The 53089-nt window shown below is 38.6% G+C and overlaps 2 protein-coding genes across 4 annotated transcripts; both read right to left on the reverse strand.

Moving 5' to 3' along the window:
- Positions 1-7116: 7116 nt before the first annotated feature.
- On the reverse strand, positions 7117-7818 carry LOC127801748 (uncharacterized). The gene has a single exon (XM_052337125.1). The coding sequence runs from the start codon at positions 7724-7726 to the stop codon at positions 7337-7339; it is 390 nt and encodes a 129-aa protein (XP_052193085.1). The 5' UTR covers positions 7727-7818; the 3' UTR covers positions 7117-7336.
- A 1078-nt stretch (positions 7819-8896) lies between these two features.
- LOC127801749 (uncharacterized) lies at positions 8897-42872 on the reverse strand. 3 transcript variants are annotated; one of them, XM_052337127.1, is made up of 11 exons: positions 42541-42872; positions 42095-42447; positions 40821-41980; positions 39158-40618; positions 38509-38888; positions 34638-36292; positions 32402-32843; positions 32090-32252; positions 9866-9969; positions 9627-9718; positions 8897-9537 (listed from the first exon to the last, which is right to left on the reverse strand). In XM_052337127.1, exons 1-11 carry the CDS (start codon positions 42810-42812, stop codon positions 9461-9463), a joined length of 6159 nt encoding a protein of 2052 aa, XP_052193087.1. In that variant the 5' UTR covers positions 42813-42872; the 3' UTR covers positions 8897-9460. The 3 variants fall into 3 exon arrangements, with proteins under 3 accessions (XP_052193087.1, XP_052193089.1, XP_052193086.1); XM_052337129.1 differs by having other exon boundaries at positions 40821-42237; positions 42354-42447; positions 42541-42689; XM_052337126.1 differs by having other exon boundaries at positions 40821-42447.
- Between the last annotated feature and the right edge of the window lie 10217 nt (positions 42873-53089).

Here is a 53089-nt window from a genome sequence, read left to right on the forward strand (position 1 = left end):
GCACTTAATGTCTTGAACACTTTCTACTTTAAGGATTTGCGACGATAGAACTTCACACTTAATGTTTTAAAATGATTGGAAACAATTTTAGAGGATTATGTTCTACTAAAGTACATTCTTTAGTCGGGTAGACTGGTTTTGATAGTGTTCAAAGTTATATTAGAGATTTTTGATCAATCTGAACTTTCATCTTGACGACTAAAATAAGTGTTAATCGAGTTGTTAAGAACAAACTTACATCCATTTACTTGACTAGACATACAAAAGAAATAATTGTTTCATTTTTGGAAATTTTTAGTGTGACCATACCCCTACTATGCAGAAGAGAAACAAGACTTAATGCTCACCCTTTGATCAACCATTCAACAACCTTCAGTCAACTAAACAAAAATTCTTTTGAACAAACTTTAAAATATGCTTTTACTGATTAGGTTTGGTCATTCATTTAATAATCTTTGGTCAACCAAACAAAAATTCTTTGATAAATATCAAAATATTAAGGAATTTCTATATGGAGGGAATAATATTCTATCTTATCATGTGAATTTTATAGATCAAACAAAATAATTTATTTTTCGAAAAGGATAATTCAAAAGAAAAAGAATGGTGAATTTTATTATCATCAAAAACTCATGTGATTGTACCCTTGAGGTTAATGGTTACTTTTTTGATTGTGTATTCTATAATAAATTAATCATTATATCTTAATGTTTAATCATTAGAAATCGTTACATTTTGATTTGTTGGAAATATAGATATGAAAGGAATGTATGTTGATTCATACAACAAGAGAAAACCAATACAACAGAAAATACAATATAACAAAAATAATCTAATACAATAGAAATAACTAATACTGCAAGAATTAATTATGCAATGCGATAAGCAACAGTAAACCAAGCTTTTGGCAGTAAACTACGAACTAGAAGCAGTCGAGAATGTGGAACTAGAAAAACTGCAATAAGTTGGAACTGCACGAATTGGAAATGTAAGAACTGCAATAGATAAGAAGCAACAATAGAGGCATGCTAGAGCGTGCTATTTTGAAGACAAATTTTGCCCTGCACCGGTTATGAACAGACTGAGGCAACCATCTCAACAGGATACAGCGATCACTCCAGCTAAACTGCAACCATGAATGGTCAGATCTGTCATAACTCAAATGTGAAAATATGATTTTTGCTCTCTGGGTGTTTGGACGGGGATGGAAGAACTTGCTCTACTTAAACGTACTCGGGGTTGGCTATAAATATAGTCGAAACCCAACACCAAACCGAAAAATCAAGCTTCAAGAATCTCGCAAAATCCAGAGTCGCCGTAAAAAAATCAGCAAATCTGTTGAGCAAAATCCGGAAAGATGTTTGGATTAAAAAAATAAAAATAAAAAAATTATTAAATAAATTTGTAGTAAAAATATATATTATTTTTACCAAACCGACCGACCAGACAGATGGCTGAGGGGGCGCACGCATGTGGGTAAGGGCTCGCCTGCTAACAAAATTTGGGTGTCCCTTGGGACCCAACCCCAAGTGCCAGGGAAGGAATTTTATTCCCTTGAAAATCTCCCTACATAAGCAATGTGGGATTTCCATATGCACACACACACACACTCATACACATTGAAACACAACAATCCCCCACATGAATGTAAATGTGCTTAAAGCAAATAAAAGAACAAAACACCACGACGTCATGAAGAGCAAACGAATAGATTATGCATTAGATAAAGTGTCTTTTGAACTTGAATCTTCCTTAATAAGTCTCTATCAAACTTACCAAAAAAATAGTAAAGCCAGCTCTTGAATTATCCTCATTAGGAAGTTGAGACAACGGATATCAGATATAACCCGTCTCATATCTTCGAGTTCTATTCAATTGTGTCCATTTTGATCCTAGACATCATCCTGAATTCATAAAAGCTTTAGAGAACCCAAGCCATTTAAACAGTTCTTATAGAAGCGACTCATTTAAACAGTTCTTAGATCATGTTACACATTTATTTTGAAGACTTCCATAACATAGCAATACCACCTAAGGTAAATACATACCCACTGGTGGATTTAGTCTCTAAGTTATCAGGAATCCAATTAGCATCACTAAATCTTTCCAGTACAGGTGGATACATTGTATAATGTAATCCATAGTCAGGCATGTACTTTAAATATCTAAGTACCATGACAAGTGCATCCCAGTGATTATGCCCGGGATTGCTAGTGTATCTTGCTAACCTACCTACTGAGTAGGCAATATCAAGTCTTATACAGTTCATTATGTATATCAAACTCCCAACCACTCTAGAGCATTCTAGAGGTGATACACTTTCGCATCATTCTTTTTCAGTTTAGAATTTGGATCAAATTGAGTAATTGTTGGCTTACTCTCATAATGACTAATTTTTTCAATACTTTCTATATATAATGTGACTAAGATAGTATATATCCTTCTATATTTCTTGTTATCTGAATTTCAAGAATAACATCAGCAAGACCAAAGTCTTTCATATTGAAATTAGTATTCAACATCTTCTTTGTGGATTCTACGACATTTCGTGATTTATGGTTTTAACATAAACACATTTATTACTCATTTATTTTAAAATCATTCGATAACATAGTGTGATCAAATTTCTCATAACATTGCTTGGGTGTTTGTTTTAACTCATAAAGAGACTTTATAAGTTTACAAACTTTCTTTTCATGTCCCTTTACAACAAACCCTTCATGTTGTTTCATATAGACTTCTTCTTTTAACTTTCCATTTAAGAATGCAGTCTTTACATCAATTTGGTGAATTTCCAAATTATTTAAAAGTGTGATTGCAATCAATATCCTTATAGATGCGATCCTAGTTACCGAAGAATAGGTATCAAAGAAATCTTGTCTTTCTTTCTGATGATGGCCTTTAGCTACTAAATGGGCATTATATTTATCAATAATGCCATCAGTCTTCAATTTCCTTTTGAAGATCTATTTGCATCTGATTGGCTTACTTCCAAGGGGTAAGTCAACCAATACCCAAGTATTATTTTGCATAATGGAATCTATCTCACTATTATAACTTCTTTCCAAAATGGAGCATCAGAAGATGACATAGCCTTTTTAAAGGTTTGTAGCTCACCTTCTAACATATAAGTTATAAAATCTGATCCAAATGACGTAGCTTTCTTAACTCTTTTACTTCTTTTAGGTTCAATCTCAATTTCCTAATCATCTTGACCTTTCAAAGAACTCACTTCATAATTTCTTTTGGAACCACCATCATTGTCACTTTCTTAAAAGGAAATATATTCTCAAGGAATTTAGCTTCAATAATTCTATAATGGTATTGTTATTAATATCAGGAATTTCTAATTTTACCATAAGGAACCTATAGGCGACACTATGCAAGGCATAACCAATAAAGACACAATCAATAGTCTTAGGTCCAAGTTTAGTCCTTTTTGATAAAAGAACTTGCACCTTCGCTAGACACCTCCACTGTAATACCCCAAGAGCCCAGAGAATGGTAGTATATATCGAGGATAAGTAAGGAAGGAAACAACACCAGTTGGATACCTTTTGAACTGAATGTAGGCAAAAAACTCCCGAGTTAAGCGTGCTTGAACTGGGGAAGCTCAAGGATGGGTGACCCCCTGGGAAGTTCATGTAGGCCCATTAAGGTAAGTTGTTTCGGTCCTTCCTATCGCTTGATGCGGGATTTTACAGGTGGTATCAAAGCCGACCCTTGGTGAAGGCGGTCTGATGAGGGCGAGGAGTGATGTCGGGGCTTGAGGACCTATACAAGGAACGATTTCTGGCAGGCTTCTAGGATGGTAACCCCCAAATGAGAGATGATCTGAGACCAATTGTAAGGTCACATGACGAGAACGTCATGTGCTCAAGGGGGGGAGAATATAATACCCCAAGAGTCTAGAAAAGGGTAGTATATATCAAAGATAAGTAAAGAATGAAATAACACCAACTGGATACTTTTTGGATTGAATGTAGGCAAAGAACTCCCTAGTTAAGCATGGTTGAACTAGGGAAGCTCAAGGATAGGTGACCCTCTGGGAAGTTTCTGTAGGTCCATCAGGGTAAGTTGTTCCAGTCCTTCCTCTCGCTCGATGCAGGATGTTACATCCACACTTTTAGATTTTGTAGGAGGGTTACTTCTAATTCCACACTTCATAAGGAGACTTGTCAGTCTTTTTATGTGGAATTCTATTCAATATTAAATTTGTAGTAAGCAAAGATTTCCCCCACAAGTTATAGGGTAACCCTAAACCATTTAGTATGCAATTAACCATATCCTTTAACGTTCGATTTTTCCTTTCAACTACACCTTTTTGTTATGGTGTATAAGGTGTTGTGGTTTCATGGATTATACCATGAACTTCACAAAACTTTGAAAGAGACAATGATTCATATTCATCACCTCTATTTGATCTTAACATATTCATTTTCTTTTCAAGTTGATTTTCAACTTTTGCCATATATATTTTAAATACATCTAAGGTATCATCTTTACTATGTAGTAGATATACATAGTAATATTTACCACAACTATCAATAAATGTGACGAATTATCTTTTCCCACCTCTTGTAGGAGTACTCTTCATGTCACAAATATCACTATGAATTAAATTAAATAATTCACAATTTCTTTTCACAAATGAAAATGGTTTTCTAGTAAATTTTGATTCAACACAAACTTCGTATTTATATCTATTATCAATGCTAAAGTTAGGCAATAGTCCTAAATTTACCATTCTTTGTAATGAATGATAATTAACATGTCTTAATCTAGAATGTCAAACATCACACAAATCAACAATATAAGTAGAAGAGTTGTTCTTGTTATTATTTTTGGGAACTTGGGCTAAAACATTAAGTTTGAACAATCCATCAAGAAGATAGCCTTTTCCCACATGCATACCCCCGTTAGTCAAAATAAACTTATCCAATTCAAAAACTAGCTTGAACCCATTTTTGTTCAGTAAGGTTCCAAAAACTACATTCCTTTGAATCTTAGGGATATGCCATACATCATCGAGGGTCAGTATTTTCTCAAATGTCCATTTTAGTAGAATATTTCCTTTCCCTTCCACAGTAGAAGCTGAAGTATTTCCCATATATAGCTTTTCATTGCTGTCTAGCTTCTCATATGTGACAAACAAAAACTTGTCCCCACAAATGTGTCTAGTAGCACCAGTATCGACTCACCAGCCTTTGTTGTCTAAAACCATGCAGACTTCAGAGACTACAACAAGATTGTCATCTTCCACCATATTAGCTTGATTGGGCCTGTTGTTGCGCTGGTTGTTGTTGGAGCTTTGTCCCTTCTTGTGTCAGCAATTAACAACTCTATGGCCCGTCTTTCCATACACCCAGCAGCTGCCCTGGATGCGCTTATTGATAACATTCTTTCTCAGACCTAGATTTACATTCTTCTTCTTAGCCTATTGCTTCTGGTGTTGAGGCCTTAATGCTTCAACTATGTTAGCTCTGGCTTCAAACTTGGGAGGGACTTTATCAACCCTTTTGTTGTCCTCTTCTATGTGGAGTCTAACAGCTAGATCTGCTCATTTCGTTTGTGATTGAGATAATTCTTGAAGTCCTTTCACGAAAGTGGCAATTTCTCAATCACAACAGTGACTTGGAATGGTTCATTAATGATCATTCCCTCATTGTATAAATCACTAATGATAATTTGCAATTCCTCCATCTGATTGACTACCAATTTGGTATTAACCATCTTGAAGTCTAAGAACTTCCCCTTTACGAATTTCTTAGTGTCAGCATCCTTCTCCAACTTGTACTTCTTATCCAAAGCTTCTCATAGTTGCTTGGCTGTTTTGTAGGCATTACAATACACGTTATACAGTGAATCCACCAAAGGAAATCAAAATGCAACCAAGCCTCATTGGTAGCTTAGTCTCTACAATGATGTTCTCTTGTGGGGTGACTGGACACTCCTCTTTTAGTATGTGTGCCAGGTTAAAAGTGGTGAGATAGAACACCATTTTCTGTTTCCATCTTTTGAAGTCTTCCCCATTAAACTGCTATGGTTTTTCGACATGAGGGGTCGCCTTGGCAACATTCAGTTGGATGACAGCAATAGTGGTGGCAATAGCAGTAGGAACAATGGCAGTTTCAGCAGTGTTGGCGTTGACGTAGGCCATATGAAATCTGTCTTCAGATTATTGGAAATATAGATACAGCATGAATGTATGTTGATTCGTACAAGAAAAAACCAATACAACATAAAATATAATACAACAGAAATAATCTAATACAATAGAAATAACTAATACTACATAAATTAATTATGTAATGCGATTAAGCAACAGCAAACCAAAATCTTGGTAGTAAGCTACGAACTAAAAGTTGTTTGGAATGTCAAACCGAAAAAACTACGACAAGCTAGAACTACACGAAGTGGAAATGTAAGAACTGCAAGAGATAAGAAGGAGCAATTGATACACGCTGGAGTGTTGTCCTGAAGACAGATTTTGCCATGCACCAATTACGAGCAAATTGTGGCGACCGTCTCAGTAGGATATAATGATCACTCTGGTTGAACTATAACCATGAATAACTGAATCTCTCAGAACCCGAATGTAAATATATGACTTTCACTCTCTGGATGTTCGAACGGGGACATAAGAACTCGATCTACTCATATACACTCGGGGTTGGCTATAAATATAGTTGAAGCCCAACACCAAATCGAAAAATCGAGCGTCTAAGAATCTCACAGAATCGGTTGGAGCAAAATCCAGAGTCGCAGCAGAAAATCAGAAACTAGTTGAGCAAAATCTAGAAAACTGTTAGGATTAAAATAAAAATAAAATTATAACAAATATATATATATTATTTTCACCGGATCACACCGACCGACCGGGAACGTAGTGCGTGTGTGGATGAGGACTCACCCACTCACAAAATTTGAGTTATCCTTCCTGCCCAACCCCAATTGCAAGGGAGGGGGGGGAATTTTATTTTCTTGGAAATCCCGCCCTTAACACCAGCCGGATTTCCACATGCTGACACACAATTACACTCACACATTGCAACACAACATGATTTTTATCGAATTCTATTAACAATAACTAACATAATTTTAGAATTTATTATATATATTAATAAGCATCACGATAGTATATATAAGCATGCATATAAACATAGTTACAGACTTTGGACAACAATTTATATATCCCCACAAAGATTTATGCGCCTATTGACAAAATCCATGGCAATTGGGATCTCATACGAGTCATAAATGCATAACGACGTCTACAATAGGAAAACCACAACCCACATACGGTACGGTATGGTATGGTATGGTATGGAAAGGATTAAAAGAACCAACTGTCAAGGAAGGTGGACTGGAACTGGAGCAGCAAGAGAACCAGCAAGATCACGGCGGCCACCCCCCACGGCGAGCTCCCCTCGGAGGGCCCGCAGCACTGGGCTGTTCGGCGGCGGTCGTACGGCGACTTGCAGAACAGGCGCTCCGGGTTTTCCAGGGTCGACAGCCACTTGACGACAAGCAGGAGCAGCAGCGGAACGGCCAGAAGAGCCCATCCCATGCTCTCTTCGGTGGCCTCCACCACCGACTCGTAGGAAGCGTACCATTGGATGCTGAGCAGGAGGAGGATCACAGCCAAAACTACCAGAGCTGGGTATGGAAGAGGGCTGAGGAAGAATCCGTCGGAGATGGAGCTTCTTCTTCTGTAATAATGCATTTTCCTGTTTCTATTTCTTATTAGAAGCCTTTGATCATAAGAGGTTCCTTGGGGGAACTCAAAACCCCTAACCCAATTTATTGCTGACAGCAATACAATCCACTATTATGCATTTATAGTGACCTTTTTTACTTTTACCATTTACCAACCATCTTCTATTACTTTATATGTATAAATCTTTTGAGTTTTATCTTTTAATAAGTAGAGGAAGCGTGACTCGAATCTTCGTTTTAAGCCATAACTACAGTCCGAAAGGTAAATCTGCTGTGTTGTGTTGTGTTAGCCCCACTACAGTGTATAGAATTAACCTTATGTTCATAATGTTCTATCTATGGGTATGAGCTATATATCCTCTAACCAAGATTAGTTTAATATTCGAATTATAAATCCAAGAGATATAATATAAAAGAAGTCTCACGCTCACACTATTGGGCTACCACTATGATGGCAAATTTTTGACTTTTTACTTGATGCTCATAGCTTGTGGATCGTGAATTATTACATGTACACTCAAACAATATAATTAATACATTAATTTCATTTTAACCAAATTAAAATAAGTTCAACCCATTATAATTTTTGTCTTAGACCAGGTTTTCTTAAGTTTCATCCCATGTTGGTATAATTTTGATGATTATTGTTTATATCGTTAATGATAGATTCTCTCTTATCATATAGTATTACTAAACCTTTTTTAATTACAAAACTCAAAACAATTTTGGATGGTAAAGCAAGACATCTGCTAAACTAAATAATTTTATGTTTTTATAATGTTGTTTTATTAAAAAAATCATTATAAATAATGACATATCTAACACAATACTTAATATTTTCAGACACTAATATTATATCGTATTAATACCAACTTTAAAACTAAGAAAACCTTTAATTAAAGATAATAAAGTTGACCCACATTAAGCCGCATAATACTAAATTTGCAGTGATTGCAGCCACTTGAAAGGACACCACTAGGCATGCACTAGCTCACAAAAGCAAGAGGAAACTTTATATATTAAACGTCAACACCAAATATGATTATTGTTTGGTAGAATTTCACTAATGGGGGCCCTTGGAATAGGACCACCACAGCAGCAGCATTCCCTCGACAATAGATTTGAAAATTCAAAGAAAAGCCCAAACCACCCAAAAACTGATGAAAGCAGGATGGAATTAAAGATACAAAATCATTCCTTACTTAGCTTTCACTTCAGGAACAATCCGAGTACTATTGATGTCATCCACAAAAACAACTAACAGGGAAGGCATTAGGGCACTTAAAAGGAAAATTTCCCAAAAGCTAAGACAATCTTGTTGAATTGAACGCATAAACAACACTCTGTATATATACAGCTTACCCACCGCTAGTTAGGAGTTTAGTCTTCTAAATCAGCAAAAATCTGCAAATTCCTAGTAACCCGATATAAGAATGTCCTCATGCAACTCGTGTAGCTCCGGATGATGTCTAACATGACAGCTGGATGAGGATTTCTTATACCCGACTAAAGATGGAAGGCTCGGTTGCAGGCTCATCCATGGTGATGCATGGCCTTGCTCTACCCCTTAATGCTTAATGTCGGGCTGGCCTTAGCCGGTTCCAATAATTCTACATAACCATCCAGCTTGCCTTTCGAAGATTGGGTGATCAGAATACGGTGTACAACATGCGACTGTGTTGTTACCATCAGAAGTAAAATGGTTTCTGCCAAGAGCATCCACCTAAGGGAGGGACTTTGATCAGACTTTTCCTTCATATTGGAATTTCAGCTTATAGTCATGTTGCAAAGTTGCCAGAGTGCTTCTGCAAGGACCCTCTGCACAAGAGCAAGATAAATAAAATGAGACCAGAAACAAAATGCCCTCAAGAGTCCCCTGGACCCTGCACCAAGTAAAGATAGCTCACCCCCAAATACTGTATGAAGATGTTGAAGATCATCTGCTGAGCAAGCATCTATCAGAGCATAGATACCAGGTCTCAAAGCTTCATCAACTTCCCTGCAAGTTTATATGAACATGAAACATTGCTTGAGAATAGTGGCAAAGTTGGAGAGTAACAAATCCAAGCTTATACTATGCTTTTTAACAATGATAACCAAAGTTGAACCAAGAAACACGAAAGAAAGAAAGAAAGCCAGACAACACCTTCTGATGCCTGTTCTAAGGGGACCATAGCCTGAATAAGTCCATATGTAATTAGATAAAAATAAAGAACAATGCCGGGCAAATACATCCTTCTGCTGCCTCATCTGCAATGGTAACAAAAACCAGTAAGGAAGAAAAGTTTGGTTTTGAATAAGGTTTTATGATAAAGAAAGCATAGAAAGCCATCATCAACATGCAGACCAGACTTACACAAAAATACAACAATTAAGAATATGAGTTTGTAGCTGTTCAAGTATCTAGTACGAAACATCGTGTGGCAGTAAATGCAAGCAGAGGTAACCAATAAATGGCGGAAGACCAAGGGAACCTTCATCCCACTTTAAGCCCTAGTTAAGTGTATGCAGGATATATTATGGTCATATACTAACAAATGAGAAAGCTATTTTAGCAAAGCCCACCTTGTCCAATGAATATTTAAGGAACAACTTTCATAAATCTGCTGGATGTCCATCACAAGGAGCTGATTGGCAGACCAATGGCTCACACGATAACTACTCCACCCTCCATGAAAGCGTAAAATTTCTCCCAATACAGCTGGTGTATGGTCAAAATGATGTTCACTCTGTTCACTCCAACTAGAATGAAATTAATCAAGGTTCTGTAGGTATGTAGTTTAGTTATATTTGCCGTCACATTCAGAAAAAGCCCGAAGACAAATTAAAAATTTAGGAAAGGAAGCCTCAATATAGAGAGCATGCTTTTCTAAGATTATTTTAGATTTTCCTCTCTAACTATCTAGGCATTTATGTTTAGAAAAACGAATTTAAGACTGCAGGTTAATATGGGGCTTTAGTTGGACGTGCAGCCCCTTGCAGTACTATAACTGAAGCACCCTAGAGGATAACTGGACCCTTGTAATTGACCATAATAAGTATCAAAGGCCATTTGCTCAAATGCCAAAGGTTGGTTGTCAGTGTCGTTATATTTCCTTCTTTCCAAACGAATTGAATGAACTTAAAAACCCAAACTCATCATTCTTTGGATGGCAACTCCGAAAATTGTTACTTTGTCCAATTCATTTTCCATCCTCAACCTAAAGCTACAACAATATGTTAAACCTTAATCCCACTATGAGCAATCAGCTACATGAATTCTAGCTTGTCAATGATTTCTATCTATGGCCTTATCTTCTATAAGACCCTTTTCATATCATACCTAAGAGTCTCCCACCAAATTTTCCTTGGTCTTCCTCTACTTTTTGGCTAAAGACTTGTTCCATTCCGTCCACTCGCCTCGCAGGTGACTATTGGTTTTCTTCTCATATAATCAAACCATCTTAATTGTATTTCACACATTTTATCTTTAATAGAAACCGCTCCGATCTTATTCTAAATAACTTTATTTTTAAATGTATCTTTTCTTCTATAAGTCCCCATCCATCGTAACATTCTCATTTTTGTTATGCTAATATTTTTGCATATATTGGTGCTTTACAACCCAACATTCAGTGTTATGTAACAAAGCTGGTCTTATAGTTTATCTTATAAAATTTTTCTTTTAACTTTAATAAAATCTTACTATAACATAAAACATCTTGTGTATTTTTCTATTTTAACTATCTAGCCTTAACTCTATAGATGACAACCTCATTAACCTCCCTATCTTTTTGGATAATTGATTCTAGATATAAGAATTGATCTTTTCTTGGGATGCTCTAACCTTCAAGTTCTACAATAATATCATCTACACTAGTATATTTACTAAACTTACATTCTACATATTCAATTTTCAATCTTCTTAACTTAAAACTTTTAGATTCTAAAGTTTCTTCCATGTCTCAAGCTTAGCATTTATGTCTTCTTTTATTTCATCCACTAAATGTCATTTGTAAATAGCATACAGCAAGACACCTCTGTCTGGATATGTTCAGTGAGTTCATCCAATACTAGGGCAAAGAAATAAGGGCTTCACGTGGATCCTTGTAATGCAATTGTAATTGGAAAAGCCTCAATCTCTCCTTCACATACTCTTAACACGTGTCTTCAATAATAAGCATATCAGCAATTCAGATTCTTTTTTCATTAAGACCCTCCACAACTTTTCTAGAAACTTTGCAATAAGCTTTTTTTAAATGTGTATACACCTCATATAAATCCTTTTATCTATCAATGTATCACCTCCATATGGTCTTGACACGTGTTTTTGTTCCATGATACATGTCTCTAATAATTTATATATAAGTAATTCAGGCTCCTTTCTTCTCTAGGTCTTCCACAAGATGTCTCTTGAAACTTTGTCAAGTCTCTTTTAATATCTATAAACATCATATTTAAAATCATTTTGTTTCTCTCTATATCTTCCCACAAAGCACCTCAGCAAATATATAGTTGTCACAACCTAGGGTTGGGCTAGGGCTTAGAAAGGAAATTGAGAAGAATTCGGGAGAGAGAGAAAGAGAGCAAAATTGGAGGCAGAGACTAAGCAGAAACAAAGAGAATAGAGGGAAAACAGGGGAGATCGAGAGAGAGAAATGTAAGAAGAGAAGTCTAAATTCAATATGTCATTTTATCGTATCATTCTCTACATACTTATAGCCTATTTACAGGTTGTCTAACTGAAAGCAGATTCTAAAAACAACACTCGTGGGCTCTCAACAAAATTAAAAATATCTCCTAACAAACAATTGTAACTCAATTACATTATTGCCTCCTCTATTGCCTTTGGAAACATGACAATTTCCCCCTCCTTAAAAGGTTTCTTGTCTCCAAGAAACTTATTACCATTGACCCGTAGTTTCTCTATCCAATTTTGGCTGGCTCTCCTTCATTGTCTTCCTTTAAGCCTTCCATATTCAGCAATTGTCTTCTGCATTGGTGGCCCAGGCTGAATTTGTCCCTGTATTTAAAGCATAATCCAAGCCTTCTCCTTGGCTCCATAATAGGAGGTTTGGCTGCATTAGGGCTAGTGTAAACCCTTGGATGCTTTTTTCCCAGAGTTATACCCGAGGCTGCAGTCTAGGCATTTTCTCCCATCTCCTGACTGCTCAAAGGATAACTTTCTGTTAAGAGTTCTGTGCTTTTTGAAAATAGCTTCTAATGCAAGCTCTTGCATTCTTGCCTTCTCAGCTGCCTGCTACACAGTTACAGGCAACAGCATCTTAACAATTGGTCTTAATTCGTCATTCAATCCACTTATGAAACTAGACACAAAATATACTTCATTCAAGATCGGATAAGATATGATCAATAGCAATTTCAGCTCCTCAACCTGGTTTGAAACTCATCTACTGAACCTTCTTGCCTTAGCTTATTGAATTCTTTGATGACGTTTGTCTTGGTTCTTTCCTTGAATCACATACAAAATCTTCCACAAACTTCCATCCTCCACCCCTAGAACCATACATCCTTAATGTCATTGAGATAAGTGGGTGCCAAATTCACTGTTAGATCCCAAGGATCTGGCAAGGTATTGGAATGGTATTTGAGTGTTTGGGGGGAAAGATTTGAGTTAGGGAGGGAAAACAAGTGAGAATGAGAGAGAGAGAGAGAACAGAATTGAGAGGGAAAAGATTAAATCTCATTCATGATGATCCCCATCTTCCAATATGGCTTATTTATAGCCATCCATACACGGATATGGAGTGGTCCTCCAAACGACCTAATTGCCATAACGGCTAGGCCCCACATCAATATCAATCAAAAGAAACGATGGAAAAAAAGATTCAATTACAATAATGCCTGGAGGACTGGGACAATCCCCCCCCCCCCCCCCCAGCCCCGGGGAACCATTTCTTGTCCTCAAGTTATAAAAGTTAGGCTACCTGCAGGAACCGTTGTAGTAAGTCTGGTAGATACTCCCACAACGTGTGGTCAAGGTGTAAATGGGTCCATTGGACTAGGACTCGGACCAAGGATGCTAATTTCTGATAAACCACTCTTCTCTCTAGTATAGCTAGGGGCTCCTCTATGTCCGACTGATCTGTCGAAGTGGAGGGCAAGGCTAAGCTGATTGAATCCGTAGGACTAATGGCCTTCTTAAGTAGGGACACATGAATTACCGGATGTATCCCCACTCCCTCGGGTAACTGTAACTCATATGCTACTTCCCCCACTTTAGATGTTATTGGAAAAAGTCCATAGTACTTAGGGCTAACCTTGGTTGGGGGAACAGAGGTGAATAGTTGTTGTTGGAATCCCTTAACCTTTAGATAGACCTCATCCCCTACTTCAAATGTCCTCTCACTTCTTTTTCTGTCTGCTTGTTGTTTCATCCGTTGTTGAGCTAAGTTGAGTTCCCTCTTGATCACCCGATGGGTCTCATGCCTTTGCCTTAAGTACTAATCCACCGAAGTTTCTATCGAGGGGTAGTGCATAACAACAGGTAATATAGGGGCCTTATAGCCAAAGAGAGATTCAAAAGGAGATCTCTTAAGGGAGGAGTGAAAGTTAGTATTGTACCACCACTATGCTAAGCGTAACCATTTGTACCAGCTTTTCGATATAGAAAAATAGAGGCACCGAAGATAGGTTTCAAGGCATTAGTTCACCCTTTCTGTCAGCCCATCGATCTCAAGGTGATAGGCCGTTGACATGTGTAAACTAACACCCAAGTTTTTGAATAGTTTCCTCCAAAATTGGCTAGTGAAAATTTTATCCCGATCAAAGACTATTGATTGGGGCAACCCATGCACTTTAAACACCGAATCCATCAACTTCCTGGCCATCTCTATGGCTATAAACAGATGTGCCAAACCCAAGAAGTAGTTGAACTTGGTTAGCTTATCCACGACCACCAAAATAGTATTTAAGCCTTCTGACCTTGGCAGACCCTCCATGAAGTCCATCGTAACCTATTGCCATCCTTGATCAAGTACTGATAAGGGTTGTAGCAAACCCGAATATGGTACCTATTTGTGTTTGCACTTTTGGCATGTAGTACACTTTAGCATGTATTGAGTCACCTCTTTCTTAAGCCCTGGTCAATAGAAGAGCTATCTCACTTGGTGATAAGTCACATTCCAGCCCCAGTGTCCCCCTAGAGGGGAGTCAAGCATAGATTGCAAGATCCGTTCCTTGAGCCACACATCCTCACCTACCACCACCCTTCCCTTATACCTTAGGAGCCCTGCAGCCAAGGTGTAGTGTCCTTGGCATTGTGGTTGCATAGCTAGATGAGTCATTATATCCTTGATCCATGCCGAACATTCATAGCTGGTTATTAGGTCCTGTATCCAATCTGGTACCACAGCCGTAATAGCCTAGTAGGTTCCCCATTCCCCCTATCGGGATAGGGCATTTGCCATTGTGTTCTCTCTACTCTTCTTGTACTGTATGGAGTAGTCCAACCTGAGTAGTTTGGTGACTCCTTTTCGTTGCAATTGGGAGTGGATCCTCTATTGAGATAGGAACTTGAGGCTCTCATGATCAATCTTAATCACGAATGAGTTGCCCTCTAAGTAGTACTTCCATTTATCAACCGTCATTAGCACTACAATTAACTCTTTATCGTATATACTTAGGCCCAAGTCTTTCAGGGCCAAAGCTTAGTTGAGGAAAGTCACCGGTCTACCCCCTTGAGTCAACATTGCACCCACCCCTGTTTCAAAAGCATCCATTTCTAAGGTGAAGGATTTGGAGAAATCCAATAGGGCTAATATTGGTGCATAAGTCATGGTTGTCTTCAAAGTTTGGAATGTAGTTTATGCTTCCTCATTCCACCCAAAGTTGTTCTTCTTGAGCAAATCAGTCAATGATTTGATGATAATCCCATATCCCTTGATGAACATTCGATAGTATCCGGTTAGACCTATGAAGCCCCTTAGCTCCTTAATTGACTGAGGTCTTGGCCAATTAACCATGGCTACAATTTTTGTGGGTCTGTGCTTATCCCTTGCCTTGAGATAATGTGGCTTAAATACTCCACCCCAGTTTCAACAAAGGTACACTTGGATCTCTTCACACACAATTGATTTTGTTTGAGGATCTCAAAGGTTAGTCTCAGATGGGATAGGTGTTGTTCCAAATTTGGGTTGTATATAAGTGTATCGTCAAAGAACACAAGGATAAATTTTCTCGAGTAGTGTTCAATATGTGTTTCATGAGGGTTTGGAATGTGACTGGGGTAGTAATGAGGCCAAAATGCATGATTAAGAACTCATAATGGCCTTGATGAGTTCGAAAGACTGTCTGAGGGGTTCATGCAGATTTAGTGGCAGCCAAAGGTTAGGTCCAATTCAGAGAAGATGGTGGCTCCCGTCAATTCATCCAAGAGGTCCTCAATAATGGGAATGAGAAACTTGTTCTTGACGATGATAGAGTTTAGTTGACGATAACCTATGCAAAACCACCATGTACTATCTTTCTTTTTAACTAAAAGAACGGGGGAGGCAAATGGACTTTGGCTTGATTGTATGATTGCCTTAGATAGCATTTCCTTCACTAATTTTTCTATTTCAGCCTTTTGTAAGGGTGAATATCGATAGGCTTAGATGTTGACAGGTTTTGCATTTGGCTTCAAGTGTATAGAATGGTCTAGGAATCGAATCGATGTGGGGGCAGGGTAATGGGTTCAACAAAGAGTTCCTCAGACTCTATCAATAGTGAATGTAAGGGATCACAAGTGGTTACCTCAGTGAACATTTGTAAGATGGAAATAAGGCCAGGTTGATCACCTCTTGTAGTTGTTAGGACTGCTCGTTCCACTTCCTCCACCTTATCCCTTTCAATCTCCATGGCATATATAGAGTGGAGGTGCGCGATGGAAGGTCCCCCTTGATCCAACAGCCTCTGCATCCTCCTACCCGACATTGCCTTACACTCCCCCTTCTCCATCCACCCTGTTATCGTAACCTTTTTCCCTTCAATCTCAAAAGTGACCTCCAGATTGTTGAAATCAAACACTAAAAGACTAACTGTTTTCATCCAATCGACTCCCAAAAATATGGCAGCCTCCTAACTTGAGGATCCAGAGGTTTGCAATAAACTCCTGGCCATGCATCTTCCATTTGAATCCCTGGCACATATATCTATTAATCATCCTACTCCCATTCACTATTACCACCGACAAGGGAGGGGTTTCTTGGGTGTTGCACTGTAGGTCTAAGGCTGTCTCCTCATCAAGGAAGTTGTGAGTGCTTCCGATGTTAATTAAGATCATTATCTTCTTCTTGCCTGCCTATCCTTTCACCTTAATTATCCTCCCCGTAGGACATCCTTGCAAAGCGTGCATGGATATCTCCCCATCTTCCGCTATGCCTCCTCCTGCAGTCTCTTGTTCCACCACCTCTTCAGTATCTTCTTGTCATGACTGTAGGAGCAATAGAGGGGCAATATTGTAATAAGGTTACAATAGTTTGTTAGAAGATATTTAGTAATCTATTAGGAGCACGTGCATGTTGTTATGAATTCAGTTAATAGCCAGCTATACCTATAAAATGGCTACTTGTAAGAGGATGGGATATTAGGTGAAATGAGATTGAAATCCTTTCCTTCTAATTCTCTCTATCCCTCTCTCGGTTCTCTCTAATTTTTCCCTCCTTTTTTGCTAATTTCTCTCCCTCATTTCAATTCTCCCATTCCGATTTTCCCCCTAATTCCAGTCTCAACCCCAAGTAACCCTAGGAATGTGACAAATGGTATCAGAGCCAGTCGTTTCTCGGTTATGATTCCGATGAACTTGTAGCAATTTGTTTCAAATGTATGAATTCCGACGAGTGAATTTCAACAGGGGATCTAAACCGGCGATTCGCGGCTATTGATTGGTGACGAGCATCGTTTCTGATCCGATTCTGAGCAATCAAAGGACAAGTCATAATCGAGAGAGCAAAGTAACTCTTAGTTCAAAATTGAGAGGCAAAGCACAGTTAGGTGATCATTAGTCATAAGCCACAAAAGCTTATTACAGGTTGCCGACTTGGAGGCAATCAGTTATTGTGAGGTTGTTCCTCTGTTGTTGGTTGAAACAACGTTGGGCAATCTTTGGCGAGCTAGATTAGAGCCAAGATATCGTCGGAAATCGCCTTTGCAAGAAGGGGGATTAGAATCGACCTTCTTGATTCCTCAGAAGACTGCAACACAGCAATTCCTTAGCCGTCGACTCCTTCTGCTCCAATTAATCGAGGCCCAGAATTGAAGGCAAAGCAGGAGGAATTCTTGGCTATTTGACCTAGGCGACTGCTATGAGGCAATCGATTCTCCTAGGTCGTTGCATGTGGGGTGATTTCAGATGAAATTCCAATGACTTTGGAAGCTAAGAGTAGGCAACTTTCAAGAGGCCACAGCAAAGTTGATCGAGTATAGACACTTGATTTCTAATCGATTCCTGGCGGCAACAAAAACCGATTGTACTCTCAAAATGATTGCGGCAAAATAGGTTGATTTATAGAAGTGAATTTTCAATGTTTGATTCTGTCGAGATGGTTAAAGGACTTCTTGAAGGTGCATAGCCATTTGGGAAAACATTCAAGGAAGAATGTGATGCAACTAGGAAAGTAATCAAGGATGTCAATAAAAAGTGGGACGAGTTGATGATTCTATTCTCACAGAAATTTCAAGTTAGTGTTCCGGCTGAATGCTTTTCTAAGGAGTACTCTGCTTCCTTAAATCAACTTAAAGATGAATTCAATAACCTAACGCAAGAAGGGTCATAATGGATTATAAGGTCAAATTTGAGGAATTGAAAGTGTTAATGCTTAATTCTCAACCGACCTTGAAGGAATCTTACTTTGTGTTGAAATTCATTAATGGTCTTAAAGATGCATTGAGAGACCTATTGTGAAAATGAAGTGTCCTGCCATGGTAGAACAAGTGGTTGAGAGGGCAAGGCTATATGAAACAATGGAAGCCATTTCTAGAAAGCATAGGCAGCAGCCTAACAATTATACTAAGAGCAACCAGTAGATTGGGGTTATCCCTAAGACTGCTTAGGCCCTAATATTAGGACTAGTTGTTGCAAGAAGTGAGGAAAGAATTAAATGGAGCGGGCCATTCGGGATGACAAGGGAGGAAGGGTAACTGGAGGAATTATTGAGGCTCCACCGAAGGATAAATCCATTGAAATGAATCCTGTTACAATTGCCAAGAAATACGAAGGACAACCAATAAATCATGATGAAGTAGCATGGGAACAAAACATTGATTCATTGGAGATGTCGGATAATAGTTAGGCCGAGGATAAGGCAAACTAGGAATCAGATCCTGCAGAAATGGCTGAAGTTTCTTTAGATCATACTGGTCAGTTGGTACCTACTTTTTCTCTACACCGGAAATTATGAAGAGTGGCCAAAGATTGATGAAAAGGCTGACAAGCACAGCTTAAGGGTTGTCTTCTCTAAGCTATGGCACCCAATTGGATCAGTTACGAAGGGGCATATTGTTCTTTCTGATCTTAAATAGAAAGGGGAACATCTTCCAGCATGAGTTGCTGAAAAATCGAAGTCTATGTAGATGACATGGTGGCAAAAACCTCGAAAAAACAGAACTACTGCTCGGACTTAACCGAAAATTTCATGCAACTCCGACAACACAACATAAGGCTTAACCCCAACAAATGCGCCTTCGGGGTGCAAGCCGACAAGTTTCTGGGATTCATGTTAACCAATCGGGGAATTGAGGCCAACCCTGACAAATGCGAAACCATTCTCGCAATGAGTAGCCCCGCCAAAATAAAGGAGGTCCAACAACTAACAGGCCGGGTAACAGCTTTATCTGGCTTCCTCCCAAGATCGGCAGACCAAGAAAAGCTATTCTTCCAATGCTTAAAAAAGTCAGTCGAATTCCGGTGGACGTGAGTGCGAAACCGCCTTTCAAAAACTGAAGACCTTCTTAGCAGCACCCCCTATTCTTTCAAGGCCAGAGCCAAGGGAAGAACTTTTACTTTACCTCTCCGTCACCACTAATGCCCTCAGCATAGTATTGATCAGGGAGGAAGGCAAAACAACGCAGCGGCCGGTATACTTCATCAACAAAACCTTTCAGGGAGCCGAGTTGCGCTACCAGAAGATCGGGAAGCTAGCGCTAGCACTAGCACTGCTGACAATGGACCGAAAGCTCGGGCCATATTTCCAAAGCCATCAGATCACAGTCCAGACTGATCAACCGATCCGGCAAGTGCTTCAGAAGCCAGAGCTTCCAAGAAGAATGATTGCATGGTCAGTCAAGCTCTCTGAGCTCGGCATACAATACCAGCCCCGCAAACACATCAAGTCCCAGGTACTCTCCAATTTTTGTGCTGAACTTTCTCCCTCTGATCCAAACCCGGAACCCAACCCCTAGATATTGTTCGTCAATGGAGCCTCCAACATTAAAGGAAGCGAAGCCGGGATCATCCTGGAAGGACCCAGCGGGCTGACGCTCGAACAGTCATTTCGCTTCAACTTCAAGGCAACCAACAACCAAGCAGAATATGAGGCTCTTATAGCCCGATTAAATCTAGCAAAGGAAATCGAAGCATCCCGGTTAATCGCCAAGAGCGACTCCCAACTGGTAACCAACCAAGTCAAGGGCTAATTCCAGATGAAAGAACCACAGTTTGTCCGATACCTCCACAAGGTCAGAACCCTAGCCAGATCCTTTCACTATTTCCAAATTGAATATATCCCCAAAGAACAAAACGCGTAAATTGATTTGCTCTTAAAACTCGCTAGCACTAAGAAACCTGGGAACAACCAATCGATCATACAGGAAGCTTTAGACTTACCCACTGTTGACCTTCCTGACATACAAACAGTGGAAGCGAAGCCAGAATTTTAGGGAACACCTATCATCCAATTCCTACAAGAGGGGACGCTCCCAGCCAATGCCGAACAAGTAGGGGTGTGCATTTTTTCGGTTCAACCAAACCTACCGAACTAAACCGGTCAGTTCGGTTTGGTTAATTAAGTAGCTAAAAATCAGTTTGGTTATATTTATAAAAAATTTCAAATATTTTGGTTAACCGAAATAACCAAATTTGTCCTCCACCGCCCACTGTTTTTCCCTTACTGCCCATGGTTTTACTTTTACTGCCCACGGTTCCCCCCCCCCCCCCAACGTGACCCTGACACTCTCTGGTTCCCCCCACCCCCCCCCCAAACTTCTCTCTCCCTCACCCCAAACCTCTCAGCCTCATGACGTCGGACATCCCCCCCCCCCTCTCTCTCTCTCTCTCTCTCTCACGCGCGCACGCCAATCAGTCCGTCGCCCCCTCCTTCCAGCCTCACCAGTGGTCCATCGCTTCCCTCCTGCCCGTCGACCTCTCGATTCTCATTCTCAAGACCCCTCTCTCTTTCTCTTTCTCTTTCTCTCTCTCTCTCTCTCTCTCGATCTCGATCTCGATCTCGATCTCATGCCTCACCTTCGTCACCCCCCTCCCGACACCTCACGAACGTCGCCTCCCTCCCACCGCCTCATGACCGTTGATCCCCTCCGGCCGCCTCATGACAGTCTCTCTCTATCTCTCTATGTCATAGCCACATGATAGTCGAAGATGAAGGGCCATTTGGGCCTCTGGCCAAGCGAAGGGCCGAACCGAATAAGGGCTGGCCATTCGTCTTTGTCTCCAGCATTTCGTTTCCTTCATATGCAGAGGCTGACACCACCCCAACTGCATCTCTCTCCCTCCGATCTTGCTCGCCCATTCGGTAAGTCTTAGTGAAGTTCGGTTATACCAGTTATTTCAATTTCGATTTTTCGGTTACCATATCCTATCGGTTTGGCTCGGTTAGTGGGCTATGATCGGTTTGGTTCGGTTGGTAAAAAAGTTGACAGTTCGGTCGGTTATAACCGAATGCTCTTCCCTACGAAGAAGCCAAGAGGCTCAAAAGGACGGCTTGCTACTTTACCCTACTCGGGAACCAATTATACCGAAGAGGCTATTCCACACCACTTCTCAAATGTGTCGACCTCAATCGATCCACCTACATCATGACCGAGATACACAAAGGGGTATGCGAAGGCCACCTCGGCGGACGATTCTTAGCAACAAAGGTGCTAAAAGCCGGATATTATCGGCCAACAATGAGGAGCGACTACCTGACCTATGTAAGACGCTGCGACAAGTGCCAGAGGTTCGCGAACGCACATCATTCCCTGCCGAAGGAACTCCACAATCTCGACAACCCTTGGCCATTTTACAAATGGGGATAAACATTCTCGGACCTTTCCCGATCGCAACGGGACAACTTAAATTCATGGTAGTAGCAGTCAACTACTTCACGAAATGGATCGAGGTCGAGCCCCTAGCTACCATCACAACCGAAAGAATCCGAAAATTTATTTGGAAGAATATCATTTGCCGATATGGCCTCCTTGGGGTACTAAGCTCGGACAACGACACCCAATTCACCAACAGCAAGCTCCAGGACTTTTGCCAAGAGCTCGATATCCACCAAGTCTTTACCTCAGTCGAGCACCCTCAGACCAACAGCCAAGCCGAAGCCGCCAACAAAGTCATCTTGGCAAGTCCGAAAAAGCAACTCGATGGTGCCAAAGGTGCCTGGCCAGAAGAACTTCCCATAGTGTTGTGGTCATACCACACCACAACTCATATCCCAACCCAGGAAACACCCTTTCGACTCACTTACAGGTCAAAAGCCATGATTCCGGTTGAAATTGAAGAACCCAGCCCCATGCAGCAGCATTTTCGAGAATACACCAATAATGAAGAACAGCAAATCGACCTTGACCTTATCCAAGAAATCCGAGACCAGGCTCAAATTCACGAACAGACCGCCAAGCAAAAGGCGACTCGAAAATACAACAAAAGAGTGCATCCCAGACGATTTCAGGCCAAGTGGTGTCGAATAGCCTCTTCGGTACAGTTGGTTCCCAAGTAGGGTAAAGTAGCAAGCTATCCTTTTGAGCCTCTTGGCTTCTTCGGCGTTGGCAGGGAACGTCCTCTTTTGTAGGAATCAAATGATAGGGATTCCCCAAAATTCCGACTCTATTTCCACTGTTTATATGTCGGGAAGGTCAACAGTGGGTAAGTCCAAGGCCTCCTGTATGACTGACTGGTTGTTCCCAGGTTTCCTAGTGCTGGCGAGTTTTGAGAGCAGATCTACTTGCGCGTTTTGTTCCCTGGGGATATATTCAATTTGGAAATAGTGAAAGGATCCGACCAGGGTTCTAACCTTGTGGAGGTATTGGCCAAGCTGTGGTTTTTTCGTCTAGAATTCACCCTTGACTTGGTTGGTTACTAGTTGGGAGTCGCTCTTGGCGATTAACCGGGATGCTCCGATTTCCTTTGCTAGGTTTAATCGGGCTATAAGAGCCTCATATTCTGCTTGGTTGTTGGTTGCCTTGAAGTTGAAGCGAAGTGACTGTTCGAGCGTTAGCTCGCTAGGTCCTTCTAAGATGATCCCAGCTCCACTCCCTTTAATGTTGGAGGCTCCGTTGACGAACAATATCCAAGGGTTGGGTTCCAAGTTTGGATCAGAGGGAGAAAGCTCAACACAAAAATCGGAGAGTACCTGGGATTTGATGTGTTTGCGGGGCTGGTATTGTATGCCGAGCTCAAAGAGCTCGACTAACCATGCGATCATTTTTCCTTAAAGCTTTGGCTTCTAAAGCACTGGTCGGATCGGTTGATCAATCTGGACTATGATCTGATGGCTTTGGAAATTGGCCTGAGCTTTCAGGCCACTGTCAGCAGTGCTAGTGCTAGCGCTACCTTCTCGATCTTCTGGTAGCGCAGCTCGGCTCCTTGAAAGGTTTTGCTAATGAAGTATATCAGCCGCTGCGTTTTGCCTTCCTCCCTGACCAATACTATGCTGAGGACATTAGTGGTGACGGAGAGGAAAAGTGAAAGTTCTTCCCCGAGCTCTGGCCTTGAAACAATAGAGGGTGCTGCTAAGAAGGTCTTCAGTTCTTGAAAGGTGGTTTAGCACTCTTTCGTCCACTGGAATTCGACTGACTTTTTTAGGCATTGGAAGAATGGCTTTTATCGGTGTGTCGATCTTGGGAGGAAGTCGGATAAAGCTGTTATCCGGCCTATTAGTTGTTGGACCTCATTTATGCTGGTGGGGCTACACATTGCGAGGATGGCTTCGCATTTGTCAGGGTTGGCTTCAATTCCCCGAATGGTTAACATGAATCCCAAAAACTTGTCGGCTTGCACCCCGAAGGCGCATTTGTCGGGGTTAAGCCTCATGTTGTGCTGTCGGAGTTCCATGAAAATTTCGGTTAAGTCCGAGCAGTGGTTCTGTTTTTCCGAGGTTTTTGCTACCATGTCATCCACATAAGACTTCGATGTTCCAGCCAATCTGTTTGGCGAATACTTTGTTCATCAGCCGTTGATATGTTGCACCTGCATTCTTTAATCCGAATGGCATGACCTGATAACAGAAATTGGCATTTTTTGTGATGAACGTTGTGTTTTCTTTGTCTTCAAGGTGCATCCGGATCTGATCATAACCAGAGTAAGCGTCCATAAAACTCAAGCACCTGTACCCGGAAGCCACGTCTACAAGTCGGTCAATGCTGGATAACGGGTATGAATCCTTTGGGCATACCCTATTTAGGTCGGTGAAGTCGACGCACATTCTCCATTTTCATGAGAATTTTTTTACCATGACCACATTGGCGAGCCACATCGTGTATGGGACTTCTCTAATGAACCCGGCCTTCAAGAGTTTGGTTGTTTCTTCGGCGGTTGCACGCCGTCTTTCTTCTCTCAGTCTTCTTTTTCTCTGGGCGACGGGTCTGGCCTCTGGATCCAGTGCCAGCCTGTGGCAGATGACGAGCGGATCTATCCCGGGCATGTCAGGGGGCGTCCAAGCGAAAAGGTCGGCGTTCTATCGGAGCAGGCTGATGAGTTTTTCCTTCAATTCACTTGGCAATGTAGAGCCAATGCGGACGACCTGTTCTGGGCAAGGACCCAGGCTTACAGGATGGAGCTCTTATGTGGGCTAAGGATGTCTATCCAAGAGTTCGCTTCGTGGGTCTAATTCGGCAGTATGTACACGATGACATGGGCTCTGGCTGTTGATGCCTATTGTTTGGTTGCTGCCGCCGAGGGCTTTGTTTCTCTTCTCGTCCTTGGTAGGCTCGAGGCTCCAGGTTTCGAGGCTATCACGGTAGCACTGTCGGGCCTCCTTTTGGTTGGCATAGACGACCCCGACCTTAGTATTTGATATCGGGAATTTCATGGCCAGATAGGGGATGGATACTATTGCACCCACGGTGTTAAGAAAGGGTCTGCCAAGGAGCGCGTTGTATGGTGTTTGGCAATCCACAACCAGGTACTAGATGGTGATGGTTTTGACTAGGGGAGACGCCCCGAATGAGGTTAACAAGTTGATGTAACCCCTGACGCCTACCTGTTCTCGCGAGAAGCCAATCAGGTTCCCGTGAAATGGTCCTAACTCCCTATCAAGGATACCCATCCTTCTTAGGGTTGGCAGGTATAACAAGTCGGTCAAGCTGCCTTGGTCTACCAGGACCTCCTTTACCAAAAAGCTCGCGATGACAACCGAAACTACCACGGGATCATCGAGGTTCGAATCGACGCCTTCGAAGTCTTTGTCTGTAAAGCAGATTGTAGGGCGTCGGGCCATTCTTCTCGGCTTCTTCTTGGCATCATCTATTGACATTACCGTGCGGGAGTATTGTTCCTGCGTCGAGCTCGACGCTCCATTCACAAAACCTCCGGAAATGGTGTCGATGACTCTGGCTATTTGATTAGCTTGGGGGTGGGCTGACGCGAGTAGGAGTGTCAGTGGTTAGGTGGTGGTAGGTGTCGCCAGGCCCTTAGGTAAAGGCGCTTTTGGTTCGCACCATGGTACAGCGACGGGGTTGGTTTGAAAGACTCTACTGAAATTATGGGGTAGGTAAGTTTTACCAAGCCCCACAATGAGTGCCAGATGTTCCTTCTAACCAAAAGGAGCGACCGAAGGCGGGATAGCAATGGCAAGGCACGAGCTCCAGCGACGGGTCCGTCCGAGGGCAGCTGGCACTTGCAAACACTCCGACGCTCGAGTAAGTGAGAGAGTAAGGAAAGGGCAGTGTATCAGTAGATCAAATGGCAGAACATACCTTAGCTCTGAAAAGAGCCGGCTGATATTGGAGGAGGAGATGTCATCCTGCATACATGTGTCGTGCGTCTGCAGGCGATGGGACTGAGTATCCAACGCCAGTGGAGGTTCCCAGGTAGCAGCATGGTCGCGATGGGACCCTCATTAATGTGGATGGGATCCGCCATTAATGAGGATGGGATCTAAGACGGCCACGTGAATACCAAGTGGGGGTTGCAATGATGTTGCGGGACCAAGAGATGGGCTGAGATTGGGCCAAAAGAGAGGGCCAAGGGATGAGCCGAGATTGGGCCCAGACGGTCCAGGTGATAATAAGACAACTTCAATAGGAACTCAATCTTGCAGAAGCGGCTGTAAATAGGTTGCAGACAATAGAACTAAGGTTTTGTGCAAGTCTAGACCAGGACTTTCCTAGGTTGCGAAGTGCCCTTCTTGCTGACAGGCTTACACACAAGACACTTGATGAATTGTCAGAGCTTTTCAGCTAATTAAGAATGTGGAAAAGTGAGAAGCATGTGTTTGTTGATGCCCTAATGCCATCAACTAAGGGATATCATAGTGGTTTACTTTTGCAGATATATTCAAGGAAGGAGAATAATCATGCATCAATTGTGGAAGGGACAATGCTTGCTACCATGCCCTGGCATAGTTCATGTATGAAGATCCAAGACATTGCTGGGACTTATAGATCAATGGGAAAAGAAAGCCTTCGCATGGTGATCTGTGAAGACAACATCTTACAAGCGCGGGAAAAGCAAAAGAGAAGGAACATAAAAGCAATGAGGAATGGGCTTAGAAGGAGAAAACGAGAAAGAGAGATTAAACAGGTAGTGAGAATGAGAATTGGATCAAGAAACAGCGACTCAACGGTAATAAGTTTCTTGGGGACAAGAAACCTCTTAAGGATGGGGGAATTGTCATGACCCTGAGAGCAATAGAGGAGCAATATTGTAATAGGGTTACAATAGTGTGTTAGGAGATATTTAGTAATATGTTAGGAGCACATGGGTGTTATGAATTCAGTTAACAGCCAGCTATGCCTATGAAATGGCTACTTGTAAGAGGATAGGATATTAGGTGAAATGAGATTGAAATCATTTCCTTCTAATTCTCTCTATCCTTCCAACAATAGTAGTTGCCACTTGCATTGATGGCCTGGTGTGTATTTCCCCACACCAGAAGCATAGGCCTAGCTACTACTTTTGCTCTATCGACATCTATTTCACCAAAACTAGATTATGGGAATTCTTAGGGATCAAACTCCCTTTCAACACCACCAAACTGTTGCTACTCGGTGGAACTCCTCCTCCCTACAAGCCTGGCCCCTCGCTACTACTCCCCCCAAACATAGGTATCAACCAATGTTTCCTAGCAAAAGCCTCCAAGACCATCTCTTGTAAATGAGCTTGCTCTACCGCTTGTTTGACCGTAGTCAACAGTAACATCTTGATCATTGGCCTGAGCTAATCATCCAACCCATTGATGAAACTCAACATAACAAGGTATTCATCCAATGCAAGGATAAAGAGCGAGAGTAATGATCTTAGCTCCTCAAACTTAATCTAGTAGTCCTCTATAGCCCCTTACTGCCTTAGTTTATTGAACTCCTCTATAATGTCTTTCTTGGATCTTTACCCAAACCTACTGCACAAATCAGTCACGAAATCCAACCAACTCCATACTGTTCTACTCCTGCTCCATCCTTGACACCATGCGTCCGCTATATCATCTAAATATGCGACCACTATGTTCAACTTTTGTCCTTCTAATACTCAGTATTGGTAAAAAAATCTCTCACACCTTCGGATCCACCATCGGGGTTTAACGCCTTCAAACGCCGGTATATCCATCCCGGGTATTGGGAGGTTTAGGGGTCCTCCTCCAATTCCCCTCGCCGCCATATCCCCCTTCGATTCTACTCGTTCCTCAAATTATAAAGGATCAATAGCTCTTGGTCAATTCGGCGCCGATAGGATTAGAGCCACAATGGATCTTAGGGGAAAATCTGGTGGCAGGCTCATGTTCTGCTGTCGAGAGAGTAGGCTCAGAGTGGCAGTCAATTACTGGCCAAGGCCTAAGAAATCCTCCCTAAGGCCAATCACCATTCGCTCCAATGTCAAAAATGCCTCTCAAGTCGCAACATTTTTTGTTCGACTGCAACTTACCTCTTCCAAAGTTTGTCTAAATCTCATCTCCACGGTCTCCAACTGATCCTCCACTTACTCCTAGTCCTGACAGATCCCTACCTCCATCGCCTCCAACCTGGTCTCCCACTGCTTCGTCCGCATTCCTTCTGCCATCCTTCGCCTCTGGATTCAAATCAGGCGTCTCCAAGAATCGGATGGCAAGAACCGATCACTATTGGATCTCAATTTCCAAGCCTGAGACCGCCTCTCTCTAATATCAATTATCAAATCCAAAGGATCTGGCAAGGTATTGGAATGGTATTTGAGTGTTTGGGGGCAAAGATTTGAATTAGGGAGGGAAGAGAAGTAAGAATGCCAAAGAGAGAGAGAGATAACATAATTGAGAAGGAAAAAATCAAATCTCATTCATGATGATCTCCATCCTCCAATATGGCTTATTTATAGCCGTCCATATACAAATCTGGAGTGTTCCTTCAAATGACCTAACTGCCATAACGGCCAAGCCCAACATCAATATCAATCAAAAGAAAAGGCGGAAAAAAAGATTCAATTACAATAATGCCCCACTAATGCCCTGAGGATTGTGACATTCATCTTCTATCCTTCCGCCATGCTATGTTGGTAAAAGAATCGTTCACATCTCCATATCCACCATCTTGGTTTGTGTCCTTTGAATACCGGAATGTCTAGCCTCGGCATTGGGGTGTGATACTGATTCACATGTGCTCTCCTAGTGGAATTTTCTGGTACAAATTCCGATTGTTCCTCGCTTTCCAAAGGATCAAGAGCATGATGCCAGATACCTGACCCCTTCAGAATCAGAGCCGAGGTGGACCTCAGAGAGAAGTCCACCGACAAGTTCGTGTTAGGAATTTTCAAGAACAGACTTAAGACAGTGCTTAGCTGCTTTCCAAAACTAGAGAATTCTTCTTGGAGATTAGAGAAGTCTTTTCTCATATTCCTTTCCACTACCATCGTCTCGGCTCTACCTCAACTCACCTCCTCTTGAGTCTAACGGAGGCCAAGTTCCATCGTTTCCAACCTCTCCTCTAGTTGTTCCAAGTGCTATCAAAAGCCGAGCTCCAACGCATCCAACCGAGTTTCCACTTGCTTCACCCCGTTCCTTCCACCATCACTCAATTCACTAGTTGTGCCTTAGATCAAATAACTACCACAGTTTACCAGGTCCGATCGGTGGAGGTATCCGATCCCAACGATGTTGAGCTTCGATGGTAGTGGTGTTGAGCTCCGATCGCTCGAAAACCTACAGCACAACTTCTGAAACCAACACTTCCGATTCGCAATTCCTCCTACTTCAGAAACCTGCTACGCAATGCCTGAAATTCACAATTACTTCGCTAGGACTACTATGATATTAGTTGAGAAGCAACCAAAATCACAACCAGATCCTAAAATTGATCACCTCTATTAAATTTGCTTGCAATCAACTTCCGAGGATAATCTCGCTCTGATACCAAATGTCACAGCCTAGGTTAAGCTAGGGTTTAAAAAGGAGATTGAAAATATTTCGATAGAGAGAGAGAGAGAGAGAGAGCAGAATTGGAGGGAGAGACTAAGCAAAAACAAACAGAATAGAGGGGAAACAGGGGAGATCAAGAGAGAGAAATGTAAGGAAAAGTCTAAATTCAATATATCATTTCATCATATCATTTTGTACATACTTATAGCCTATTTATAGGCTATCTAATTGAAAGCAAACTCTAGAAACAATACCATGTGATCTCAACAGAATTAAAAATATCTCAATTACATTATTGCCCTCTCTATTGCCCTTGGGAACATGAAAACAAGGTTGCACGAAAACGAAAATGGGAAACGTTTCAGATATGAAATAGAAACGAGAAAATGGCATTTTTCAAAAAAGTAGGAAACGAAAACATGGGATAAAAGCATAAAAAAAAATATAGAGTTTTTTATAAATATAATTTTTAATATAAAAAATTATAAAAAATAGTTATCCAGTCTAAAAATAAACATAAATTCCTTCCATAATGCATTCAAACAAACAAACATAAATTTCATAATACATTACATTCAAACAAACATAAACATAAAGTCCATAATGCATTCAACAAACATAAACATAAATTCCATAATACAATCAAACAAACATAAACAAGGGCAGCCTCAAATCAACAACCCTAAGCAAGAAAACCCATCAATATGAATGAAAGATTATAACAACCCAATTAAAAATATCACAATGAAAGCAAAAACATTAGAATCACCGAATCAGAGTGAGTATCAACGATAGGATAGAGCAATCGATGATAGGACATAGCAATCGACGGCAGAACAGAGCAATCGACAACAGGGTAGAGCAATCGATGGCAGCACAGAGCACGGAGTTGTGAATTGATTCGTGTAGGATGAAAATGGCGGCACCAAGTACAAAAACCTCAATTTGTATCATTGATGCAACCCGTGCAATCAAGCAATAGGCGGTGAGGAGGAACCGAGCAATCGGAGTTGGAAAAGCGACGTCACGAGCAATCGAATAAGAAGCAACCGAGCAATCAGAGTTGTGAATCAACAGCGACACACAACACCAAGCATCGAGCAACTAGCCGATAGGGGGAACGATGATAAAAAGACAGTTGGCCAAAGAGTCGAGAGGATTCATAGGAATTAAGGTTAGGACGTGACACAAAAGTGAGAAGAAATGATGATATATATGCTACTTAGAGACTATTTCTTCCGTCTCTAACTAGTGTTGGTCGCCAGAAACACGTTTCCAATATTTTAAGTTTATTACGAAACAAGCCCCGAAACGTTTCTAAAATTATATAAACACCCTAAAAACATTTTTGGACATTTTTTAAGTTTCCAAAATGGGAAACGTCTCGAAAAAGCCAAAACAGCATCTCCAAGCCATTTATGTGCATCGAAGCATGTCAATAGCTTCCATTTTGACCTACCAAGCTTGAAACCAAATTGGTTTTCAAACGCAATTTCTTTTCTATCCCAAAGTTTCATAGTGTGCTTATAACTTATTAGATTGATTCCAGTATAATTTTCATAATTTTGAGCATCTCCTTTATTCTTTCAAATAGGCACTAAATTGCTCCTCCTCCACTCATTCAAATAATTTCATTATCAAAAAATGTCACCTTTTCTCATGCATTTCCATGCCTTCATCAGGATATTATCTATAGTCCATAAATTCAATGAACAGCGCCAGACAGCTGGAGCCTATCCCATAATAGATAGCACAAGAATATCAACACATAAATTTGCCTTGTTTCTAGCAAAACTGACAAGAAACTTCATTAAGGACTAGGAGTGGAAGAGCAAGAACACCATAATCTGTTTACAGCTGCCATGTCTAAAAATTATTCATCACAGCCTATATCTTCAATGGTCAAGACAAAAAAAATTTCAATAAATAAAAATGTCACAAAGAAAAAGTGCATGGGACTTGCTTTCCAATATGTCATTGTTGAGTCTTGGATCTGATTCCTCACACAATTAATCACTCTCTCACACCCAAATACTTACCCGATAGAAATAGAAACAAAAGAAAAGATGAAAACATATTAGAATGAAAACAATAACAGAGAAGAACAAGAAGACTTATCCTGGTTCGGGCAAGAAGTTGCCCTACATCCAAATTACCAGATGATGATGACAGAATCCACTATCAAAGAAACAAGAATACAGCTCTTCCTCTTAGTATCTTCCTCGCACACCCTCAGGCTAATAATCTATAGCCTCTCTCAAGAAAACAAAGGACCGAGCATAAGCTCTCTCTCAATTCTCCAACTCCTATGTGCGAATACAATAGACGGATTCTATCACTACTTTAAAAACAGAACCTATCCGCCTCTATTTATAAAGGATAGAGGCGGTTACAACTTAAAGGACTGAAATGCAAATATAAGGAAATACATGACCTAATCGGAAATAACCTAAGGGATATTTCTGTTATATTCTAAACACATAAAACATAAGAATATAAAACATTTCCTAACACACAAAACTGCCCTTTACAGAAACTAACAGCTATACTAATACAAATTTTAACAGTCATTTCAAAGTGTTCGGAGAAGAAACATGTATATTCTAATCAGTTTAAAAGAATAGACGAACCTCTTCATAAATTCTCCGGAGAAAAGCAGCACATTTGACAGCTTCTTGTACTTCCCATGCAAAGTACTGTTTTCTAACCACTGTGGCAGTATCAACCATCTCTAAACAATGAAGAAGAACAGAAATTGAATCTTCAAGAAGAACAATACACTGCTCAGTCTCACTACAAAACCAAAAGAGCAGTATTACTAATATGCATATATATATAGAGAGAGAGAGAGCAAAAATATGCTATGGAGCTAAGAAAAATAGAAAAGACAAAACGAAACAAATTCCTACGTTATTATGCTAAAAAGCAAAGAGGAAGCAAACCTTTTATGATGCTTAAGAACAGTACTCAGTAACCGGCAACATGCAGCAAACAGGTCTATAGAGAACTGTCGGTCTACGACACAATAGTCCTTGCCTTCTACAATCTCAGTATCTTGATTATCCAAGAACCTCAGAGAATTAGGTAGAGAAGGCCCCTCTGAAATTCTAATAGAGAAAAGATTTTGAAACAGTGCCGATGGTATGCGCAAGGATTGTCCAACATGGAAGGAACTTAATTGGTAGATGGCATGTTTTCCAGAAACTCTAGTCAGTACTTCAATGCACATAAGAATTACTGCTCCAGGATCAGGATAAGCATTACCTTTATTTGAGATTTTATTCCCATAGAAGACCAATGGACCCTGCAAATGCAGAATGATGTTGAACAGGCAGGCAACTAAGCTTTGAATGTGTCTTTTGACAACATTCAAATGTTTGCGACCTACAAAGCAAGTCACAATCAGAACAAAGTTTTGGCGTACAGATAAGACCATGCATACATCTAAAATGATAGAGAAAGAAATAGCACATGAAGATAACATTTTAAAAACACTACAAGACCTGCCACTGTTTGGATTAAAAGAGGGAAAGTAAATTGAAATATAAGCACCATTTTCATAGGGCTTCTGTTTTCAGTTTTTAAGATAACTACTTATTTTTGTTTTCAAAAATTATTTAAAATTGTTAATTTTTTTCAAAACATTAAGGAAAAATGGAAACACCTAAAAGGTGTTTCCACAATTTTCATTTCATTTTCACTTTCTTCTCCTCCTCTCCCCTTCCCACCAATCTCTGCCTAAATCAATTTTTAACTATAGTTTATAGTAATCTTCTAAAAATTGGAATTAGAAGGGATAAAATTAGAAACTGAGTTCATATGTCATAACGTCAAAGTGGCTTCAATTGAATACAAGGCATGTAAGACATGATTAGAAAGGTCATACAAGAAGAAGAAAGATAGCTGCTTGACAATGAGAGTGGACGGAATGGAATAATTTTTTAGCAAAAAAGGGTAGAAGACTAAGAAAAAAATGGTAAAAAAACTCTTATGCACCATATGCAAAAAAATAGCCTTATAGAAAATATAATCACAAATAGAGATGATTGGTGAACCAAAATTCACGTAAAAACCCCCCACCTAGTGGGATTAAGGCTTATATGTTGTTCTAAAAACGGAAATATAGCTGACCATTAATAAATAATTAAAAAATCAACTACTTCACCGCCCTTCCATTTACCCCCAAAACTCAAAATAAATAGAGGGTATGAAAGTGCTTAAAATGATTATACATCTCAGGCTTTTTCATCCCTTTGTTCACCTACCTTTTTGTCCTAAAAGATTATCCAATCAACTAAACCTTTCTTCTTTCCTTCCAAATCCTTCACCTTCCTTCCAAATCATTCAACCCTAAGAACATAATCAGTTTGGGATGCATTTTTATATTTCTCATCCCACTATGTTCATAATAAAAATAAATCCAAATGCAAATGCCAGAATGTAATTGGTAAAAATTCATTCATAAAAAGGACATTTAAAAAAGGAATGCATTAAAACATCGTGACCATTTGCTATAATTCCACCAACCTAGAGACAACAAAAAAATTTTGCCATCAATGATTATGTTTATCCAATACAAGATAGCCATTATTGCTGTGTTCCAATAAAAGGAGAAGAAAAACTTGTGGACTCCATTCTTTCAGCCTTTTCCGTAAAGTTTCACACACACCAGCAGATCCTCGCAAAGTTAACAGACCACTAAATTGTCTTCAACAGTGAAGGAACAAGTAAACACATAAGACCCTAAAAACAAAAGGTCAAAAGTAGTCCATCCAATTCAGCTTCCCAGACTAGGGAGGAAAAATATGAAAAGATGTCTTACATCAAATTATGAAGTTTAACATTTTCTTTGTTCATATATAATTCCTCTTATTTTTGTTTCCCATTTAATTGTAATGCCACAACAATTATACAACAGACCCAGGTATGGCCAGTATGGATTAACGGCATTCACCAAAATGAATCTCAATGTGGAATAAAACTTCAAAATGGACTAATTCCATTATTTAAGAAAAAAATGATCATATTACAGGAATGAACCAAAACAAACGTATTGCAAATTCCAGCTAAATGCACTTGTTTCAAATTCTACAGAAGTACAGATGAACATAAAACAAGAATCACATAATTTGATCTGATGCCAATACATGCAAACAAGGGTGCAAAGCAAAATAATACCTGTAACAAATTCAAGAACTAAGTCCATGCAGTCAATGCCAGCTGCAACAACTGAAGAAACCTTCCCAGCATTTGAACTGCCAGTACATATCTCATAATTTGTTGTGCAGCCTATCCTCAGTCCAACTAGTGCACCCTCCAAGGCCTGAATTGCAGCCAGCAGATGCAACTCCAATGGTTTCTTGATGAAAACTTTAAATGATTTCCTCAACCTGGCTTTAACTTCATCTAAGCAGTATGACCAACTGGAAAGAGCAGATTCAGATAATCCCATCTGGCCATCTAATGTCTTGGTACTTGATTCTGTGTCATGAGATGCTAAACTAGCTTTTTTCCCCTGTAAAGCAATGCATTTTCCTATAGCCATTAAATGCAATTCTATCAGCTTGATATAAACATTTCTAGACAACTCAGGATTGGTTAAAGGAAAATGATTCCCAAGCTCTTCAAGAAACTTAATGATACCATCCAACCAAATCAAAGAAAATGAGGATGGTACTGCAACCATGTTAGCCAACTCCACTAACACGGCTTGTGAAATACCTATAAGAATTGGCACTGAGCTTAATGACAAGGAAGGACAATTTATCTGTAAATTTAACCTCAGAAGAGCAGAAGAAGCAATAAAGAGCTGCCGAAGAAGAAAAGCTGCTTCAGGATTTTCACCTCTTAAAAAGCCTTGCAACAAAGACTTCTTTAAACTACACAGCTCAAATGAATCACACTTGGCAAAAATACTGTCCAAGTGACCCACAATTTTTGAGCGGAACCTTTTTCTTGAAACACTTTCACCAGACCCTTTCAATGAAGACGACTTCAAAGACACTAAATCATCATTGCCATCTGATATAGGATGAATTTGCTCATCAGAGAAACTACCAGGCAACTGGCCATCCTTAATAACCAACATACTTATGAAATAATTTACATACTCAGCTAATGCATCTATGGAACAGATAAGGTTACCCATAGACTTGTGTTTCCATCTTGATAATTTTTTTTTAACATTACTGCTTCCATAATCTATGTGGTCCAAGGCAGAAGCCAAGCCCCATAAGAAACCTTGAGAGCAAGAAATGATAGAAGACAAGCTAATGAGTTCAGGAACACTAAGACTCACGCTCACTTTTCCATTAGAAAGTGCCTCCCTTTGAAAGATGAGTATATTGTTTGTCTGTTCCTTTAAAATCTCATCCATATGGCCCAAAGTTTCCCACATATGGATATCTTCATTAGAATCTAAACATGCATCAAGATCAACAAAACTGCTATTATCATGGACAGCACCATTTCTTTGTTCTTCATAGGGCTTCTCTGCACGGATAAAGTGATATTTGCTTAATATTAAAAAAACATATGATGTGTGATCCATCAATGAAAATATCACATCTTTCATTTCGGTAGAAATATCTCCCAAAAATGCACGTTTAGGCACAATCCAAGAAAACAATGATTTTAGAAGCCATAAAACAGGAAATGAACTCTGGCAGAACATCACAGGGAGGGAGCATTGACTGGCGCCCATCTTCTCTTCACAGGATCCCATTATTAGGCTTTTAAGGGCTCGGCGACAAGATAGAAACAATCTGAAGAGCTCATAGAGATTATGCGAGTATAAAGTACCATGGCAATCCAATAAGCTTCCGACTACTAGCCTGAATCACATGATAGAAACTGAATTAGTAAAATTTTCAGATGAAAAATTTGAATTTAAAAGAAAAAGAAAAATGCGGCAGTTGGCTGACAACTTTACAGCTGGAAAATCCAAAATACCCCCATTACATCATATTACCTATACATTGTTTGTTCAAAAGAATTAGAGATAATTAATATTAGAACGATACAGAAAGGCAAGTAACTAAATTCACCAATACCCACGTTCTGCTGCATGATGTTTAACTAATCATCATTACTTCAGCATATCCACATCAAATCTTCTTTTCCAATATCAACATACATTTTTCCACTTAAAAATTCCCTAGAGTTATCCCTACTATATTAAATGTAATCATCAGTTAATGGTGACCTTTTTGTTGCACAGGCTCAAACCATCTGTCTGTTTTCCAGTTCTACATCCAAGAAGTGGTACTTCTACGATCTCATTCCATTACTAAACTTATCATTTGTATACATTGTATAATACAGAAGACCAGTTCTTCATTTAACTCATCTAGATTTAATTGTATCACGCAATTACTTAAATGATTCCTCATTAGAAAATTAGTTAAAAGCCTTACCTGTTATCTAGTATCTGTTACACCTGCAAAATCCTTAACTATTTCCACTCCATACTAACTAAAAAGGAGGGGGTGATCCAGGACAGCCAATAAAATTGCAGAAGTTTAAAGAAGAGAAGAAGTTGGGCAAGGAGGAAGAGAAGAGGAAGACCAGAGAGACAAGAGAGAAAATTCAGTAATCTTTGTTCAAAATCAATAATCAGAATAATCTAATTTCCATTACATCCTAAGCCTATTTATAGGCTGAAACTAAAAGATAATCAAACCCAGAACAAATCTAAAAATAAAAAATAAGTATAAATAAATTGATGAAAAATAAAACCTAAATTCTAATATCATAAATTAAAATTTAATAATTCTAATTTCTCACTAGGGGGCATTCTGAATCTTGTACACCGTCCTCAGGTATCCAGGCTTCCACACAATCTCCAAACAACCTATTCTTAAATGATCTCCTAATAACTTTCATGCCAAGAACTTACCAAGCATATTCCTAAATTCTCAGAGAACAATATTAATGTAATTTAGCTAGGAAGAAACAAGAACCATAAGCAATACTTTCAGAGATTCTTTAATCAATTTGTCCAAAATTTGGAATAATACATCATCCAATACCAAAACCAGATGACAAAAGGTTTTATCTTTCAACAATCGAAAGAATATAAGTATTTAATACTTCTTATAAGTTCTAGTCAATTTTAAGTTTGATTATTTACCTTACCATATTAAATAATTTTCGTGTTTATTTTTGCTTAAATCTTTAAACAATCAAAAGAGCAAGTATTGATGCGTCTTTTAATTTCTAGTGCATTTCAAGTTTGAAAATTTACCCTAGCATACTAGAATAATTTTCAGGTTTTATTTCCATTTAAAACCAAATGCAGCTGCATCAACTCTCTAGTCAATATTACAGATACTGAATACTTATAGCTTCTAATGCATTTAGCCTTGAATATCAGCTTATTATACTCAAATGGTTTTCAGGTTTATTATCATTTAAAACTGTTACTCAAAGGCACTTGCATCTTGCATCCTTTACGCTACAGCGGCAGCTGAAATAGAGTTAGCTAGTGCTTATTTCCCAAGATTTAGGCTTCAGTTTTAGAGTTTATATTTCAAACCGCCACTTAAATGTAATTATATCAACCCTCAGCTAAAATGTACTTGATTCCAATAATTGTCAGAGAAATAATCTAGCTAATCTTTGAAGAAAACTCTCTATAAAATACTCTTTGAAAAGTTGTCTTGTACAGCTTAAAAGTTGAAAGAAAAAAGTTGTTTATGCAATTAATGGAACAAATTATTTGCATTGGACACAAGCTTCACACAATACTTGAAGTATTCTATACAACCACTTCCTGAATCACAGAAAGATGACTAAATACTTACTTAAATTTCATATTTTCATTAACATACAGTTTTCATTTTAAAGGGTACATTCTACACAATGTTACTAGGAAAGGTCTTTGTGATAAAACAGTGATTTCACTTCAAGTATTGTAACATTGCATGTTTTATTAGAGATAAATTTCAAATGAACACACCAAGTTTGAAACATGACATGTGGCATGCACACAGATGCTGGTGCATGTGAATGCACTTCTGTAGACATAAGAAAGCTAAAAGAAATGTACCTCTCAGTGTTGAAAATGTAGGTTGCATACAGTGACAAAGATTTAGAATTCAAACATCCTTTTGGAATCCAACACAAAAAGTTGAGCAAAGTCTGACAATTTGCAAACTCCACACCAGGTGAAAGAAAGGATTTCTGTTCCTTGTGATGCTTAATAGACACACTCTTAGATGAAGGAGAAATTGGTTCTGCCACTGAAGCATGGTCATCCATAACGTGTTTCTTGCCAGAAACAACCACTGATGAATTGTCATGGATGCTTAAGAACTCTGACCAATTGGGTGATGATTTCAAATCAACCTTGCCAGCATTATTAAATATGGCTATGACTGACTTCTCCAAGGTCTGGCAAAATCTTGATGCCAAATGCCTGCGAACAAACTAGTACAAGAGACAGTATAAACATCATGCAAGTGAAAGACTGAAACATAATTAATGTGCAAAACATATCCAAAAAGATGAGGCAGAAGAATATACAATCAGACAAGTGAAAGAAAAAAGTAAGGACATCAGAGAGTTATTCAAGGAGTGTGTTCTGAGACGCTCTAATTTATATAATGGACATGCACTTGTGGCAACACACACAATAGAAGCAAGAGAATGCATACGACATGCAACACATGAGAGAAAGAATGTATCCATTATCTTACCCTTTGCTCATAGAGAACAGTGTGTCTGAGAAGTTCCAATGAGATTTGACGTGTTGTGACATTCTTTACATGGCCAGGTTCACTAGTTTCCTGCTCCGCTAAGTCACCACAACTGCTTCCCTCATGCAATAGAGAATTCTGGATTAATAGTGAGAGAAACATCTTCAATTTCTTTTTAGTGGCATGAGCACACCAGACATCAATATTTTGGCAAATAATCAACCAAAGTGCAGAAGGCAATGACTTTTCATTTAAGGAACCCACAGAAAAATCCCATGCATCATATTTACACAGATATTGGCCATCTAAGTTTTTATTAGTAGCATCTTCTAATGAGAACATAGATACTTGGTGTTTAGCTAGCAATGGGAGGTGTCCCATCATGAAGTTAGTTAGATCTGCTGCCTCTTGCTTCAAACGCAAGATAAACTTTCTCAACTTCTTGCTGTTTTTACTGTAAGGAGAGGCACCAGCATCTTCCAGCAACGTGGTATGAACTAGATTGTTATTTCTTTGCAGTAGATACTCAAAACACTTTATCAGCCTATTTAAATCAACAAGCCTCTGAATAGCCATTGAGTTCAATATATAAATCAAAGGAGAACAATCCGCAGTATTGTCCTTAAGATAAGTATCTGACACATATTGTATAACAGTGAAAAGAGAAGCTGAAGGTTCAACAATCCATGAAAAATAGCCCCCACATGTCCAATCAGTCATCTCCAGCCAATCTTTGCCAGAGTATGCTGTAACAGAGTCAGTCATCGCTGCTGGCATTTTTCTTGCCATATCTGGAGGCACAAGGCTAAGCACTTGCCTGCATAAGCTTCTACAGGACATGTATTGGCGAAAGAAAAACAGAAGAAACCAGTAAGTGGAAGGAAAATCATTTTTGTAACTATCACTAGGAGCTGTTCCTGTAATTTCTGAGAGGAACTCATTAACACTGTTTGAGTGCAATGCAACCAGGTTACTCATGCTAAGGCGTAATACTGCCATCAGATCCTTCATTGAAACTCTGACCAGATTACTGTTACCTGCTGTTACAGTTAGTGAATCCAAAACTAATGCATGAATATCAGATAAACCTCTTCCCAGAAGTTCCACTTGCAGATCAAAGCACAGCTTGCTTCTATCTGGGTCCCATTTCGCAAGTTCATTTTGAGCACATAATGAACAACTAACTTTAATCCATTCTAGGGATTCCAAAATATCTATTTTTAACTGTTGAATGCATCCACTGACTTGCCCTTCTGGTATGGCAACAATAGCATTATGAATGGCAGTCCTGAAATCTTTTGAACATAATACCATACTCACTGATTCTGCATATGATTTGCCATATTTTCCATAAAAAGCAGGTGCACTAAACATAAATTTTGAACCAGTCAATTCTCTGAAACTGTCCGGCAACACCAAATGCCTCAGCATTTTACATAGTGAAAAAATCACATTGTTAACCTACAGTGATGAAATATATTAGAAACAGGAAAAACCACAGTAGAATCCAAAACAAAAACCATCATATGAAAGAGCATGGTTCAACAGAATGTAAGAAGAACACTCAAGAGTCAGAGAACCCACAACTTACATAGAAAAGAAGAGGATACATGCACAATTACAAGCCATGCCTCACGCACACACTGATGAAAATTCCACTAACCTGGCGAAGTTCACTATAAAGATTAACAAGCTGGCATCCAAGGTGAACTATCTCTGAAGTTAATGTGTGCTGAGCTGCTGTTGCATCTGAAAGAGAGAGGTCAAGAGTAGCAAAAGAGAAAATCATCAGCCATAAGCTCTCCAAATCATTCCCAACAATGTCATATTCAATTTCTACCAAGTAACATACAGCAAGAACAAGGTCCTTGGCTATTGAATTTAACAACCCAATTTTTGTTCTCTTATTTAGTTCATCTATTGATGACCACAGTTGCATTACTTTGGAAGAGAATGACAACACCTTGTCATAGACAACTTTCAGGAAATTAAAAAAGGCTCCTTCAGTGGCATCCTCTGTTCGTACATACAGTTTTTCATGCATAAAGCTGCTAAGAACTTTGTTGGCACAACCAAGTGCCCTGTGAACATCCAACAACACAGATCCAACATCCAGATCAGCTCGAAGATAGATATCAAACTCTTGCAACAAGGGCTCCATAATTTGCACAAAGAAATCAAGGAGTGACTTTCTTGCGTCTGCATTCAAAATACTTGCGGAATTATGCTTCTCCAAAACTACATTATCATTCTCAGAATAGTCTTTGGACATATAACCAACAGCATTGTTTTCTAGAAACCTCAAACCTCCTCTAACGGAAGCTCCCTTTTGATTTTTAACACAATTGATAAACAAGTGAAACATCTCTCCTACACCACTAAATGCCAATATATTCTTCCCTGCCAAAACTTTTTCCAGCTTATCAAAAAGGTGTCTATGGTAACTTTTAATGATAACTTCTGAGTCTACGGGTTTCCCATCCTCAAACACTTTATAATTGCCAGTACTTTGTAAGTTCATAAAACCATCCATATGTAGAGGGTGGAACAAGCCATGAGAAAATATTTCTTTGATAAGCTTCATCAAGTTTTGAATCAAACCTGGACCACTGCCATTGACGCGAAGATGGGACACACTCAACAAATGCAACAGGGACTCGAGGAGCTTATCTACAAAATCACGGAAACCATTTTTCCGAATAGGGTGGATCCTCAGAAACTTCACAAATGGCTCAAGCACGCCGTATGATAACTCCAGGACCAGGAGGCCCATTTTACAACCATCAAGATCGTGATCAATTATTTTCTGGACAAGCTCAAGGACTGTACCAGCCATCAAAATCCATAAGTCCAAATTTTCATTTAAAACCCCACCATGGGATGAAAATACCAATGAAACGCAATCCAGAACAATCCGGTAGAAATCAAACTCCTCACCGTTCGAAACTGCTTCCACGTTTAGCCTGGATAATGCATCCCTTGCAATGCAGTGAATAACCCGTAGGAAGTCCCTCGAGAAGCTCAATGAAACATGCAGTTTCATAGACTCCTCCAAGCAATACTTGAATATCTCCCAGCATCTATAATCCAAACAAGACCCAATAATTTCAGACTGAAATTTATACCCTTCGGCCCTAATTTTCTTTTCAGAAGAAATCAACAATGACTGGACCCAATTGTTGAGGAAAACCATTACCCTTGAAATGCTAACCGCCTCCAGACTTTCAGTATGGTCATCCCCTACTTCACTAACTCTCAACTTCACATAATCAGCAGCTAGTTCCACCTTTCTGCATCAAGTCTCTTCAACTCAACAAACAGAAGCAAGAATAACGACCAACCAAAACTTATTAGCCAACATAAGTAAATACAAACAAACTAACCTTTGAAGATCGATACTTTTGTTCTGGAGGGATAAAACCAATTGTAGGTTCCTCCAAGGAGGGCCATCTTCAAGCTTTCCAAGTGGTTGTTCGAGATTCTCCGCCGATTCTTCAAGCTTTTCGATTGGTTCTCTCTGTTCTACGGTTGCTTCCTTTGTTTTCCTCTTCTCTTTGCGAGTCGCTTTGGAAGGTCTGCCTCCTGGTCCTTCTTCCGTACTCCTTAGCTTTCTCTTCGTAGAATTCTGTCGTCGTTCCTGCTCGGAATCGGCCATTGTTGTCTTCCTGTCTCTGAAACTGAATGCAAGGGTTTTCAAAGACAGTAGGGTTTTAGGCTTAGTTTGGGTAAGCTTTTTTTAACAGCCGAAAAAGTTAGGTAGTGTTTAATTATGTAATAATGTTTAAATTAAATAGTGTGTAAACTAATAATATGATTGGAGAAATGTTATTTTAAACTATTAATATAAAATTATGTGTTTAGTTTGTAAAAGTTAATAAATTATTATAATTTAATACAAAAATTAAAATAAATATGATATTAAATAATATAAATATAATTTTAAAAATATAATTTTTTTTAAAAAAAAATAAATTGATGTCTAATAAAATATTTACAGTTAATAAATTATAAAAAAATGTAACAATATATAATTTTTAAACTTGATGTATAAATTTAGATTTAATTTATAAAAATCTAAATATATATTATATTAGATTCTTAAAAAATATATTTTATTAAAATTAATATATATTATATATGTTATATTATAATATATATTAAATATATATTATTACATGTTATATATATATACATACATATATACACACAGTGAAGAAGTGAAGAGGTGAAAAGGAAGGCCGGCAACGGAGAAGGAGATGAGCGACGGCGCAGGAAACAACTATGAGATGAGGTGAAGTAGGTGGCAAGAGACACGAAAGTGCTGGGCTGCTTACGGCGACGGATCTAAAAATAGAGATGGCAATGAAGGTAATAGGATTGAGGCAACTTGCGCGTGGCTGAACTAGGCTTGCGATGGCTGTGAAGGATCCGGCTTGTAGCAGTTGAGCTAGGTGACAGCGATGGAGAAGCCGGAGGCAATGGTGGGGGTGATGGCGAGGCGGATGGTGACGGGTGATAGTGACGGTAGGAAATTGGTTGCAGGGGGTTGAAGAATAAGGATATGGGTTGAAAATTGGTGCTTTGGTTGAAGATAAATTGGTAATTTCCATGGTCAATGCAATTTTTTCTCCAACAGTGGTTTGCAAAAGCTATAACGCCCTGCTTTCTCGGGCGCGTTATAACTTGGGGCAATTCTGAAACAATAATTTTTTTATTTCAAACTAATGCTAAACCACATCATTCCTTGAAACCGTCCCAGAATTCCCATCTGCTAATCTCGAGAGAGAATCATCAAACACATAAATGCGGAACCAATGATCAAAACCTGATATCTTAATATTAATAATAAATAATTTTTACATCTTCAACATTTCTCAAAACGTTCAAAATCTAAAGTAGCAAAACTTAAATACAGGAGCTACGAAACATACATTTCATTCTTCATGCACTCTGATAAGTGCCATTTCATGTCTCATTTATCCTCGTATCTGCTACAATCTCCATCTGAAACGTTTGAATATTCCAGGGGCGAACCCAAATTAGATAATAAATCATCTAAGTAAGGGTACATAATGTTATGTCATGTGTGTATGTAATGTCTTTTCTCGTAGGTGTTAAGTGCAACCTTCATGCTACCTACAATTTTAGCGGCCACCTCTTTTGAAGTCGGGGTATATGGGTGCACCCTTGGTAAAGCAGCAGTGCCAGTTCGTACTCCCTACAGCCACAAATGCGCGTGATCAATGATATAAACGTGTATTTATGCATTTTATAGTCATGTCATGTATGCAGTTTACGTGATGGGTACATATCAGGGCATGTCAATATGATGAAAACATTCCCGAGGATCGGGTTTCTTAAACCTAAATCACTTACAACCAAACATTTTCTATAAAACTAACTTTAATCGGGAAGTACCACTTACCTTCTCAAGCTTATCGGGCTACCTCGAAATTCGTGCATCGCCTCGATTTGCGTGCCAATCTCAAAATTCTCACAAGCCACTTCAATTCAAGCCTCAAAACATCATAATCACCATATTTATTTAAATAAGCATTAAAACCTATTTTTCCATAATTTCTGGCATTTTCTATAATTTTCTCTCTATTTCTTCCTATTTTTCCTCAATAAATCCAGATTAAATATTTCTAAAATATTTTTTCAAATATTTCACTACTACAATTCATAAAATAATATTCTTGAATTTCTAGAATTTTTTATGAAATTTTACTCACCTCAACTTAGCATCTCCAGCTTTATCGGTATGCGTGCCCTGATCTCGAAACGTGTGCCTGCACCACTTTCTCGCCCAAAATTTTCAAAAAATTACTAAATCCCCAAATCCTATTTTTCAGGATTTTTTCAAAATTTTTTCTATTTTCTTTTCTTTCTTATTTTTCTGCTCTTCTCTTCTCCTCCTCCTTCTTCCTCTGCAGCGCACCTGCAACTCCCGCGCGCTTGCACCTTGCTCCAGCCACCGCATGGCCCTCCATCGGCCTCCACCCAGCCCTCCGTCGGCCACCTCGGACTCGCCGAACCTCAGCGCTGCACACGCTAGCCGCCGCTTGCGGTCGTGGCTGGTTGTTGGTTCGGCCCAACTACCTGTGGTCATGGCTGCCATGGCCGCACCAGCTCCCTTCGGCCCCTTCCGAGCCTCTACCAAGCACACTTCCACGCGCATCTGGCCCCAGCTCGCAGCTCCGCCTTGCACTCAAGCTGCCATGGCAGCCCCTACTCCACTCGAACTTGCGGCCACGACCGCTTGAAGCTTGCGACTATGGTCGCTTGCTGCTTTGGGGTAGCCACCGATCGGCCTCCCTCTCTCTCGCAACTCTCTCTCTCGGCTCTCCCCTTGGTGCTTTTCAATCGGCCAAATCCCCTGCCTATTTATAGGCAGCCATTGCTTGCTCTCCAACGGGTGTATATATATATACACATCACATTAATTGCACAATCTCTCAAATTCAGCTGCCATATCCCCTTAAATCCAGCTGTAACTATCTTCAGCAAATCCTGTTGCCATTATCTTCCAATTTGCAGCCCAAAATCGCGGCCATTAAAGCTTTATAGAAGCTAGCCATCACGCGCACTGCTACGCCACTTATATATACAACTATATATATAATAATATTATATATATATAGAAAATTGCATAATTAATTTAAAAATTACACATTAAACCTCAAAATTGATCCCTACTATACTAGCACAATTCCCTAATTACAATTATGCCCTTATATCTCAAATTAATTTGCATTATAATACTGAAAATCCACAATTAATAATCCAAATCTTAGCTAAAAATGACGATTTCGCCCTAGTGTCCTCACCGGGCTATCGTTTAATCTCGAAATCACTGAAGGGTTGCTCATTACGTAAAACCGGAGCCCCCCTAGGGTTCCGTTGATTTTTGGAGAGTCTCCTACGACAATTCGATTTTACAGCCTAAATGGCAGTTGTATTTTAGCTATACCGAAAACTGTTCCCGATCCGATTTCTTTTTATACCATAAATCCTATCTCGGAACGCTCATCGAAACCATATTATTTTCTTTAGACAATTTCACTCCGAGACATTCCCTGTAGTTGATTCTGGTACTTATAACTGCTATTAAGCCAATTTTTCGATATTCTAAACTCATCGAAATTACGTGGCATTCTTATACGAACATGGGGTATTACAAAAGCTGAGGGGAATAAGCTTTTGAAAAAACTATTCAAATAGCGTTTAAACTATTTAAGTTTGCCAAACACTTAACTTAAAAAGCTTAATAATTTAAAAGCTACACTAATAGCTTATAAGCGGTCAAACCACTTAGCCAAACTGGCACTTAGTAATACACAAACAAAAAAGAAAAACTTGGTTGAATTGCACCTCATACCCCACAAGTATCTATATATTTACTTTTGGTAATCAAAAAAAAAAAAAAAAACTTACATCCTTTTATTATCATTTATCTTAGGCAAGTTACATTTTTTGGGTAAATTAGTCTTACATTTTTTAAGCTTTATTATTTAGTTTAGATATTTTTAAAATTAATTTAATTAATTCTTAAACTTTTTAAAATTAATCTTGATACTCCTAATGTTATTAACTATATATTTTTAAACTATGAATCTTTTACTTAAACACATTTTCAACTTTTATTTTTAACAACTCAATCCCTGAACTTTTTCGAAATAGCAAAATCAATTTAGCAAAAAAGGAGTTCAAGACATGTCCAAGCCAAGGACCCAAAATTTAAGAGGTGTATAGCAAATTTACTCTTACATTTGTATCAAAATATATTTACATCTGATGTCATAAGAGAATATGTACCTAAAACATAGTATTATTAAATGACAAACTATTGAGGCATACCCCGTTTATAAACACAATTGGCCTTAGAGAAACTATATTCGCAGCCAGTTTTTACTTTTCGCAGCCATAATTAAAATAAATTTAACAATTACTCTTCACACCCACTATCATTACTTGTTATAGCCATCTATATTCCAAAATTACCCTCATATATCTCATACATCATGTTGTCATCTTCTCTACAGCCACTCACCACCGTCCCCTTCTCTACAGCATTTGTTGCTTCTCTACAACCCCTACTCATCATCGTCGCCTTCCCTACAGTCACATCTCTCTGCTTTGCACTTGGTGATAACACAAGTAATTTTTACATATTTGAACTTGGAGGCTAAAAGATGAGGTGGCCCATGCCTCCGAACCCTAGAGTTTGAAGGCATTGGCTACCTCCGAACTTTGGAGTTCGGAGGTGCGAACTTTGGAGTTCGGAGGTGTTGGGAGCCTCCGAAATCTAGAGTTCAGAGGCTCTCAATTTCTATTTTATATATTATATAATATAATATATTACACATTTCAATTTTCACAGACCCTCCACTATTTTAATTTGCAGTTAAGTTAATATAATATTATAATATGCATATAATACATATATATATTATGATAATAATAATATTATTATTATTAAGATTTCTACCTCCGAACTTTGGAGTTCGGAGGCTCCTAAAATATATAATATATTATATTATATAATATAAGTTTTTGTTTTATATTATATTTTGATATATTACATAGCACGGACCCTCCACTGTTTTAATTTGCAGTTAAGTTAATGTAATGTTACAATATGTATATAATATATATATATATATTATGATAATAATATTATTATTATTAAGATTAAAAGTAATCGAGAGTCTAATATTTATTTAATAAGTTATTCTCGAACTTTTAATTAGATATGTTCGTGAGATAAGATGTAAGTGCATAAGTAATTGATAATTTTATAGTTAATATTTATATTTATTGATAAAAATTTATTAAATCTATATTGCATGCCATGCTTATAATTGTTAGAGGGACAAATTTATCACTTTGCAGCTGAAAATAATTCAAATGGATAATGACATTTTTTTGAACTTGTGTATTTGCATTTTAATTTTCCTACTTGTTCTTTCTTTTTTGATGGTCTAATATTTATTTAATAAGTTATTCTCAAACTTTTAATTAGATATGTTAATGAAATCTTATTGAGTGAAGAGGTCAGTGCATATGATTTATAAGTAATTGATAATTTTATAGTTAAAACACAAACACACACACACACATATATATATATATACAAAGGAAGCGGCAGCCATGGCTGCCGGAGGTGCGCCCCGAACGCTGGTGTTCGGGTAATTAAGGCTCCCCGAACCCCAGCGTTCGGGAAGCCTTAATGGCCCCGAACCTAAGGGTTTGGGGCGCACCTCCGGTGGCCATGGCTACCCTCATGACCGTTGTTTCCTCTGTGTACGTATATATATGTGTGTGTATGTGCGCGCGTATATATATATATATATATCTGTGTGTGTTTCTATATATGTGTGTATATCTGTGTGTGTATGTTTGTGTATTGGGTGCATACATGATTTTCAATGTATATATGTGTGTTTGTGTATATATGTGTTCTACTACTCTTATATTTTCATCTATTTTTTCGTTTTTATATCAGATTTGGTGTGTGTTTTTTGTTGCATTGTCTTCGTTATGAATATGAATAGGTGGGTGGTTGCGTATGACCGGCTGAGGGAGAAAGTGATTGTGAGGGTAAAAATGAGTTTTTAAAAAAGGGTATTTTAGGTACATTAAAATATAGCTGTGAAGAATAAAAATGTGACTGTGAATAGAATTTTCCTTGGCCTTAAACTATAAGACAAACATTATAATATAGTCTTCTATAATTAAATCGTGCTTAAAAGGCCATGCTCTCTTATGCCATGTTTCATGGAATGAAGAAATAAGAAAATGATGGGATAGTAGTAGTTCTTTTGTTTGGATAGGGGATTTTATAATATATAAAAAGTAAATATAAGATATATAATACTTTGTTCACTTTCATTTTCCTATTTTGCTTAAACCTTAATTTGGGGTGCAAGGAAAGGAAATAAAAAATATTTATAAATTTAATTATTATTTTTACTATATTATCTTTATTATTTTTATACAACAATTTTTTCTAGTCTTATTTCTTAATTAGATATCCAAAATCATAATATTATACAACAATGATTTTGGAAATGTTGGGTACTTTTTTTTTTGTATCATTAAATTTACCTAAAATTAACTTATTATTTTGATACCCGAAAATCAAACCACTAGCTAGGCATCGCCCCACCCATGATACTCTGCAAGAATCTTGTATTACCCAAACGAAGGAAATTTTGTAGACTCATGAGCAAACTGATCAAGATTGGTATTCTTACTTTAGCCAAGATTATTATCAAGAATCTACCAATCAAACTCGAATTTCAATAAACTTGAGAGAAATCTCTTATGCAAAATGTTAGAAAATTGGTTTGTGAGCGTGCAACATGTGAAAATAAGCATGCCAACATCGTTAATTAGCTCTTCAAGAACTACAACTGCATCATCCAATATCACTCCATGCATGCAAATGTGGTGGCTAATGCTTTGGATATAAGAGAGCCTACTATTGTGGTCGGGTTGATGGCCTATGAGCGGCATCTGGTGAAGGCTTTTAGCCAATTAACAATAATTGTAGTTCATAAAAGACCATTTACTTTTGTCCCTAACCTGGCAATGTAGTTAGAGCTAACAAACTAAATATGTGAGGCACTTAAAGAGGATAGACATTTGAAACTATGGATAGATGAGTATAGTCAATCCAAGAGTTCTAATTTTGAGATACATGAGAGCATTCTCAGGTTTCAAGATAAAGTGTACATGCCTAACCAACTAGGCTTGAGACACTTGATTTTAAACAAAGCCTACCAAAACTGATACATTATACATCATGGCGTTATGAACATGTACCGAGACCTTTGAGAGATCTATTGGTGGCTAAGAATGAAGACGAGTACAATAAGAATGGTGGTATAATATGACACATGCCAGCAAGTGAAAATCGAGCATAAAAAATTGGCGGGTCAGATACGATTGATAGAAATCCCATAATGAAAATGAAAGCATATCATAATGGACTTTGTGATGGGATTCCTTAAAAGCCAAAAGGGCAATAATGCTATATTAGGTAGTGGTGGACCAACTCATGAAGTCAGCACATTTTTTTGCAAAAATGATGGGCCAGCTTGTATGAAAGTTTGCGAAGCAATATATGGATGAGATAGTTAGGCTCATTTAAGGAACTTGTAAATAGAATCTCATATCAGAACCCATGATTTATTTTGAGGTTTTGGAGAAGTATGCAAATTTGGTTAGGGACTAGGTTGAAGTTGAACACTACTCATCACTCGCAAATTGATAGATAATTGAAGAAAACGATCTAAACGTTTAAGGACATGTTGAAGGCTTACATCTTGGACTTTAAGGGCAATTGGGATAAGTATCTATTATTGATGGAGTTTGTATATGTTATAACTACCACAGTAGTATTGAGATGGCTCTTTACAAGGCGTTATACAGAATAAAGTGGCAAAACACTATACGAAAGAAAGTGTCAATCCCCCATTTGTTGGATTAAATTTGGAGATAAGTAGATTATAGGACCTGAGTTGGTGCAAGAGACGACCAAGAAGATACTACAAATCTAAGAAATGATCCAAGCTACATATAACCAATAGAAGTCATACGTCGATTGAAGGTTATGTGATTTGGAATTTGAGATGGGAGATTGATTGTATCTCAAGTTGTCACCATAACATCTGGCATTAAGGAACGACAAAAGATGAGAAGGAAGTTGAGGCCACAATACATACGACTATATCCAATCATGGAATGAATCAGGCCCCTAACATATTATTTCACATTTATGTTGAGTTATTGAGTCATTTGTTAAGTTTCAATGTGATGAGAATATGGTTGTTGATGATGATGAACAAAATAATGTATTAAAGATAGAAGATGATAGAAAAATTAATCAAGTAAGGCTTGTAATTAATCGAGTACATCAATCCATTAATCAAGTAGAAAATCCCTTTTACTAGAGTAATATGTCGATTAAGGATATTAAGTTTATGAATTCATTCTTTTAATTGAGTGAAAAATCATTAGTAATCCAACAATTCTTTGTTCCTTATTTTCTAATCAAGTCTAATTATTCTTTACTTAAGTAATGGACTCATTTAAATTAAGCATGTAAGCTTTTTAATCGAGTAAAACTCATTTGTAATCGAATAATTCAATTCTACCTAAAAGATAATTGATTACAAGTTATAATATATTCGAGTGAGTATAAATCTATGCTTGACTAAATATACTTTTGTACTTGAGTAGATATTGCAAATTTCTAACAAAGCAAAATTAATCAAGTATTTAAATATGATAATCGAGTAAGCATCCATATGTACTCGAGTAAACTTAATTAGTAATTGAGTACTTAGTAATTTACAAATTTATGTCACTCCCAGGTCCAGAAGCCCCTAAAGCTGTTATTGAGAAGGACATTTCTGAGAAGGAAATTGTCGAACAGGATGTTGTCAGGAATGTAACGCCCCGCTTTCCCAGGCGCGTTATAAATTGGGACAATTCCGGGACAATAATTTTTTTTTTCTTTCAAACACTAAAGCTAAGCCACATCATTCCTCGAATCCGTCCCAGAATTCTCATACATTAATCTCGAAAGAGAATCACTATACACATCAAATGCGAAAGCAAAGATCGAAACCTGATATCTTAACATTAATTATAAATCAATTCTTACATCTTCATTAACCACAAGGATATACATCAACATTCCTTAAAACATTCAGAATTCAAAGTAGCAGAACTTAAATACATGGGCTACATAACACACATTTCATTCTTCATGCACTCTGCTAAATGTCATTTCATGCCTCATTTATCCTTGTACCTGCTACAATCTCCACCTGGAATGTTTGAATATTCCAAGGGCAAAACCCAAGTTAGATGATGAATCATCTAAGTAAGGGTACAGAAAACATATTTCGTGTATGAATGCAATGTCTTACCTCGTAGGTGTTAACTGCACCCCTCATGCTATCTACCATTTTTACGGCCCACTCTTTCGAAGCCGATGTGTATGGGTGCACCCTTGGTAAAGTAGCGGTGCCAGTTTGTACTCCCTACGGCCTCAAATGCGAGTGATCAATGATATCAATGTGTATTTATGCATTTTATAGTCATGTCATGTATGTAGTCTAAGTGATGGATACATATCAAGGCATGTCAATATGATGAAAACATTTTTGAGAAACATAAACCAAGCATTTTTCTTAAAACTAACTTTAATCGGGGAGTACCACTTACCTTCTCAAGCTTATCGAGCTACCTTGATATTTGCACTTGTCTCGAAATTCGTGCATCACCTCAATTTGCGTGCCAACCTCAAAATTTGCATAAGTCACTTCAACTTAATCCTCAAAGCATTCTAATCACCACAATTATTTAAATAAACATTAAAATCTATTTTTTCATAATTTCTAGCCTTTTCTTTCTATTTCTTCCTAATTTTCCTCAATAAATCCAAACTAAATATTTCTAAAATATTTTCTCAAATATTTCTCTACGAAAATTCATAAAATAATATTCTTGAATTTTTAGAATTTTCTAGGAAATTTTACTCACCTTAACCTAGCATCTCTTACTTCCTCGATATACGTGCCACATTCTCGAAATGCGTGCCCGGGCCATTTTTCAAGCCAAAATCTCCGGGATATTACCGAAATATAATTTCCTATCTTTTGGAATTTTTCTGAGATTTTTTTGACATTTTCCCATTTATTTTTCCTTTTCTTTTCTTTTTTTTTCTTTTTCTTTTCTTTTTTTTTTTTTTCTCCCTTTCTTCTTCTTCTTCCTCCTCCCTCCTGTGCGACCTGCAACTCCATCTTCTTCTTCTTCTTTTTTTTTCTTCTTCCTTCTCTTCTTTTTCTTCCTCTCCTTTCTTTTTCTTCTTCTTCTTTTTCTTCCTTTCTCTTCTTTCCTCCATGGCCGAACCAG

Source organism: Diospyros lotus, chromosome 5, assembly GCF_014633365.1.
Source record: "Diospyros lotus cultivar Yz01 chromosome 5, ASM1463336v1, whole genome shotgun sequence".
Classification (NCBI taxonomy): Eukaryota; Viridiplantae; Streptophyta; class Magnoliopsida; order Ericales; family Ebenaceae; genus Diospyros; species Diospyros lotus.

Excerpts from the sequence above, each read along its gene's own strand:
- LOC127801749 (XM_052337126.1), bottom strand. The coding sequence starts at position 42,812 with ATGGCCGATTCCGAGCAGGAACGACGACAGAATTCTACGAAGAGAAAG. Across the intron at positions 42,448-42,540 it reads AAAAGTATCGATCTTCAAAG|AAAGGTGGAACTAGCTGCTG; the intron begins GTTAGTTTGTTT and ends GACTTGATGCAG. Across the intron at positions 40,619-40,820 it reads TTTATAGTGAACTTCGCCAG|GTTAACAATGTGATTTTTTC; the intron begins GTTAGTGGAATT and ends TCATCACTGTAG.
- LOC127801748 (XM_052337125.1), bottom strand. The coding sequence starts at position 7,726 with ATGCATTATTACAGAAGAAGAAGCTCCATCTCCGACGGATTCTTCCTC.